The sequence below is a fragment of the Crotalus tigris genome, unplaced genomic scaffold (assembly GCF_016545835.1).
Source record: "Crotalus tigris isolate CLP2741 ecotype Arizona unplaced genomic scaffold, ASM1654583v1 scf7180000017947.1575755, whole genome shotgun sequence".
NCBI lineage: Eukaryota > Metazoa > Chordata > Lepidosauria > Squamata > Viperidae > Crotalus > Crotalus tigris.
The window spans coordinates 111759-183847 of NW_024096739.1; the positions used below are offsets into that span (position 1 = coordinate 111759).

General features: G+C 38.2%; 1 protein-coding gene across 1 annotated transcript; it reads right to left on the reverse strand.

The window, feature by feature from the left end:
• Nucleotides 1-16312: 16312 nt before the first annotated feature.
• Nucleotides 16313-42486, reverse strand: LOC120308770 (opsin-5-like). The gene is made up of 5 exons (XM_039345245.1): nucleotides 42399-42486; nucleotides 34468-34630; nucleotides 33065-33192; nucleotides 20391-20719; nucleotides 16313-17083 (listed from the first exon to the last, which is right to left on the reverse strand). Exons 1-5 carry the CDS (start codon nucleotides 42484-42486, stop codon nucleotides 16496-16498), a joined length of 1296 nt encoding a protein of 431 aa, XP_039201179.1. The 3' UTR covers nucleotides 16313-16495.
• Between the last annotated feature and the right edge of the window lie 29603 nt (nucleotides 42487-72089).

A 72089-nucleotide genomic window follows, 5' to 3' on the forward strand; every position in this document is an offset into this window, starting at 1 on the left:
TCTACAGGCTGAGATTAGTCTTTGTGATAGGAGCAAAAGAGATGATGGAGAAGAAAATGAAGCTGTGCTTCTGATGGCTGTTATGGAAGGCAACCACCATGGAAGGCATTAAGCTTTATAAAATCATCTTGGCATGCAGGCAATACTAAATAGCCATTGCCAGGCCAAATGGTGTCAACTGCATTTGGTAGTTTTTTTAACTGTGCTCCAATGGGGATGCACCATGATTCTAGTGTGGGACAGACCACTTCCAAAATGTGGCAATGGGGGACTTCTGGTCTTGCATCGTAGCAACACGGCTGAGGGATTGTGGGACTCCATACCACACAGCTGGTTTTGCCCTGCCAGGAGATCCAAAATGGGTCTAAAGTCACCCTGGAGAGGCGACAAAGAAGAAGCCCCCCCCCCCCCCCGATGATCTAACAAAATGGATTATAGAGCTGCCAGGAGAATCATTATTGTTTGGGAGACAAAAAATGCACATCCTACCTAATTTGTCTTTCCTATTCCCAACAACATTCACAAAAATACAGGAAGAATCCCCTGGCAAGCTGAACATACTGACTTGGTAAAGCTACTTGGCAAAAGAAGAAGGCTAGAGTTAGATTCAAGAAATTTGACTCGATTTACCAGATGGAGTACTATATGATTAAACACTTGTTTAAATATGGTTAAAAGAATAGATACATTTTGGATATAAAGGGGCCCTACAGTAAGAAGTATAAGATATACAAGTAGTATAGTAACTTTTATAATATATGAAATGTAAAAATATTAGGATGGTGTATGTGAATGAAAAGTTTGGATATTTAAAGGTAATTAACTTTAAGAAAATTATGACTGATAAGAATGGTTTGAATACTGAGGGGAAACTAAGCTTAAATAAGAATCTTGAAAACAGGACACAATAAGATGACTTTTATAAATACAACTGAAACATTAGCCGATTAGAAAAGATGTTATATGTTTATGTTATTGTTATTTGTACAAACATAAGAAAAATGTTTATATTTAACTTTGTATATATTGAAAGTATTAAGAATTATATTTGTTTAATGTTGACAAAAGGAGAATACTACTAGAGGAAGATAAGATCAAGGAAATATATCATTAACTAATATATCGACTATGGAATTATAGAAATTAATTATTATTGATTGTTTTTAAATATATGAACCCAGACAACACGCTGTTTGTTAAGCACTAAAGATTGTTATTGTTAAAAATCAATAAAATATATTAGAACAACCAAAAAACAAAATGGGGCAATCGGTGCTTAATGTGGCCATTTTGATCCCAAAGGAAGGAATAGATGCCAGGGGACAGTGGCATTGTGGTGGGGGATGCAGGTGGAGGAACAAGCTCAGCCAGTTCCTTTGTCTTTTGCAAAGATTTGCTTTGTAGAAAGATACCGAGCCATCACTCAGGCAATATGACATCTATCCTTACTATTGTTGTATCAGTACTATGATGGCTAGAGAGCTCTAAAAGACATTATAAATCACTAGTAGGGATCCATTGTGTGTATGTTGAGATGAAAGCCACTGTTAGCAATAGCACTTAGACTTATATACCACCAATTGTGGTATTCAGCTGGTTCACACCGGTTCGGCAGAACCGATACCTAATTTTTGTTGAGTTCGGCAAATTGGTTATGATAAATCTATGAGGCGCATCATGCTGGTGACACCACCACCATGGGGCGTGTTGTGCCAGTGATGATGTCAATGTGTTGCATGTCACACTGGTGATGACGAATATGTGAGATGCATCGCTCCAGTGATAACAACAATGCAGTGATGATAAATATGAGAGTCGCGTTGTGCCAGTGATGATGATGAATAGAACCAATTGTTAAATTGTTTGAATCCCACCACTATATGTCACTTCATAGTGCTTTACAGTTCTCCTAAGTGGTTTACAGAGCCAGCACGTTGCCCCCAACAACCTGAGTCCTCATTTTACTGACCCCAGAAGGATGGAAGACTGAGTCAACCTTGAACTCCTGGCAGTGAACAGAGTCAGCCTGCAATAATTGCTTTTTTCCCCATTACACTACCACAGCGAAAACACAGTTAGAATTATGAAAGCAGTAGCACTACAGAAAACTCTAGAGAGTTTTTGTAAACACAAAGATGGTGATGCAGGAAGTACTCAGCAACAAACTGGTCAATCTCATTTATATCTGGCATGTGATGTGAACTTAGCTTATGACAGGTGGTCAATTTGGGATATGCCGTATCATATTCTACCCAATGTTTTTTTTATTATAAACTACACTGAGCCCATTGCACAGGATGAGTTCACACAACTTACTTGTAATATATTTTTCAAATTGTAAGCTACCCAGAATGATTGACTGAGATGGGTGGCTATAAAAACTGAATAAATAAATAAATTACACATCAGGCTAAAAAGGATTTTATGGATATCACATGTCCTTAAAATAGTCATATCATCAAACATACCTGTGATAAACAGAAAAGCTCCCCAGACTGCCCCTCCTCTAACTAAGATGATTAAAGGCCTGGAGACAAAAACATATTAAAAATGGTTGCAAGAATTGGGTATGGCCAGTCTAGAGAAAAGAAGGACTAGGGGTGACATGATAGCAGTGTTCCAGTATTTGAAAGGCTGCCACAAGGAAGAGGGGGTCACATTATTCTCTAAAGCACCAGAGGGCAGGACAAGAGACAATGGATGGAAACTAATCAAAGAGAGGAGAAACTTCCTAACAGTGAGGACAATTAACTAGTGGAACAGCTTGCCTTCAGAAGTTGTGGGTGCTTCATCACTAGAGGTTTTTAAGAAAAGACTGGACAGTCACCTATCTGAAAAGGGTATAGGATCTCCTGCTTGAACAGGGGGTTGGACTAGAAGACCTCCAAGGTCCCTTCCATCTCTATTCTGATTGATTGATTAAAAAAAACATCCAGATGGCCTTTCAGAGCCATCAATCAACTCAGTTCCTGACATGCCAGGAATGGGCTCATCCTCCCCTGTGCTGACCTTTGGGGAGGTATCTGGGGAGTTGTCAAAGGGAGGCATTACAGCTGGATTTGCTTAATGATCATGTAATTCACTTAACAACTGTGGTTATTTGCTTAATAATCATACAAAAAGATAATAAAATTGGATACAACTCACTTAACAGATGCCTTGCTTAGCAATGAAAATTTTGGTCCCCGTTATGGTCCTAAGTCAAGGACTACCTGTATATGCCTCCCAGCTGAAGATTATAAATTATTGCAAACTAATATAAAGTAAGGGGGGGAAAGAACAAAGGAAGATGTCAATGAGATGTAAAGTATATTTATATTACTTTATCATGCAAATTATATTTTTCTTCCTTACTTTATAACATAATTATATGTATAATTATATGTTAATTATTACAAATATTATAATTACTATACAGTTTATATATCTACCTCCTCCTAGTTCCCCACAACAATAACCCTGTGAGGTAAGTTGGACTGAGAGAGAGAGTGACTGGCCCAAAGTCACATAAAATAAAATAAAATAAAGAAGAAAAAGGAAAACAAAAGAAAGAAAAAGCAAAAGGAAAAAGTGCAAGAAAAGAAGAAAGTTAAAGGAAAATAGAAACGAAAGAAAGAAAAGATACAAAGAAGTGATTTCCAATATTCTTTACACAGTTATAAATACAATTAATTTTAACCGCTCCCTCTAATGCTACTCTTCTTTCTATAATTATCCTAATCATCAAATTTCTATATTTTTATGTAAAAAGTTCACAAGAGGTTTCAAGTCATCAGGAAATGTCATAGTATCTTTTCTCTACCAAAGAAGTTAGTTGATCCATTTCAGCAGAATCTGTGAATTTTGTTCATAGTGGATCCATCTCTATCCCTGTAATAACCTCATTGAAATGATCATATATTGAAATAATTTTCCATGGCCTTTTTAAAAACAGTTTATCCCTTAGTCCTTAAAGGAAAAGTTCTGTCTTCAGTTGAATATTAATTTTTAAAGCATGTCACATGTTCAATGTCCATAAAAGGGGGTTCAGTTCTTCAGTTCCATGGTTGGGGAGACCATCTTAACTTTTTTAACCTCTCTTGCAAAAAAATGGGCCCGTTTAAAACCCATCAATTACCTGGATGGAATTGGAAGTGTCTTACTTTTTAGTGCCTTCACTTCCACTTTATCTGCCCTGTTTTCTTTTTTTCCCCACCAATCTTGTTTGGCAAGCTCCAGTTATTTATTTATTTATTTATTTATTTTTTTGCCTCTGTCTACTCTTTATTTACATTTGACTTAGCTGTTCCACTTATCTCTGCTGTTCCACCTTGATCTATTTGCCTCCCTCAGGATGTATTTAAGCTGCACTAATCTAGGAGGCACTGAATTTAGCATAACTTGGCTTTGAAGGATCCCTGCCTTGGTTTGCACTGTGAACAGCTTTTCTCTTTGCTGCATCCTTTCGCAGGCAATTCCCTTGCTCTTGGCAAGTCTTTTTTCTTACACACTACCGTACATCTTTTATGAAATTTTAAATTTACATGGACCTAAAATGGCTTGCTGAATCACCCTAGTGTCAGTACAGTATCTTCTCATTAGAACACCCAACCAAAGCTTTGGAAGATCCCAGACAAGATATTCTGGTACTGATGCCTTGTATTTCTCTTCTAGAGCGATATTCAGAGCTTCAGGTATGTAGGGATGATCACATCATCCTTCATTCATTTGTCCGGTTTGAAGTCTTCTTAAATTGGTGGCTATCCCAGTGCAAAAGCACCATAGAATTCTCTCAAGGTGAAAAGCCAACTTTTTGAGTCCAGGTTCTCTCCAGAAAACAGGTTCTCTATGTTGGCCTCATCCTTACAATAGGAATGGGCAACCTGAAATACGTGGACTTCATGGAGCCTCCAATACCTCGTGCCCAAGATCGAGAGACATAAATTCAAAGCCTGTGAAGTTTTAAACAAGCAAAACTAATACTGTAAGCTTTGTGGAACCAATTATTTGGACTTCTTCAGGACACCCAACCCCATCAGATGCAAAATGGTGATTTGAAATGTTCAACTCACCTCCAGACTCACAAGTCATGTCTCCTGCAAAATGCCTGGATGCAGCCTCCAGGCCAAAAATTGTTTCCCATTACAGATGTAAAGTACTATCTGTACAAAAGGCAAGAGTACCCTTTTTTCTTTTCTTTTTGGTACTAAGCAGTCTCTATGGGCCCAGACCTTGCATCTCTGATAAATCAATAGACAGTGGAAGGCAGTGGAAGAGAACAGAAGTTTAATTTTTCTCCCATAGTGATCTTGGTTGCACTGAGGTTCTTGATGTGGAAAAGAAGCTTGGTTAGTATGGGGTGAAGCCATCTACAAAGATTAGTTAAGTAAAGAACTTCTTCCTTTTCCTGTCACATTTAACTAGGACTTTTTAGTATGACAAAGAGGAGGACTATGGGTGACATGATAGCAGTCTGACAATATTTGAGAGGCTTTCATGGAGAGGAGGCAGTCAACCTATTCTCCAAAGCACTTGAGGGCAAGGTAAGAAGTAATAGATGGAAGTTTAACAAAGAGTAATCCAATCTAGAACTAAGGAGATATTTCCTGACAGTGAGGAAAATTAATCAGTGGAACAACTTGCCTCCAGAAGTTGTGGGTGCTCCAACACTCGAGGTTTTTAAGAAGAGATTGTATAACCATTTTTCTGAAATGGTATAGGGTTTCCTGCCTTAGCAGGGGGTTGGATTACAACAGGGGTGTCAAACTGGCGGCCTGCAGGCCGGACATATCACACAGAAGCCATGCCCACCCCATTGCCGGCAATGGCAAAACAGTCCCGATACGTTGCATGAGGTCCCGTGACATCGCAAGTTTGACATGTCTGGACTAGAAGACCTCCAAGATCCCTTCCAACTCTGTTATTCTGAATGATCCTGAATTTTAGAGTTTATAGAAATAACAGGAAAACCCCCTTTTCTGTATTGACTTCATTTATTTATTTTATTTATATCCTCCCTTTCTCCTGTTTTCCCCACAACAACCTGTGAGGTATGTTGGGTTGAAGCAGTGATTGACCAGGGTCATCCAGCCATTTTTTCACTTTCGCCCACCTGCATAATTTTATATGTCCCTTATGTATTAAGCAGTTCCAAACATTGTACTATGTGCTTGCAGAAGTGTTGCTGTTTAGCCTGTGACTGTTCTTTGATTGTCCTCATTGATTCCTGTTCTCCTTTACATAGTGAATAACAATTTCAGTTTCTGTAATCTTATCTGCTTAAGGTTACTATATACATTTAAACAGGTTTTTTTTTTTTGTCATAGAACGCCCAGAACCGAGTTCTGGCACCTTTTTTGGATGGAACCTTGTAGGGTAGGCAAGGGGGGTTGTATGATGTGTGTGAGTTCCGGCACCTTTTTTTTTTTTTTTTTTTTTACAAAAAAAGCACTGCATTTAAAATATAAGATGATGAATGCCAACTCTGGAAGCTGGAAGGAATACTTCAGTTGGGGTGGGGTGGGGTGGGGGAAGTAGGCAATATCCACCATGGATGAGGTGGTGCTAGTAACAAGATAGTACTAGGTTACACATAGGAGTAGCAGTTGAATTGTCTGGTGCAGTTCTCAAGTTGGGGGAGCTTTAACAGTTAAGACTATTTTAAAGCATATACTGCAATGTTGAGATGTTTCTTGCTTCAAAATAATGGGAAACCGTTCAGGTGATTGTTATTTAGAAGAAGGCGAGGGACAAGTTGCTTACCCTTGCTTTAGGCTTTGAACTTGCTCAGGAACAGCTGATATTTTTTGCCAATTTGAAATTCTTACTGTTTTCTTATTGCCACCTAATAATACAGCTGCTGGCTCTACCATTTTTAAAATTCCCTATTAAAGTAAGGGATATTTCCTCTCCTCCATGACTGGAAAGTTGAAAGCTTAATACTTTCTGATCTGATCAAAGTAGGCTTTCAAGTTGACCTGGGGGTGGGGGAGGGAGAGAGGTGTGCCTGCTTCTTTGCCTTAAATAGCACTTTAGTGTTTAGCAATCAGACACACACGTTTTTCCCATTGACTGATCAGCCTTCTCCCCATTGGCTATGTCTCTGGTTACTGTGAAAGGCACAGCCACAGGGACAAGTTGAAAAATGGGCTCTCCTAGAATATGAGCTTCATTAGTTGATATACAGCCAGAGATGCTGAAACTATTCCCAGTTCAGGTACAATGAAGATTTGGCCCATTCTGGGGATGAAAAGAGTAATTTGTGGAGAATATGAATTAGTCTCCCAAGCTTCAAGCATGTTCCTGGTTGCAGCATTGCTGACAAGTACTCTGTCCTCCCTTCTGGAAATGAATGGTGTTATTAAGTGTAGAGATTGAAACCTTTTCATATTCTTATGCCCCAAAGGCACTTTTGTCAGTACTTCTATTCATTCACACAGCAGAAGGTGGAGTTCAACAAACAGACTTACACATAACCAGACCAGTGGTAAATAGTTTTGCACAAGCAGATTTATTTTGGGGGAAAAAGTACCATTTCTGCACAACAATTGAGTTCATAAGCAGAGATATACAGAGTTTGGTTGGATTATTTGTTCATGTGGCAGGGGTAGGTAGTGCTATAGATTTGGCAGCTGTAGCCCTTGATATTTTAACAGTGGCCACGGTGTAGTCTGGAGTGAGGAATTCAGGTTTTGGATTGGGATCTCCAGCTTATAAAGGGTGTAAAAAAGCACTTGCAAACAGTTGGAATTTGCTCTTGTTTGTTTGCTTGCTAGTGATTTCACAGTATTTTTTTCTTTCCATAGCACCAATAAAATTTGAAGCCCAGAACAACTTGTTTAACCCAGCTTTCTATCTATGGGAAACAGGTTAGATGGCTGGTTAGAGATGTCTAAGGTCCCAATAGTGCAAAAACCTGCATGTGCGCTTACACTTGTCATAAGGACCCAGCATTGGGATAAGGAATATTGGGGTCCTGAGCTAAATAATACTCTGGGATCTCACATCTATCCTATTTTTCTGTCTGGAATGGATTCCCTGTTGTGCGATTATGAAGCAGCTCCTGGGGATGGAAGTAACACTCCCCTACAGTATTGGTAAAGTTCAAGGAACCACATGCAGAGAGAAAGATGCCCCACACACAGGGTAGCTGGATTGCACAAGTTAAAAATTGTCTATATACTTTACATCTATCACTGAATCAGACACACCATGTTAGCAGTTGGGTGTGTCTTTTTAGCTGGTAAGCTGCTATACCTGAACATCTGGAGTTCTGCAGAGAGGTGAAAAGCAGAGAATACCCACTCTTATGATTCAGGAATAGATGTAAGTACACAGAGTCAATATGTGGATTGCAACCATTTGACTTTATCCACACAAAACAGAGTTGCCACCTTATTTGCTCTGACTGCCACAGACTGACTACAGTCATTTAGCAGTTAATTATGGGTTCCACTCATTTTCAGGCCAGGCCCAGCATCTCTTACCAAATGTTTACTGTATATACAGGCCATTTAGATGACAGCACTAAACCTTAGGCACTGCAGCAGTAAACAAGATTCTTTTGTATCAGGAGTCCTCTAGGATCTATTCTTCGGTAAACTAAGGCTGGTTGGCTAATATAGCCTTACAAAGTTGTTTCTGTGGATCCCAAGAAGACACATTATGGTAGTAAAGTTGGCAGTGTGTGTGCAACTCTGCAAAATCTGGGCTTATTTGCACATGCTCATGCACCCTATATGTATAACATCACTCGAATCTGGTGCACCCATTTACATTATAATTCTGGAAATTTGGGACAAATTGAAAGTCCCAGCCCATTTTGTTCATATGTCCCACTCACATAAAAGCCATGTGCTAGTTATAATTGTAGACTAGCTGAGACTAACAGTCAGACCAAAGCCTCTGCCACATTTTGCATGGCTCATGCTTTGCCATGCTTGCTAGAGCTATGACCAGTATTGTCATGTTAAAAAGTTATGCTTATACATCTAAGAAAGCTCCTTCCATCTGGATGGATCCCAAAGTGCTTTACAAGCCTCTGAGCGATTCACTGACCTTTGTGCGTTTCGTTGTTAAAATAACACAGTGATCGCTTTTGCAACACTGCAGAAGTACGGTCACTTCTGGACTAAAGTGCAGCAACTGTCCAACAACTCAGAGCAATGCTACATGCTAGGTTTAAGGACAGCAAGCAAGGAAGAATATTCTACCCAATGGAAACTGCACAAGAAAGTTTCAGGCACAAAGCATCTAAATGGCAGCTAGGGATTCAATGAAGACGCCAGCACAAATACATGAAGTGCTTGCATTATCGGTCTTCCTCTTTCAGCCTAGATGAGACTAAAGCACGCAAGAGATATCATGAGGAGAAGAACAGCTCAGAAAGGGAATATATCAAGCAATCATAGCTAGGCAAAAGTTTTACTTTTGATCTGTTACCTTCAAGCAGGGACGTCAAACTGCCATCACGTGAGGTTGCGAGTTTGACACCCCTGCAAGTTTCAGGAGTGGCTCTGGGAAAGGTTGTTCGATGGCCATGTGTGGATCTAAGGACTAATTTGAACTGGGTCATTACTAGGGTTGCCAACTAATCTAGCACCAACACCCAGAAAATTTGTATCAGTTTATCTAACAGTAAATCTGATCTATACAGAACAACAATCAAACCTGCCCACAGCACAGGTCTTTACTGCACAGGAGGTAAATATTTTATATGGCTTTCTGAGATCTACTGTTGAAATTGCAGTTAAAGACAAGATTATGCTCTGATTACTTGAAAAGTTGGGAACCCTAGCTATTAGCCTTATTTTTAACGCACACATCCAGGCCACAGTTAATCATACCATATGATAAACTTTAACAATTAAGTTTCAAACAGCAATGATCTTTAGTTTGCATTCATATGGCAAAACTCAGTTGCAACCCAGTAGACCAGGGGTCTTTAAACTTGGCCCTTTTATGACCTGTGGACTTCAACTCCCAGAATTCCTCAGCCAGGCACGCTGGCTGAGGAATTCTGGGAGTTGAAGTCCACAAGTCATAAAAGGACCATGTTTGGAGACCCCTGCAGTAGACCAATCTAACCTGATTTCTAGAATGCAACTGCTCATATCTGCCAACTGATGGAAATTTACAATTCTACCTAATGCAAGGATATATGCATTGGAGACAACAATTCTGACTTTTGTTGAGATCAGTTGCAATCATTCTTCTCAGTACTGATGTCAAAATGATATGACATGAACAACTCCCTACTTCAGTTGCAAACCTCATCAGCTAACCCTGTGTTATTTTAAAGAGCCTTACAACTTGTTTCTGAAACTTTTCTCACTAATCAGGCATATCCAGTTGATGCCTCACCAATATTATCATTCTGTGTTTTGTCTCCCTCTCCCCCCACTTTGGATTATATGTTTGCATAAATGCTGCTTTTGCAGAGGGGGTGCAGTAGCACATTCACCTAGCTAAGAACTGAAATGGCTAGCAAATACCCAATAATATATTGTACTCGTGGTTGACCCTTCCTGGAGGTGTTGAGGTAAGGACTCCACGGGTGGTGTAAATTATGCCTCTCTGCTGTAAACAGCAAAGGAGGAGATGATGGTCTCCATCATCTTAGGTTTTCACACATGTTGCTTTATCTGGTAGATTTCTTCCCAGAAGTAAAAGCCATTGTAGCTCATGTGTGTTATTTTTCTGTATCCCTTCATCTTGTCTTCCTTAGATGTTGCTGTTCCTCTGACATTATCTCCCCAGGAAGAGTAATGCTTCACCGAAGCAGAGGAGATTACTTGCCAACAGTAACGTGCTTACAGATTTTGTGCTTGGTGCCCCAGTTATACAAGAGGAAAGCACTTCAGATATTGTCTGGTTTTTCTTTTTTTCCTGGAGTGGCTCCCACTGAGAAGTTTGGTTTTTATTATTATTTTTTGAACAAACTTCATTTCCTCTCCTTAATTTTATTCAACACTGAATAAATACCGTGAATGTAATCGAGTGGAAGTGAAGGCAGATCATTTTGCGGAGGTCTTAATTCAGTGGGAGAGTTACATGCTTTGCATGCAGAAAATCCCAGGCTTGATCCCTGGTGTCTCTGATTAAAATGGTCTTAGGTGGCAGAAAAAAAATCTTTCCCTGAGACCAGGAGAGCAGCTGCCAGTCAAAGTGGACAGTACTGGGTTGGATGGTCCAATGGTCTGATGTAGCATAAAAGAGCTTCAGAATTTTCCCGAGGCATTGTAGGTTGGTGCACCATTGGATGACTTTTTATGACTCTGCAGTTCTTCTTGACACAAGCTTTTGTGCAAATCATAGTTTTGATGACAGTTTTTTCTAGTTATAAGAGGGTGACTTAAGCTCTCTCTTCCAGTGAATCTACAATGGAGGGCCTACTTTAAGACAAGCTGTTTGTTCACTGTCTAAATATTCCCTTCCCTCCAACTTTGGTGCTCTACAAAAAGGTACAGAACCAATTTTCTTCTCCAGAAACTCACACACACAATAACAGCATCTGTGTCTGGACAGAATAAGGGGAAAAATCAGATTATAGAATACAGAAAGACAAGGAATTTATCCTATGTGGAAAGAATATACTGTGCAGAAGTACAACTAGGATGATATGAGAAAGTTTTTTCTTCTCATGATTCAGTGCAGATAAAACTGTTCTTTTGTGCACGTTTCCTCTAAGGGTCCTGGGTGAGCTGCCAATATGAAATGGCACATCTGTCAGCTAGATGTTATAACTAATTGAATATACAGTATCAATGAACTTCTCATTCTCCACTGTGGAGTGAACACCAAAAAGTGCTAGACTCTTTTTCTCATTTCTTTTTTGGGTTACTTTTCAGTGACAAACAACAACCAGCATCTCCAAACCTGGCAATTTTAAAAGTTGTGGACTTCAGTTCCCAGAATTCCCCAGCTTACCAAAGTTTCTTATGACACACTCAAGGGGGCTGAGGGCATATTCCTTCTTTTTATTCATTCTAACCGGTCTTCCTTGGGCTGAGCCCATGTGTCTAAGTCACTCACACCACTTGCATGGCCTGTTGGGCCAAGAGAGATCCACTGACCTTCCTTGCAATGTGAACATCCCCGGTCAATGGCACAACAGCCTAGCGGGGGGCCACAGGTGGCTAAGATCAGTATCATGCCTAGGCCTGGTCAACAGCAGGAAATATGTACCACAGAGCAACCACAAAGTTCAACACTCACAGCCTGTTGGAGCACAAGAGTACAAGGATGGCCCTCCTTGCTTTCTAAACACCCCCAAACATTGGGGGGGGGATCTAGGTGTGGCTAAGGCCAACCCTTCTGCCCAGCTCTGATGGGAAATGATCCAAGGAAACAAGCACACTGGTACACTGTAGATAAGAGGGGAGAAAGCAGAAGTAGCTAAGAATGTTCCCTTTGGGGTGTTTCCCTAAAGACATCATACATTCCCAGGTGGGTTAGAGCACTGGGTGTTTTCCTTGCTGTCCTTTCATGACCCTGCATCCATGACTCTGCAAGTGCCCAAAGACAGCAGGCCCATCTGTACATATTCTCAACTGATACTTCCTATGCTGACTCCTAATTCCGGGTCAACAAGCCATGCTATTAGACTTGTGGACTTGCTGGCTGAGGAATTCTGGGAGTTGAAGTCCACAAATCCTAAAGCTGCCAAGTTTGGAGACACTTGATCTAGATCTATTTTTCCAAAACAGATAATATAATAAGCCCACTCATTTTGCAACAAAGATGGCAGTGTGTAATAGATTACTCACTGTAAGTCAATTTTGATATGATTTTTAGAACAAAAGAGATGTACAGAAATGCAGAGGAGAATTGTTATGACTATAACTGTTCTTAGGCTCAATTCTAATTAATAGGTTAAAGATTAATTGGCAGTAGGCTAGATGGGTAGACCAATATTCTACCCTGCTATAAAGCAATTCTGCATGCTTCTCTGAATCCAGCAGTTTTGGAGATACTTCAGTGACAATAAATAAGTGTTCCTCTGGGTCCCTCAAAAGCTTCCTTGCTAGTCTTCCTTGATAAACTCAGAATGGGAGACAGTTACCAGTAGGAAAGATAGGTACAGCTGCTAAATGTGGTGTGTATTCTTTCAGTAACAAATAACTCTAAGGGGAAAAATAAATTATAATGGATTAGAGATGAGAAACACTTTCACTACAGAAGGGAGGGGGAAAAATCCCATCTGGTTATTATGACTTCAGTCCGGCACTGAAAAGCGAGGCTGACCAAGGTTGGATGGAGAGTGGATGGCATTTCTTTTACGATGAATGTAACACATACAGTGCTTAGTAGAAATAGGCCAGTGTTTCTCAACCTTGACAATTTTAAGGCATGTGGACTTCAACTCCCAGAATTCCACAGCCAGCAATGCTGGCTGTGGAATTCTGGGAGTTGAAGTCCACATGCCTTAAAATTGTCAAGGTTGAGAAACACTGAAATAGGCTGAAGTGAAATTGGGCGGAGAATTAATTTGTTGGCATTGTTACACTGGGTGGGGGCTCTAGACAAGTGCTGGACACTGTAGCTATTTCATGATATTTTCACACCAAACCATACAATAAAACTTAGAGGTAGATAATCCTAACGTTTGCTCTTCTGAGCCCTGGCAGGTGCTGAACCAAACTGGATGCAGATGGTACCATGATCAGAAGTGTTGGTCTCTGCTGTGCTATCAAAATAGTAATTATATTTGCTTTTTAAAAGCAGAAACTACATGTTGGATGTAAGAGCTGACCAAAATCAGCAGTCCCATGTCTCTATCTCAACTCCTCTCTGTCTCAGAATTGCTTAGTAATTGAAAAATATGTGATGAAATCAAATTGCCTGGCCATTCACCTCTCTGGACAGAGCCCAATAAATGAATGGGTTCATTAGGCTACATCTCAACTTTCAGATTATTGAAAGTTGGGGGGAAAACAGATGAAGAGAATTTTCTGATCCACAGAAAACAGGTTGCATATACACTATTCTACTTTTGGGGCATAATTGTAATCTCTTTCTCTCTCCCACCATGCCCTTTTATTCTGGCCAATTTTAAAGACTGTTCTCATCTCCTTTTCTATGACAATACTCAACCTTTGCTGCTAGGAGGGAAAATCAGCTGTGAACCTAGTGATCCTCAAGGATATTAGGCTTTGTGGGCACCCCATTTTCTCCTCTTCACTGAAGATCTGTTTCTGAGGCTGGGAATACAAAGACCATTGAGAAAGCAATAGCACTTAGACTTATATAACACTTCATAGTGCTTTATAGCACTCTTTAAGGGGTGTACAGAGTCAGCATATTGCCCCCAACAATTGTTAATCTTGGAATGATGGAAGGCTGAGTCAATCTGGAGCCAATCAAGATGGAACGCTGTACTGTGGGCAGAATCAACCTACAGTACTGCATTCTAACTACTGTGCCACCATGTCTTTTCACCATGATGATGATGATGATGATGCAAGAACTATCCAGATGGCAAAATGAGTGACCTTTCTAGTCTAATATTTCAAACTAAAGGCAAGGAATTCTAAAATGTGAAAAGCCTCTTCATAAATCTTTACTTTGAGATGAGTAACAATTAACTTAATTTTCTTATATGGGGCATTAGATCATTCAGATCACAATAAATGTGTTTCTTTTCCACCTTCCAAAGGGACATTTATTTCTTAAGCCTCTCCTTAATTCCTAAAAATGAATGAATGGCTCAGAATTTCATTTATCCACGTTGCTCTTTCTTGTTGAAAATAACACCTGTTCATGTCCCAATGCTGTTATGCATGCCCTATGTATGCCCACCATGTTTCTGTATTCTATATCTTCTCATGAGGAGAATCATTAAATATGTTAAAAGATTGCTTTAACACCCCCACCCCCCCTGCAATCTCTTTATTTCAGAGGAAGGAAGATTTTTTTTCTGCATTTTTAAAATAAGCATTAAAAATGTTGGTTCTGCTGTACCTTTTAGAAAGTGGAGGTTGAGAAATAGGAGGGAATTAACCAGACACAACAACACTGTTTGTTGATGTCCTATTTGCTCTTACTTTTGTCTCTTTGGAGCAACGTTGCATAAAAGGCTCTAGTGAGTTTAAGCTATTTATTACAGAGTCCTGGTATTTCACTGGCACTTAGCTTTCTTAATATGTGCCAACCTGAAAGGGATGGGATTGTCCTCTCAGATGGAGAGAAATACTTTTTATTTAAATCTTTACATCTAGTCTCTCCATTCTAAGGACATTCCTCCCTTTTCTTGTTGTTGCAGTGATGACCAAATGCCTTGGGAGCTCATTGTAAAACCCAGACTTTATCGTTAAAGAATGCTGTGTCGTTGGACGCCATTATTTTCAATGCCACGCTTGGGCATGAAATGACCATTGGCCAAAATTCTTCATTATGTTTTGAGTAGTTGTTCTTTTCTCAGACAGTGATGGATTTAAATCAGAAGCAGTAATATTGAATGCTTACTTGCTTAAAGAACTGCATTTTTCTAGGATGTTCCCTCAACTTAAGCCTCTTGCATGAGGTAGAAAGATGTCAGTATCTCTCAGATATAACTATGGAAACAGTAACTTTTCACTGTTGAGTTCCACAACTGATGTTAAGCTTTAGAGGACAGGATGGAACATCTATTGTAATAGCACCTTAAATTTCTTAGCTTTCTACCATGTAATACTTTATGAGAAATCAATGTTCTTTATCATTAATAAACTGTCATAATCATTCTTAAAGGCCAGGATAAATAGGAAAAATAAAACATGTAGAAATTAAATGAATAATATCTGAGTCAACGCTCTGGGATGGTTCTGTGCTAGCATGAATTAAAACTATTAAGGGCCAAAGGGAAATCTAGCTAAGGTATTACAGCAAACATCAGCACTGTGACTGCAAGACCCATAGAACCCACCCGACTGAACAACAGATATAAAACTTATCCAAGTTACTATGTACGTTTGTCAGCAGATGTGATAAGCCCTATGTCTCTGAGCTCTTATCAATTTATTTTGATTGGATTAATTTTTATGCACTCCAGTTATGTGTGCAAATTAATTATTTCTACCTTCAACATCAACTGCATGGACTGACTTAAACTGAGCTATACAGCTAACTCACAGTACAGTACAGATTGAACAGATTAGAAACCTGTTTTTGAGCCATTTCGCAGTTTGTGGTACTCCGATGTCATAATTGCCAGAAGGAGTTTTAGATTATGTTTTGTTTTCTTTGGGGGCTTGGCATTGTTGACTTTTTTTTTCTTACAGATGCAAAATTGCTGATACAAAATCACATCTATAAAAAAAATGTATAATTAGCAAAGAATACTTTGGGGAAAATGGCATGTAAGGATAAAAGATGAATTTTTAGATAGATTAAAAAAAAAACCTTTTCCCAGCTTTACAATGTTAACTGGACATGGTGAAAATTATAAATCAAATATCTGGATAGCTTTAGATAGTGGAAGGTGGCCATAGATAGAAAGGATCTACCCCTGCCTTTGAACCCTTTGCTCTTACCATGCTTACATAAGATCTCTCACAATGTTGGAAGGCAGAACGTCTCCTGTCACATTCATAGTCCCTATTCCAGTCTTTTTCTTGGTCATGAGCACCATGACTTGCACAGTTCGCTTAAAACTTGGCCGGCAAGCTCTTCCATCTCTCAGAAGTGTGAGAGGGTTAGTCTTGGAGGCTGTGTCAGATTTCTGGGTGAGCCTATAGCACCTAGGATAATTGCTGAAGCATTCAAAAGTGTCAGAACAATTCCTACAGGATCCACGGTGGTCAGTGAAAGCAGCAGAGAATCTCATGGAAGCCCGGCCATCTGGCGTGTGGAAGGATCGGAGGGTGATGACCCTGGACCGGCTGCAACAGCAGACTGCACACACTGCCTGGAAGAATGAGAGGTCTTTAGAAAGGAACTTCTGGAAGTTGGGCTTGAAGAGCAGATACACCAGAGGATTGTAGGTGGCCGAGGACTTGGCAAAGACAGCAGACAGGGCAAAGGCCAGGATTGGCACTTTGCTGGCATCGCCAAATGCTGCCCACATAGCAACAATGGCATAGGGGGTCCAAGCAGCCAAAAATCCAATGCACACAGAAATACTGAGCTGGAAAAGAGAGGGAACAACCAAGATCAAAATGGTAATATGTTCCACGTTTTGCTTCATCTTAAGGTTCTGTAAGGGGATTCATACATTGCAATAAGATAAGAGAGTGGCTTGATTGGTTTGGGTTAATATGATACGTAAACCCAGCCAATTATAATTTATTCAGGAAATCATGGTTAAGCAAGCAATGACTTAATGTGATTTGTGACTCTATAACTCAACCATCCATAACTCAGCCATTCTTAAGTTTGATTAAGCTTATACAGTAGAATCTGGTTGAATGTTGAGCTTTGTGGCATGCCAGTGCAGAAATTTTACAATCTCTATGGAATATCTCAGGGTCAGAGTTACTACAAATATGCATTGATTTTAAACAAATATAATTCTCTGGACTTCCTCAAACAATATGCAGTACAGTTGTGTAATGACAGTACTGGGATGTTCCTTAAAAATAGACAATCTTCCTATATGTTTCTGTTTCCCAGGCTTCTCCGAAAAAAAAAAGTGATTTGACCATTAAGTATGTTGTATAGATACATCTAACCACATTAGTCTGCTTCAGTCCATTCCAGACAATGGGGAATAATTTTAGTATCCACACAGCCTTTTCTGTGACAAAAATGGAAGGTTATCAACTTCAGACCCTGCCTTCCTCCCTCCCTCCCTCCCTCCCTTCCTCCCTCCCTCCCTCCCTCCCTCCCTCCCTCCCTCTCTCCCTCCCTCCCTCCCTCCCTCTTTTAGCTTGGCATGGTCTAATTATATGGACATTACCTTTGCAGGTAATATATTGAATGTGAAAAAATTAGCTTCTTGCATTTCCTGTGCATGAGATTTTGCTTTGTTTTTTTTTAAAAGATAAGGTAAAATCTCCCTGGAGTCAAAACTGACTTCTGGTGATTACATGGAGATATCCATATTTTTCTGGCAACAGTATAGAAATGGTTGCTATTGCCTCCTTTGAATGTTTCCAGTTGCCTCTCCTATAAAAGCAGGACGGCATCAGAGCTAAGCAATGTGTTGCAACTGAATAGCATCATCATCGCATCATTCTGTACTCAAGAGATCTAGCTGCGAGAAGATAAATAAGTATCTAGTGCACTTCTGGAGAGAAACTATCTACTGCAGCTCAGAATAATATGCTGCCTGCGTGTATATTTAATTAGCCTGTAATTAATGAGTTAATTAATTCAACTGGTGAATTGGTTAGTGCATTCAACCAGATGATAAACAAGCCCTGGAGTTTCTCTTCTCTTTAGATAAGCAGGCTATGATATGCTGCTGACATACTGCTTGCCGATCAAGAGGGTAAGGTGTGTACACAGTTAAATTAAGTTGTCAAATCATGACAGGCAACCGTGCAACATGAATGAGCAAATCATCCTGATGTAATAGAACTCTCTCTCATTTTATCTTTGCCTGCTGCTGTGCTTGATTCATCATGCCACCTCCATCTTCCAATGGCATTTTTGTGGGGGAACCATTTTTTTTTTAAAAAATCCCCAAATTGAAGATTCTTCATATGAGGATTCCCATGGATTCTGGAAGAATATATCATTGGCAAGAAAGGGGTGGTGGTGGATGCATTTAAACCAGCAGCAGGGATGTCACTGAGGGTAGATACCCCAGCTGTATGACTTAGAATTGATTGCTAAGCAGATTGTCACATTCCTGCTTTCCTCCATTCACATCCCTCTTAGGACATTTATGTGCAGTCTTGCACTGTAGAATCTCTTTAGACACCTAGCAGTAGCAACATGGACATAACGTTTGCTGCTGTTGTGGTTTTCTTGATGAAGAATAAGCTCTATTTAAAACAGATGTGCAGTTTGGAGATCCATTGTATCATGCCATCAACATTTCCTTATGCTTTATATTTCTCAAAATGCTTTGGCAAGCAATCAAGGCAACTGAATGGAGCTGAGCATTTACTGGCTGGATGCCCTTCCTGATGTCTATGCAGAGCTCACAGCAGATATTGTCTCTTTGTGCCCAGAGAGTGAAATATCTGCTGCTATGTAAGATTGAACCTACAGTCTCCTGACTGTGAGACAAAAACTCCACCTCTAGGCCATCATGCCACTTGAAGAGTGATAAATGTATCTAGGGCTTTTAAATGCTTTGCTTCTCTTTTGCTTGCTGACTTTCAACGCCATATTTCCTTCTTGCTATTTGGCCAACATCTCTTCTTAAATCACCAAGATATTCCTTGGATATTTTGAAAGACCCTATACAATTTTTTTATCAATTTTTTTAAACCAAATGATGTCATTGGGGCCAGATTTCGAGTTAAAGATACAGTGTTGAAGGAGTTATATAAGAAAATTCTACAGTTACACATTATTTAATTTCTTTACTATACATTTATACATTGAACTGTACTCTTTGACTTATTGTACAACCAAAATTGGGAGTAGAATTTCCCTTGCTAAGCAACGTGATTGATAAGCAAGTTGTGCCTGATTTCATGACCTTTTTTCATGGATGTTAAGTGAATCTCTGCAGTTGTTAAGCAAATCCGGCTTCCCCTATTGATTTTGCTTGTCAGAGTTAGTTGAGAATATTGCAAATGGTGATCACCTGTCCTCAGAACAGTGGAACCATCTTAAATACATTATGTGACTGTGGGGATGCTGAGATGGTTTTTCAGTGCTGTTGAAACTCTGAATGGTCGCTAAATGAATGGTTGTAAGTAGAGGACTGCCTGTAAAATAGTTAGTTTCCTTTTGGGTCAGAATGTTTTGTGACTCTAAGTTCTGTGGTTTGTAAAATATGGTTTATGATTTAAATATGATACAGGAACTCAGCCAATTATTGCTTAGATTATGTTTAAGGAAAACATGACTTTTAGCAATGTATAAAGTGAATATATATATCTTGAACCTTGCATAACAAATCCATAATAACCCAAAAGTGAAAAAAGACACTGGATGTCTGTTGCAGAGGGAAAGGATGTTGTATGTATCATGACACCCTTTTGCAAATAATGTGAATTATGCATTTTGCATCTGTTATAGATGCCTATTATTTTAAGATACAGTATTTTTAGATTAGCTATAGAATCCCAGAGCCCAAATTGGAACTGAGAAACTGATCATCTACCTGAACACAATTCATTCCACTGTTTGATGCTTATATAACATCCTTCAATTGGTGAAACAGTTTTTGTCAGTAAATTAAGGTATCATTTGGGCTTATTTTCCTTCTTGCAGGAAAGCATCTCAGAGAATACAAGACTAAAATTAAGAGATTTTTTTTCTAAAAATACTGCCTCCATATTCCTCCATCCACATTGTGCTTCAATCCTTACCTTGACAATTAGGCTGTGGACACTGTTGTGTTTGCTCTGGGGTGACATATGCTGTTTCACTGCTCTTCTGGACACTTTCACAGTCCAAAGGATGAGCGAGTAGGAGATGATTATCAGGGTGCATGGAATGATGTAACAGAAGACAAAGAGGGCCATGATGTAGAGTTTGGCTTCTCTGGTTGAAGCTTTCCATTTGATGCAGCAAGCAGTCCCATAAGGCTCTGGACCATAACTGCCCCAGTCAGCCAGAGGAGCTGCTGCGAAGATGAATGCATAAATCCAGACACAGGCTAGCAAGACCCCAGCATATGGTGGAGAAAATTTATTGCCTAAAGGAAGAGGGAAGGAGATGGGTTAGAGCTTTTCCCAATTAAGGCCACTCTGTTTATTCGTTTAAAGGATTCTTTGTCTGAAATGGCAGCAAGAAAATGGGCAGGGCAGCCTAATCAAAGCTAACAGTCTAAAATGTAAATGGAAGTACCTGATTTTTATTTTTTACCTCAGTGAGAATTTGAGGAAGTCACAATTTCCACAGTGCTGACTGAAATTTCTTGGGATGGAAGCATGGTAGTCCACTACAGTTATGACAGTTGTAAAACAGTTTTACAATGTTTTTCTTGGCAGTTGTTAAATGAACATGGTGGTCACGAAGCAATGGTGGTTGTTGTAAAGTGAATGCAATGGTGGTTAAGGGATGATTTTGCTGAAAATTGGAAGTGCCGGTTTTCAGCATAGCCATCATAAAACACAATAATGTGACTATGGACTTTGCAAATAGAGGTTAATATAGGTGTTGCCAAACATCTGAAGTTTAGTCCCATGACTAGGGAGGGGATCGGAACTTTGAATCTGGGTCATAAGTTCCTTTTTTCAGGTCAGGCATTACTGGTTGTAATTCAAGGATCTTCTAATAGAAACAATATAAATCACTAGAGATGTGCTGTGTTCCTTCAAATGCTGTACTATCATCCCAGTGCCAAAGAAACCCTCCATCAAAGAACTGAATGACTACAGACTGGTTGCTCTGACATACGTAGTTATGAAACCTTTGAAAGGTGAGTGCTGGCCCACCTGAAAACCATCATGGATCTATTGTTAGACCCCTTGCAATTTGCCTATCGAGCAAATAGATCAGCAGATGATGCTGTTAATATGGCTCTGCACTACATCCTACAACATCTTAAATCTCCAAAGACCTATGCAAGGATCCTTTTTGTAGATTTCAGTTCAACATTCAATACCATCATTGCAGATATTCTTCTCACTAAACTAAATCAGCTAGCCATGCCTGACCACACCTAACTGACAGGAAGCAGCAAGTGAAGCTACACAAAATCACATCAGATACCTGTACAATTAGCACAGCCCCCCCCCCAGGGCTGTGTGCTCACTCCACTTCTCTTCTCTCTATATACCAATGACTGCATCTCAAAAGATCCCTCTGTTAAAGTATTGAAGTTTGTAGATGATATAACAATGATTGGTCTCATTTGAGACAACGATGAAGTTGCATACAGATGGGAGGTTGAGCAATTAGCCTTGTGGTGTGGCCGGTACCATCTTGAACTGAATACACTCAAAACTGTAGAAATGACAGTAGATTTTAGGAGAAACCCTACTATTTTACAACCTCTTACAATACTAAACAATACAATATCAATAGTAGAGACCTTCAATTTTTTAGGTTCCATAATACCTCAAGATTTAAAATGGATACCTAACATTAAAAATATTATCAAAACAGCACAACAAAGAATGTTCTTCCTGTGCCAACTCAGAAATCTCAGACTGCCCAAGTATCTGCTGATAGAGTTCTACAAAGCAATTATTGAGTCTTTTCATTTGCACCTCTATAACTGTCTGGTTTGGAACTGCAACCACACAAGACAGACATAGGCTTCAACGAATAGTTAGAACTACAAAAAAAACCCAATTGCTACTAGCCTGACTTCCATTGAAGACCTGTATACTGCATGAGCAAGAAAGAGGGCTGTGAAAATATCTACAGACCCCTCTCATCCTGGACATAAACTGTTTCAACTTTCTCCCTCAAGACGACGCTATAGGGCAGTGATGGTGAACCTTTTAGAGACTGAGTGCCCAAACTGCAACCTAAAACCCACTTATACATCGTCAAGTGCCGGGTGGGTGTGGCCCATTGGTTGGGTGTGGCCAATTGGGTGGGCGTGACCAATTGGGTGGGCATGGCTGCAGTGGTAATGGCAGACTGGGTAGGACTAAAAAGTTCAATCAATCAATTCCAACTTTACAAGAACTTTTTTTTCCTCACGAGAAGTTGAAATTGACTGATTGAACCTTTTCTTTTTTTTGCACATGGTGGCGGAGGCCTAAAGTGAAAAGGTTTTATAAAACCCAGCTGAAGGCCTAGGACTGGGCGATGATGCATGTGCCCACAGAGAGGGCTTTGAGTGCCACCTCTGGCACCCATGCCATACGTTCGCCACCACTGCTATAGAGCATTACACACCAAAATGACTGGACATAAGTTTTTTACCCATGCTGTCATTCTGCTTATCAACTAATTCCTTCAACATTGTCAAACTACTTACCCTATTTTCCGGCGTATAAGATGACTTTCTAAAGCGTGGAAATCGGCGCCAAAGTCGGGGGTCTTCTTATACGCCGAGTCGTCTTATACGCCAGAAATTACGATAGTTTCTGGTGTATAAGATGACTTTCTAGACATGGAAATCAGCGCCGAAGTCGGGGGTCGTCTTATACACCAAGTCGTCCTATACGCGGGAAAATACAGTAGTAAATCTGTATTACTATTATTCTCCTCATCTTTCCTATTACCTATCCTTATCTTCTTATGACTATAACTTTGTTGCTTGTATCTTACAATTTATATTGTTTTTTAATATTCTAGTATGATTTATGTTGTTTGTTTAGCTAGTATTCTATGATTATCACTAAGTGTTGCATCTTTTGATTTATGATGAAGTGTTGTATTTGATGATTTATGATGAATGTATTTTTATGTTGTTTATGATCATGAATTATCACTATTACTTGTATGTACACTGAGAGCTTATATATCGGAGACAAGTGCCTTGTGTGTCCAACTACACTTGGCCAATAAAGAATTCTATTCTATTCTATTCTATTCTATTCTATTCTATTCTATTCTATTCTATTCTGCAATCTATCTTCTATCAAGTCAAACCATAAGCCATGGATGTCTGCAGGATGTAGTCATAAACGTTGAGATGGCAGCAGTGATGATGCAATCAAAACTTTGCTCATTTTCTGTGTGCGCCACTTGGAATCAGATCATCAGAGCTACTTTCTTGACTTTGAGGACCGTTCCTGGCAACACTTCTGCCATAGGCTGTTTTTTTCTATACTAATTCTGTCTAGAAATATCAGCTCATGTTTTACCTCTAAGCTATATCCTTATAGTGGAAACAAAGTCATTTTTAGATATGCACACTATGGAGGTTGTTTTTATGGAGTGAATTTTACAAGAGAAGGCCATTGCTGTTTTTTATAGATACAAAAGGAAAAAGAGACCTAGAAGTTGTACAAAGAACAATGCATCGAGATGTATTGTTAAAACTAAAAATGGAGAAACTATTAAAAGCAGATTCAGGTCTCACATATAAAATATGCAGGTGAATTACTGAGTTCCCTAAATAAAGCACATCCATATTATTTAAGGTGTAATATGAATCTCTTTTGCACGTTGTAAGAATTGTGATGAAAGTTTCCATATGAGTCATTCAAAATTGATTTTCTCTAGTCTTTTCATTGCTGATTCATAAAATAACATCTATTGTTATATCATGGGTATGTATTATCCAGGGACATGTGGATAAAAACAGGTTTTACATTAAAAAAGGCCCTTTTTCAATATGGTTGGGAAAATCTTCTGTCCAAGCCACTGGTGGTATGTCCTAACTATGCTCAGTTAAATGATTCAGTAGGTCATATGAGGCAGCTTCCTATAGTAAGTCCCTATTATATATTTTAAACCAGGCACCATAAAATTAGTTTTGTTTCTTTTTGTTTTGGATCCAGAAGCATCAAAACAAAATCAACAGCAAATTAAAACTTAAAATCAGATTCTTTCTCTGATTCTTTTTTTAATTTTTTGAGTTAATTTTTAAAGTTGGATTGCTTTATTCCTACAAAAACAATTTGCTAAATTCTATGCATGTTTACTGAGAAGTGAACTATTGAGTTCAGTGAAACACTAGCATGTTTTGTTCCAATCGAATCCAACCCACCCAATCCAATCTAATCCAATATGTGAACTGGAGGTAAAGGTTAGTATCATTCTTATGGATCCTGTCTTTTTAATTTGTCTTTTTTTTCCGTGGCTAGAGTCCATAAGTAAGATAATTTGCAACTCAGGATTGACCTGTGGGGTTCTTAGTGCTCTGAGATTGGTTGTTTGCTGCCTATAAAACTGGAACAAAAAACTGCTATTGGTTAAAGTGCAACAAACCCCACACACCCTCAAACTGAAAATGTTTCCTAGATCTGCAAGTAAACAATCAAATAAGCTCAGAGTAAGCTAAAATCTCCACCTCTCAATATTTCTGCTACCTAAGAAGGCTACGTGAAATGACTATAAAAGGAAAACAGTGTTTGTGAAATATTTGCATATGATAATGTGTACATCACCATCAAACCTGACACCAACCAGAGCATAGAAAAATTCAAAGAAGTAATGCAAGATTGGAAGATGTGAAGAGACCTTACCCATAGAATCACCATGAGTTGGACATGACCAAATGGATAACATTAAATTGTACATTTGGTTCTGAACTTGGAAAGCATTTTTATAATTTGGAATACATGACTGACTGGGGAAAAGTGTCTAGTGAGAAGGAATCAACCCTGTGATCAGAACCACAGCCATGTGATTGGAATATCACAATGCATGAAAAAAAGGGGGCAAGGCTTTGATTGCAAGCTTGTGAGCACCATTTTTTTTTTTTACTTTTTTGATCACCATCCCTGAAGGGGAGGATTGTTGTTGGCCTTATTTTATTAGAAGCTATTTCAGCCTTTACATTCACAACCAGTGTCATTATTTAGAATAACTATGATTATTCTCAGTTTTTGTTTCACAGGTAATTTAATCTCAGGGAACAGTAGTATACCAACCACCAAGGGAAAAGATTCAGCTTTTTAGGTTTTGAGATTTACAGAATGCCCGAATTACCTTTTTTTCAAAAAACTGCTGGAGATTATTTTTAAAAACACTATTTGCATGCACGGTTGTCCCTCTGCTTTCTTGCAAAAAAGCTGTAGCAACTACTCTGACCAATGGCTCTTAAACAAGAAATTGCATATTTGCATGTCAAACTGCACTGGCCAGTATTTTCAGAGCCTTTTTGATGCATTATCTGTAATGTTAGGTTTGATAAAAAAAATTGGATTTGAGGACAGTATTCTCTCTATATATAAAAGTAACTTCCATTTACTTCAAGGTGAGTGATTTTATGGACACATCAGTGCCTGCTTTACAAAGCCAAGTGTATATCATATTGATGCTGATTTATTTAATATAGTGGAATGTTAGAATTATTCACTCTGTCCTATTTTAGACTTGTTAGCCAGAAATAAAGAAGTTCTTTGGAATCAATTTGGGATAAGCATATGGAACCATAGCTTGTTTATCAGAAACATGAAAGATTCTTGGAGCATCCTAACAATATTACGTTACAATATCCACAGATATTTGCTATAATGCATCTGGTAATCTTTGAATAATGCAAGATTTGTAATAGTTTTGTGCTATGGACTAACTCCAGTTAAGCAACAACTATTTTGTCTATGGAGATTCTCAATCATCCAGTTGTCCCAAAGATGCTTTTCAAAAGGTAGTTGGACTTTCTTGGTTTTTTCCTTGAAAATGTTTCACTTCTCATCCAAGAAGCTTCTTCGGTTCATATCCCTATGACTTGTGTAATTTGATAAAAAAATGAACCCTTTTAACACAAAATACTGAATCATAGCCACCAAATAAGGGGTTACAAAATTTAACAAACTGGTTGAAATTAACCTGCAGTATCTTAATAGATTGTACAAATGAAGTCCTGAGAAAATTTAATTGATTAATTAAATACTTTTGTATTCTCAGAATAAATACTTGTTAAATTTCTGGCATTCTCCTTCTTGACTTAATGGAGACCTGGGTATCTTGAGGTTGAGGTTGTAACTATAAATTAGGGCTACCATTCACACTTTTAAAGCTTTAATTCAACCATCTTATTGGGAAAAGGATATATCATTTTCAGCAGCCTTCCTCAATTTGGTGCTTTCCAAATAATTGGTCTACAACTTTACCCATTGATTAAGTGCCATTAAGTCAGTGTCAGCTCTTAGTGATCATATGAATAGATTCTCACCAGAATAATTTGTCCTTAGGTGGGCCTTTTAGATCTCTTAATGATGCATTGATTGCTGTTGTAACTGAATCCATCCACATTGCAACTTGTTTCTTCTTCTTTTCTTTAGCTTTTCTAAGAATTATGGATTTTTTAGGGGATCTTTAGGTGATATATCCAAAATATTATGGTTAGAGCCTCATCAATAGTGCTTTCCAGGAGAATTCTGGCTTGATTTGTTCAATGATTCATTAGTTTGTTTTCCTGGCTATTCAGGGTAAATGGCTTCTCTAGCACCAAAGTTCATCCGTGTCCTGTTTCTTCAAAGTCTAGGTCTTGCATTCATAGAATATCATAGGAAAAACTATTGCTGAATTCTATTTGTTACAGAGCCATCATTTTAAGGCTCTCATTGTAATCCTACCAGGTGCTAGTCTGAGAGATATTTCTTGACTTTGCTGTTGATGATCAACCCTAAAATGCAAGGCTATTCACCATTTCAATGTCTGTTGTCAGTTCTGACGATGGTTGATGTATACTATTGTCATTTCTTTAGCCTTCTTTACATTTAATCGTAGTTCTTTTTCCCCCACTATATTCTTTGATTTTCATTACTAGCCTTGAAGATTATCTACATACTCAGCAATCAGACTGGTGTTATCAGCATAGCACAGATTATTGATGTTTCTTCCTCCAGTTTTAAATCCATGCTCATCTTCTTCCGATCCAGCTTTTCTAATATGTATTTTGCACATTTATGTTTCATAAATAGGCAGAAAGTATACAGACTTATACCTTTGCCAGTTTGGAACAAGTCTATTTCATCTTGTTTCACAACTCCCTTAGCTATCTTCTTCTTCTTCTTCTTCTTCTTCTTCTTCTTCTTCTTCTTCTTCTTCTTCTTCTTCTTCTTCTTCTTCTTCTTCTTCTTCTTCTTCTTCTTCTTCTTCTTCTTCGTCTTCTTCTTCTTCTTCTTCTTCTTCTTCTTCTTCTTCTTCTTCTTCTTCTTCTTCTTCTTCTTCTTCTTCTTCTTCTTCTTCTTCTTCTTCTTCTTCTTCTTCTTCTTCTTCTTCTTCTTCTTCTTCTTCTTCTTCTTCTTCTGCCATATCCGTTATTGGACGTTGACGATCATGTTGGCAATCATGTTTTTATCAGCAGCCGCATGAAAAAGTGCTGCTGAGTTTTGTCCAAAGCAGTCCCTTAGATTTTGAAGCAATGATGTTAATAATAATAATAATAGTAAAGTTAGAAGAGACCTTGGAGGTCATCTAGTCCAATCCCCTGCCAGGCAGGTAACCCTATACCATTTTAGACAAATGGCTGTCCAGTTTCTTCTTAAAAACTTCCAGTGTTGGAGCATTCACCGCTTCTGGAAGCAGGTTGTTCCACTGATTAATTGTTCTAACTGTCAGGAAGTTTCTCCTTAGTTCTAGGTTGCTTCTCTCTTTGGTTAGCTTCCATCCATTACTTCTTGTCCTGCCTTCAGGTGCTCTGGAAAATAGTTTGACTCCCTCTTCTTTGTGGCAGCCCCTGAGATATTGGAACACTGCTATCATGTCCCCCCTCGTCCTTCTCTTCATTAAACTAGACATACCCAATTCCAGCAACCGTTCCTTATATGTTTTAGCCTTCAATCTCCTAATCATTTTTGTTGCTCTTCTCTGTACTCTTTCTAGAGTCTCAACATCTTTTTTACATCATGGTGACCAAAACTGGATGCAGTATTCCAAGTGTGGCCTTATCAAGGCATTGTAAAGTGGTATTAATACTTCACGTGATCTTGATTCTATCCCTCTGTTAATGCAGCCTAGCACTGTGTTGGCTTTTTTGGCATCTGCAGCGCACTGCTGGCTCATATTTAAATGATTGTCCACTAGGACTCCGAGATCCCTCTCACAGTTACTACTATTGAGCAAGGTACCCCCTATACTATACCTGTACATTTGGTTTTTCTTGCCTAAATGTAGAACCTTACTTTTTCACCATTGAATTTCATATTGTTAGATAGCGCCCAGTGTTCAAGTCTGTCCAGATCCTCCTGTATCCTAAGCCTGTCTTCTGGAGTGTTGGCTATTCCTGCCAGCTTAGTGTCATCTGCAAATTTGATGAGTTCCCTATCTATCCCCTTGTCCAAATCGTTGATGAAGATGTTGAAGAGCACCGGGCCCAGAACAGAGCCCTGGGGCACCTCACTACACACTTCTCTCCATGTAGATGTGGTTCCGTTGAGGACCACGTGCTGAGTACGGCTGGTCAGCCAGCTACGGATCCATCTGGTGGTGATGTTGTCTAACCTGCATTTTTCTATCTTATCAAGTAGTAGATTGTGATCTACTTTGTCAAATGCCTTACTGAAGTCCAAGTAAATTATATCCACAGCATTCCTCTGGTCCACTAATTTTGTCACTTGGTTAAAGAATGCAATAAGATTTGTCTGGCATGATCTGTTTTTGACAAATCCGTGTTGGCTTTTAGTAATGACTTTGTTTGTCTCTAGGTGTTCGCTGATTCGTTGTTTGATTATCTTTTCCAGAATCTTCCCAGGTATTGAGGTCAGGCTGATAGGTCTGTAATTTCCTGGATCCATTTTTTTTTTCTTTTTTGAAGATGGGAACTACGTCAGTTCTTTTCCAGTCCTCTGGTAGTTCCCCAGTGCTCCAGGATCTTTGAAAAATATAGTTCAGTGGTTCTGAGATCACATCTGCCAGTTCCTTGAGAACCTTGGGGTGTAATCCATCTGGTCCTGGTGATTTGAACTCGTCTAGGTTGGACAGGTGCTCACTTACCATTTTCTTGCCTATCTTAACTTGTATTTCTATTCTGTTTTTTATGGCACTATTTTTAGTGTTCTCCTTCTGCCTTAGCTATCTTCAGTGGTAGTCAGATATATCAGAAAAGTGCAAGATTAGATGGATGATCTATAGGCATGCTAGTAATTGTTGACCCTAACCCTAACCCCATGTAGGATGTACACAAATAGGATTTTTGGCTGATTACATAACACACTTTCTGAAGGGGTTGAGGAGCATTGAAGTTCCTTTGTATCCTTTCCTACAGAATTACTCATTGTTCTACACTGTTTCTTTAAACAGGCAATAGGTGTAGGGTGTGTGGTTGTTGATATCTCAAATAAATCCACTGCAGCTTGCAGCCATTCACTGAAGGTAATTGACTATAATCTACCATGCTGATCAATTGCACATTAGTAGACAGATGTTTTGACTCATTGACTCTCACAGATGTGTGTGTCTGTGTTTGGGAAAATCTAGGGAGAAAGGTAGATTAACTCCACCATGACATTTGTACATTCAGTGGATATCAGAACTAGTCCCTATAGGGTTATATGCATGAGCATATATTTACATTTTAAAATGTGAAATGTGACAAAAAAGTGGGGTTTTTATATTATATCAAAAATCAAACTTCTATAAATTGGAATCTGTTTTGTAAGAATTTTTGTATGTCATATTCCTTTCTTCCCCTTTTCATCTCCTACTTAAATTTTAAACATTTTGATTCTTTAGACTTAAAACTCCAATTCCTCCCCTCCCTATCCACAGTCTGAGTCTTCAGACATATGTAAGAATAACATTTCTTTGAAACTAAGCAATTTGAGATATGCTGACTTTACTCATTGCCTCATGGGGAAAACCTAATGTGCGTTAGAAGAATGATAAGCTATTGAGGCCACAAAATTATTTCACGGTACTTAGAAGACAAACCAAAACTGTACAAGGAAGAGAGGCTGCTTGGTGGCTGCTGGTTAATAGCCAAAATTAGTTTTCAGCTTTCCTCCATTTTTTCTAGTCAACTTTGTAATTTGGAAGAATGGGCCTTTAAGTGCCGCTTTGACTGCGTAAATGAAGTTCCTCATGATAGATTTTTAAAAAGAAAGTAAGATGTATACTATTATAAATAGTGACAATATAATATGTTTGTTATGCAAGCATTTCTCTATTTTCACTTAATAGGTTTTTGGATTTAGCTGTAGGAATTGTGCTTCTGTGGCTATATTTAGTTTCACCTTTCCCCCCTTCCCAATATTTCCTAACTTTTTGATAGTGACTGGGCTACATCATTTTTAATGAGGTCTGCAGCACCTTCCCAGTTGGCTCAGAAAGGCTGGTCTACAATAATAAAAGGATGAGTGGTTGGAGAGAAGGAAAGAAAGATGCTCATTCTTGTTCAGCATATTTACTTTATAACCCGTGAGCTAATAAGGTTTAGTTTTTTCCTTATGATCTTATTAAATCAATCACTAGGAACTCCAAAATACAGTTGACATAAATCAACACCCCCAAATCAGATTGGAATCCCATGCAATTTTCTTGGTAAAGATTTGGAAGTGGTTCAGCACTGATTTCTGCCAGGAAGCTCTTGAACAGTAGCTTAAAGTCTGATGTTTCTTGCTGATCTCCCACTAAGTAATAATCAGATCTAACCATGTTAAGAACTGGACTATTAAAAAGAAACAGAATAACAGAGTTGGAAGGGACTTTGGAATCCCTAATCCAACCCCCTACTCAGGCAGGAGACCTTATACAGTTCTGGACAAGTGGTTGTCCAACCTCTTCTTGAAACCTCCAGTGATGGAGCATTCAAAACTGTTCCACTTGTTCATTATTCTCATTGTTCCACTTGTTCATTATTCTCATTGTTAGGAAGTTTCTTCTTAGTTCTAGGTTGCTTCTCTCCTTGGTTAGTTTCCATCCATTGCTTCTTGTCCTGCCTTCAGGCGCTTTGGAGAATAGCTTGACATCCTCTTCTAGGAGAGAAATGGTTTATAATGTATGTAGCCATGATTTATTTAACTACTGGTATGATGATCTATTCAATTAACACCTGCTAGTTTTTTTTTCTTTCACACCTGCCTGCCTGTTTGGTCCTTCAATAACTTTTATCCAGCAAAGTTTTAAATACTTTATTTAACACAAGCAAGGACTACAGAAATACAAGATTCATTACATTTAGATTATTTAACTTATGTATATAGAAAACACTGGATCAGTTACCCTGTTTTTGACTGGGAGAGGGCAATTGACCAAAGCAGCACTGTGCTGCAAACTCCATTACTTTGGTAAATGGGCTGCCATGCCACATACACAAAAGGGGCATAACTTAGATTGCAGTGGGAAAATGCTGCTTTTGGCATTTTATCCCCCTCTCTGCAGTTTTTGTATGTAGAACTTTTTCTATTTTGTGATGATTTGTATAAAAGCATGTCATCTCTTCAATTTAAACTCAGTCAATAGAACATGTCCTGATCCAGTCAGGTTTTTCATTCCTATTACAAATATATCCAAAATACATTGATGCACATTAATGAGAATAAACAAATCTTGTATACATGTAGCATAGGATGGATGCCAGCTGACACAGGGACTTATTGACTAAAGACTGATGTTGTTCATTGCAGCTTGATTTGGAAGAAATATATTGGACATAATTCCCAGAATCTGACTGCAAATTAAGCCAGTTTTCTCTGTTTGGGTTATATTTTTCTTTCAACCCATTTCTTCCAAAGATTATATATTCTGCTTAGTTTGTCTAACCTACAGAATATGTGCATTAAGTCTTGCCAAAGGATACAAGGAGTCCAGGTACATTTTGAATTTTTTTCTTCCCTTTCAGCGATTGGTACAACTCTTTCTGGTTGGAGAATAATGTGAAAAGAGCTATATTAATAAAAATTATTAGCATGGGCCAATTCTTCTACTGAATGGCTGTTTGGAGAAATTAGCACTGAATGACCCTTACCAAGAGAATTCTTTAAGTTTTTAGATTCTGCAATTCTCCCGTCAAAATATTTTTTCATATGAGCAATTTTGGATTTTCACTTCATCATCATAAATATGAAACACTTTCTTCTAGTGATGTAACAAGTTATTGCTTTTAGTCTGGATGCTGGAAAGAGATCAAGGATGATGGAAGAGAAGAAAAAGATATAAGATATCCCAGAGATTGGACGGGGTGAAAAATAAGTTGCCTCTTCCACCAAATCCTTAGAACTTTAATGCAAATCCTTAAGTTTGGAACCTTAAATACAAAAGAACCAGAGGTCTAATCTACATATACAAATGAAAAGGGAAAATTGGAAGCTGCTGGTTTTCTTCTTTTTTATGCTAATTATTGCTAATTCAAAGGCTTGACAAATAGACTGTCTAATCATGGAAAGATCTCCAAAGGGAGATATTGCCATGACTCTAGGATCCTGGGAAAGAGCTGGGGTGATGGAACAAGGGTCAAGATGAACAGGACACAGAGTAAGACAGTTAGCAAGAGAAGGGCATTTAAGATGCATGTCCCACCTACCATAAGCTGGATAACAGACCTTCATGCAGCAAACTGTGCTCAGTGCAGTCAGGCTGGTGAGGCTGCACAGACCAAAGAGAACTCCACAGAAAGCGTAAAAGGTACACATGGCATGGTTGAACAGCCACCTAGAAAAAAGAGATAATAGGAAAATAATCCTATTAAACCAGGAGAAATTAGGTCTCCCGTATTCTAATTGGAAAGAGGTATGTTTTAGCATCTAAGAAAAGTAAAGTTTTCCCCTCTAAGGGATGGTACTTTTAAAATATTTCTTTTTGGGGGGAAATGGAAAAATTAATATGCTACCTGCTAAGATCAGTGGTGGGATTCAGCCAGTTCGCACCACTTCGGCGGAACCGGTAGCTAATTTTGTGTTGCCCAGGCCCAGAATGGACTTCCAGAAGCAGCATCCACACAGAGAACTGGTTGTTCACATATTTGAATCCCACCACTGGCTATGATGCTTGCTAACCTCTGTCACTACTCAACTTGCCATAGAAACAGGGACAAGGGGAAGCTTCTGGAATATCTTTGAGTCCCAACTGGTGGGAATTATCACTGTCAGGTAAGTTGATGTGAAAGTGTTAATACAGTATTTAATTCCAACTTTATCCTCATGCATATTTATTATTGCATTGGCTTTATTATTGCTATTGTTTTTTTCTGTACCATTTAAAAATTTCAAGATTTGGAAAGTTTAAACATTTCATAAGTATATAAATTTGTCCATGATACCAGCTTGGCTTGATAACATCTGCTTGAAAATCATTTGACCAAGTCAGTTTCTCCTAAGTTGGAACTCTCCAGATATTCAGGGAGATTCTCAGTCTTCCAGGTCATGGTTGTCTCAAAGGTGGTTATTCAAGAGGCAACTGGACTTTCTTGGGTTTTCTTGAAGATGTTTCTCTTCTCATCCAAGAAGCTTCTTCAACTCTGACTGGATGGTCAGAGCTGAAGAAGCTTCTTGGATGAGAAGCAAAACGTCTTCAAAGAAAAACAAGAAAGTCCAGTTGCCTCTTGAAAAAGCACCTTTGAGACAACTCTCCATATACATAGTGATTACATTTCCCATTATTCTGAAGGAGCCAAAGTCCTTTATTTTATCCCATATTATTAACAGTTTGAAAATGAGAAGCAGAGGTTACGGAGGAAATAGCGGAACTCCATCGTTCTCTGCTCTGGATTTAATCTGTTTTTTCCTTCTGATTTTTTTTTTAAAGCATGAAAACATTGTTAGGAGCTTCAAAATAGCACACCTATGTTAACTCTTGATTACCACACTACTGAAGCTAAACAAAAGCTGTAACAAGAAGAAAACTGAGTCAATGGAAGTCAACCTGATCTTCTGAAGGGAAGAAAGAAATCCAGTTGTATTAATTAAATGACTGAATGGATGGAGCTACCTGTGTGCAAAGAAGGATGGTGTGGCCAGTGGAAAGAGGATCAAAGTCATGCCTATGTCACTGATGGCAAGATTCACAATAAAGAATTCTGCAGGTTTCAGAAGGGCTCTTTTCTGGTAGGCAACCCATAGGAGAAGTGAATTTCCAAAGAGAGACACTACACCTGAAAGCAAATCAAAATGATGATTTAGAATCTGGAAAAAGAAGATGACACATTCAGCTACTCTATTTATAAACTATTATGAGTTGCATAAGAACTGCATCTGCAATGACATCTAATATAGTCATGATAAATTATAGTGAAGTTTATACATATTTAGGGCACTCATTCCTGACCTGATATTCTCCAGGCTATGTTGGCTTGGAATTTGGAGAGACATAATCTCAACATATCTGAAAGGCATTAGATGGAGACAATTGCTTTATATCTGAATCTTCTTTTGTTTCTTTCTTTGCAAGAACATGGCTCTGTTCGCACAATATGTTTCCTCCAATTACTAACCCAGTCAAATATCCTTACTACCGGTTTTAGCAATACACAATCATTGCTGAATTATAATCTACATTTTTGGGATTCTAGAGCCCCCATTTATTTTCTCTGATAACCCTTAAAGCCATGAATCAGGACAGTTAGATGAGGCTTCAGGAAATAGCCTACAGTAGCCAAGCTTAGGCAGACAGCAACAGGGCTGACTTGGACAATGGAGCCAGTCAGTATTAAAAACATATGTTCAGTATTGCAAGGACTTGATACTGAGTTATAAAGTGGAAGGTCTTACTTTTTCAGCCACTCTTTCCAGTATTTTTTCTTGGATGACTAAATATGCAGACAAATTACATATTTCCACCACACAACTGTTTAGGTAGAATTAATTTAATCCTGTAAATCAGTGTTTCTCAAATTTGGCAACTTTAAGCTGTTTGGAATTCAACTCCCAGGCCAGCATGGCTGGCTGGGGAATTCTGGGAATTGAAGTCTACACATCTTAAAGCTGCCAAGATTGAGAAACACAGCTGTAGATGATTCAATTTCTCTTGGATTAAATTTAATCTCCCGGAGATTAGTTGATGAAGTTAATTAACTAATTTATGGAGATCCCACAATATATTACCTCCTCCTCACTTAAAATAGTTAAGTTTGTTATAGGATCTGGGTCAATGTTTCACAAAGGCCATCTGTACAATCAACCAGCAATGTTCTTCTCCTATTTGATCCTACAGAATTTCCCAAGCTTTTTGATATATGGCCATTGCAATTTAGCTTAACTGTCCATTTCCATATTTTATCCTTTCTCAGCCTAGTGCCTTCATTTCTGTTGTACTTAAAGTCCCATAAAATGTGGATAAGGCAGCTGTTAATTATAAAAGTTTGTCTTACTTGGTCCTTCGGCCAAAACTATATTAATCACAAAATTTCTCAAGTAGAATCCAGGTAACTTTTGTTAAGAATCAGTGCCTCACTGAAATATGCTGAAAAGAATAGTGTTTATTTTGAGTGGTTTTGATTGCAAGTTTCATTCTAATTAAACAACCATTTGCAACCATTTCTGGCAGAGATTTATTCTACTAGTTTGAGATAAATTATAAGATTTCTCTCTCTCTCTCTCTCTCCTATAGAAATATTTATACAATAATATATTGTGTGCCAAAACAAGTGAAAGAGAGGGAAAAATATTATGCAACTAAAGCTACAGAGACAAGTTGTCTTTTGTTTGAACACAGTTGAGACAACACTGATAATTAAAATTTAATACCTAGGATTTTCCTTTTCCATTAAGTCAGGCTAATTTCATTTAAAAAGCGTTTTCCTACATAACTCACAAAGGAGGCCCTGATTACTCCAGGGACAGGTTTGGGGCATTTGGAATGACTGCCTGATAGATTGGGTTGCAAATTAAATATTATGATAACAGTAACATGCTGAAGATGGAAAATAGCTGCTCTAGTGATTTTATCTTAGCCCAAATCCTTTGGGGCTCATTCTTACTCAACATGCATTGGAGTTCTGAGTATAAATCACTTCTGTGGGGAAAAAAATGGGATTTACATATTCATGTTTCCTCTTCTTCATTTTTAGACACACTAATTCACTTACTTAGAACTTTATTAAAGTCTAATACAAAGAGTGCTGAGTTTTGATAAGTAGATATCCTACAGATCTACCATATCTGGGTTTGCATAAAGCAAGATACCCACTCAATATATCTCTTTTCTCCCATCTCCTTCAGATGTCCCAAAAGTGCTTTTCCAAAAGGTAACTGGACTTTCCTGTTTTTTTCCATTAAAAATGTTTTGCTTCTAATCGAAGAAGCTTCTCCAGTTCTTAAAAAAAAAAAGAACTGAAGAAGCTTCTTGGATGAGAATTGAAATGTGTTCAAGGAAAAAAAAACCCAGAAAGTCCAATTGCCTTTTGGAAAAACATATTTAGGACAATCATGACCAGGATCATTGAGAATCTCCATACACATCTCCTCCAGAGTTCTACAGCCCAGATATAACAGTCACATTATTCTGGATGAGCTGCAAGTAGGTTAATAATGTTGATGGGAAAACTGGACAACAGACATTGACAGTGGATTCCAAAGGTTGCCCAAATTAACTCTCAGCTATTTGAAATTCTGGCTGGGGATGCTGGCAGCTATAGTTCTGCGACATCAAAAAGCCACACATTTCCCATTCATTGAGAACAGTAGCTAGAGATGGAGAAGTAAAACTGGGGAGGAGACAAAGTCCTGTGGACGTGCAGAAGGTACAATAGCTTGGACTGTCAGGCCCTTCTTTCTCAGACTTTTTCAGAAAGCCCAATATGTCTATTGGATGTCTGGAGCAGACTCCCTTCAACATTTCTTCAGTCTTATAGAGCTGAATATAGGCTTACAAAAAACACTCAACACAGGTAGTCCTCGACTTACAACTACAATTGAGCCCAAAATTTCTGTTGCTAAGTGAGACATTTGTTAAATGAGTTTTGCCCCCATTTTATGACTTTTCTTGCCACGGTTAAGTGAATCACTGCACTTGATCAGTTAGTAACCTGGTTGTTAAGTGAATCTGGTTTCCACATTGACTTTGTTTGTCAGGAAGGGGATCACATGAATCGGGGACACTGCAATCGTCATAAATATGAACCAGTTGATCACATGATCATGGGGTTGCTACAAAGATCATAACTATGAAAAACTGTCATAAGTCACATTTTCCAGTGCCATTGTAACTTTGAACTGTCACTAAATGAACTGTTGTAAAACGAGGATCACCTGTATGTTAAGATCATCTGTCCATAGAACTACCATTCCATTTAGTCATTGGAATTCAATATTTACAAACTTATGCAGCTGAGATATCCACTATGTCTATCTGCAAATTTGAAGTGATGCCACCTGCCTTCTCTGATCTCACATCCTCCAACTCATTTGGGCACCAGGGACCGGTTCCATGGAGAGAGATTTTTCCGTGGACCAGAGGGGATGTGGTTTTGCATGCTGCCTGCATCCCTCAGATGGGGCTTTGCTTGTTTACGTGGAGCAGTTGCAGGCATGCTACGGACTGGTGCCGGTCCACAGATTGGGGGTTGGGGACCTCTGCTCCAACTCATGGCCAGGAATTTGGGAACCTAATACAGCTGGAAGGTTATGTTACAGTAATCAACATACTTGTCACACAGTTAATGGACTTTGGTTTCAGAGCGCACTCCACATTATATGAGCATGTTGACATCCTTCATCTTTAAGTCCTATGAAATCAAGTGTTTATGCCCTGAGAGTCTTTCAAGAACAAGGTTGTCTGTTCCTCTTTTCTTACAGTGTAAAGCAGGCAAAGTATAATACCTGCCTGCTATTCAAACTGTTCCCTCGAGGAAACCAGTCTGTTGTTGAGGCTGATTTCTGAATAAACTGAAAACATGGACTGGTGCTGCAAGGATGTTGTCAGTCAGGCTCATAATGTCAAGATGATTGCTAAAGGCTGATTTGGTGGTCAATGACAAATTAATGCAGGTCATCAGAAAGAAAGTCATTTGAGGGAATGGAGAATAAACAAACTGCAAGGACTGTTGGAGAAACGTTCTTTTTCGGAACCATTTTTTTCCAACCAGTTAGCACAATATATTCAAAGTCACATTCTAATTCTAACTTGGTAGCAGAAAGGCAGAGAGTTCTATTTTTGGCCAAAAAGTGATAGCTATTTAGGGCACATTTGTGGAATAATTTTGAAAAACATTTTGAAACCTTATTGAATATACACTTGAGATTCTCCATCATAAATGCTTGGAGGTACTGAGGGTTTCCAGGATTGAACTTACCATTAGGCTGAGTGAGCTGGAGGTGTTAAGAGGTACAGGGATGGAATTAAAAGCAACAAGCATTATACACAGTGCAAATTTCTCAAGCTAGCTTGCTATCTGTTTCTTTCAGGAGCACTGAGAAACATATGCTTCTTTGGTAATATTGAATCGAGTCCTGTGCATCAAATCCCACTACACCAGGGTTCCCCAACCTTAGCAAGTTTAAGACATGTGGAATTCAGTTCCCAGAATTCCTCAGTCAGACATGCTGGCTGGGAATTCTGAGAGTTGAAATCCACATGTCTTGATGTTGCCAAGGTTGGGAAACCATGCATTACCCTGACTAGGAGCATAGATGCAGGAGTTTGCAAATGAAAGAAATTGAGAATTTAAATTTGAGATTAAAGACTGCTCAGCAATGATGAAAAAAAGGAGGGAAAATCATCTCTTTGGAATGGATGGAAAGGTTATATCTAGAATATCATGCATACAATTGCATCAGCTAGAAAGTATGGAATATATTACATACAAAATTAGGCCAAAAAAGAAAGCTGTGCAAATATCATCCATTTTATTAATGTATGCAGACCGCAGAATTCAGCTGCCGGATATGAATATAGAATTCCTTAAAAGCAAGACAGAAATTGAACAGATAATCTGATCCTGATCAGAGTGGTCTGGTTATGAGTACAAAGAGATTTGTTCCCAAGATGTTCTACATGAAGTTGAGATAAAAATAGTCATTATCGTCATCGTCATCATCATCATCATCCAGAGCAATATCTTTTTGAAGATGGGTGTCCTTAATAACCTTTATGGCATACTTCATTAAATATTTCCACATATTTCCATGCTAGATATTGATTCTAGAAATCTAAGGCCTGGCTGACTTGTGCCCTGAGATCTGGATTGCTTGCTTGAACAGACTCCCAGTTGATCCCTTCATTTCAGAAGTCATTTTTGCCAAGGGACCATCAATCCTTTTTCACTCTGACAGCAGTGATCCCTTTTTCAGTGCATCATTAAGCATCTCCAAGAAGCAGACAGGACTGACGCTGATTAATTTCTACTGCTGCTTCTGGAAGGCTAAAACAGAGAAGTCCCTGGGAAGGCAGAAGGCTGGGTTTGTGTGCATTGGAATGCTATTTTATTTGTCCGGTTCTAATTGGATACAATGGATTTGGCCCACTTTTTATTGTAACTATGGTTGCTGAGAACTCTTTTTTTTTCCTAGAAGGAGGAGTGCCTACTAATCAACATCTGCAGTTTGCAGAACTGAATGGTGATTATTTTTCTATATTAGGTGGGGAATTTGCAGAGTATATAGAAAACAAGCATAACAGGGAGAAGGAGAAGGCTAGCTCAAATGTTCTCAGTAATCCACAGGTTTTTTTAAAGTGCAGGGAAATGTGTCAAATCTATCAGACTGCACTGGGACAGGCTACCTGCCTGTTGCTGATCAAGGCACTGGACAAACATTGCCCAAGGAAAAACCTGGAACAATGTATTTATGATGAAGCCTGCTAGTTGCCTGAGGATGCTTTGTGCTCATGTTAGATCTGCTGGTATGTGGATGAGTAGGATTAAAAAACAATCCATAAATATGTTAAACACATAAGAATTAAGTTTGTCAATGCTGAAAAAAAGAGTTGGAAGAAAATGCTTATGGAGTCTGGAGAAAAAAGATATGGCTGCTTTAATAAGTAGATTTAAAAAGTGGATGCTTTTTTTCTAGACTGGCTCAGAAAAATGCGGTTGCTTTAAGAATGTGCTACACTCACATTCCCAAAAAGAAAAAAGAAGAAAAAGAAAAAAACATTATTGCATCATTTAGATCAGGGGTCGGCAACCATAAACACTCAAAGAGCCACTTGGACCCGTTTCCCAGAAAAAAGAAAACACTGGGAGCTGCAAAACCTGTGCGCGGGTCACATGAGGGGGGGAAGCTTGATGGAAGAGTTTAATTAAAAAGAAATAGAGGCTGCTGTGCATGAATTCTCTCTCTCTCTCTCTCTCTCTCTCTCTCTCTCTCTCTCTCTCTCTCTCTCTCTCCCCCTCCCTCCCTCCCTCCCTCCCTCCCTCCCTCTCTCTCTCTCTCTCTCTCTCCAAATGGTGGAGGAGGCTGGGAGCTGCAGGAGAAGGCTCAAAGAGCCACATGTGGCTCCAGAGCCACAGGTTGCTGACCTGTGGTTTAGTTGATTATAAATGATTATACTAGAGTAACTGAGTCTATCTAATGAAAGACTGGAGGTCTCAATCTTTTTTTCTAAATATTCTCTGACTATATTGCCCTTAATCCCACCTTTCTGGAACTGCCTGGTAATTATTGCTATTACCATCTATCTTTCAGGACAAAGTTTTTATTTTCTGTTTCCTTTGAAACATGACATGTGGGACAGGCAAGGACCAACAGCCAAAATAACTCATTAGCAACTAGTGGGAAATTAAACTCAATAAAAATGAAATAAATTTTACATCATATCCTTGGCCTGTAAAGTGAGATGAGTAGCAAAGGAAACCAGATCCCCCACTCCATTTGGAAGATAGATCACTGTCACAAGTAATAAATAAAATTATTCTTTAAAAAAGGAGAAGAGAATGCCCTTTTTCTTTTAAGTAATCACCTGTAAAACATTTCATAGCAAAGGAGAGAAATATATTCTCTATTTTAAACACAGAAAGTATCTAAAATTAATTTTCCATAGAAATACTATAAAGGACAATATACAATTCTCGGCAGACACATTCTACTCATAATGAAGTAACTCTGATGGTCCAGGGAACATAAGTATCTTAAGCATTAACAGACATCATGACATTATAAAGTAGGCATAGAATACAAATTAAACTTGCTACCATCCTTAGTTAATTTTTCACTTGCACTCAAAAAAATGGAAAAAACTTCTGAACAGATGTTGCCTCTGTCCCAATAATGGTACCTGAAAATTGTGTTTCTTGCACATTCTAATTGAAATTTGAGGAAGGGAAGTTGTTCAGCAACTTCTGCTTTATCTTTAAAAATACTAATCATGTTTCATTCTAGCTAAAAGGGAGGGTTTCAGGTCATCTGCTTGTTGAATACATGCCCAAACAATGTGTTTCTGCTTGTGATGGAGATGTATACTGAGCCGTATAGCCTGAAGGGAACTTGCTATCTATTTATTACAATTTTAATAATAAAAAAATACTGAATACCTGATGCCTGAATTTTAATTCTTAAAAAATTTAAAATTTTGGATGCTCTTTCAGGCAGCATTGCCTTGACCCACTAGATTTTAAAATCTTGTGATTGATTTTCCAGCCATGCCAACTAGCCAAGTGCTTGCAAGAAAATAAGATGCTTCTTGAAGCAAGTTCCAAAATCCCCAATATTTTTTTATAAAAAAGAATGCTTGCAATGAAGTTGATGGGAAGAAGATTTAGAACAATCACAATAATATACTAATTTGCCCAGCATGTACCATAATGAACCTATAGAGTTTATTATCACAGTGATCACTAACTTGAATTGCTTTAAAAGTGTGTGTGGGGTGCTGGTGGTGAAATGTAGCGTAATACAGGCCTTGGCCTCATCCAGCAGGGTGAAAGAATCTCCAAATAGGGGTTGTTGTTTTTTTTTCAGAAATGCTTCCTTTCCTCCCAAGCTTACCAAAGAATGAATAGAGAGTTCCAAAGATCAGATCTTCTCCTTCAGATAAGGTTGACAAGAACGCTGGGGCACTGGAGGCATTTTCCATCTGCAGATAAATCAGAAAACAGAAAAGGAAGCAAATGCCAGTCAGCACTGGTTTGATCAGTCTGCATCATTCAACCCTCCCCCCCCCCCGCCCAAACAGAACACTGTCCAAAGGCAGCCTGTTCCTTCTTGGCTGTCAGCTTCAACCAAATCAACCATGGGATTACAAGCACACTGCAGTGAAGAAAAATATGAACGGCTCATATGGATTCTGGCACTTAGATATGGGCTGTAGAACCAGCAGATAATAAAAACTGGCTGGGCCATCCAGTTGCGGTAATCTTACGTAATTATGGCTTTGTGCATTTGTGCATTTAATAATAAAATGTTAATTAGCATATATAGCTATAGATAGATAGCTATAGAGATAGAAATAGAAATAGAGATAGACATATAGATATATAGATACATATCTATCTATCTATCTATCTATCTATCTATCTATCTATCTATCTAGATAGATAGATATATATATATATAGATATATAGAGATAGATAGAGATAGATAAATATAGAGATAGAGATAGACAGACAGACAGACAGGGATTCAGTTGCTGTGCTTTCATGAACACTGTTTGTTCCAAATTCTGCCAAGCTCCTGCCCTCCTCTGCTCACACATACTTTGGGGTTGTCTGTTGCAGACTTTATGCTAATTGCAGTAAGCTTTACCTGCTTAATCTAAAGAGAAGCAAGTCAAGATAATATTTTTCAGTCAAATGCTTTGAAACCTCTGTACCCCAACTAGATTAAACTGCATCTTTAAGCACAACTGGACAGCCCATCATCCACAAGCTGCCTGATTCTGGTACTTAGCTTCCACTTCCACTCTTCCTACAATCAATATTTGGAATGTATCAACTTTCAAAATGCTTTTTTGGGGGAGGGGGGAATGGAGATTTTCAAACAAAATAGTACTAAACTTCTATACACCTGTTTTGCTCTCCCCCCTCCACTTATTTCTCTATCTTTTTCTGTATCTTTTCAAGCTTTTGATAATTGACACAAATTAACTCTGGAGTGGGATAAATTTAGAAGGATAGTGCTGTGGCTTCTGGTATCTTTGGATGTTACCAGTACAGAAAAAGTAAAGAAACCCAAACTGTATTTATAATATGATTGTATGATGGGTTTGTATAAAGACATTCATATTAGCAACTTGAGTTTATATATTTTTTCTAATAGTCTGTAGTTTTTTTCTCACAGAAACCAAACTGGAAACATTCATTAAAAAAACCCATAAAAGAGGTCTAGAAAAAAATATGTACAGGAAGAAATAGTTCCAGGGAACAACTATTTGTTTGCACAGTGCAAACAATATAAAGAATGCATGAGTGTACAGATGTTGCACTATAGAAGGATGGAAAAAAACTAGTTAAAATTGGTTGAGGTGATATATGATTTTTTTTAGACTGCCATCCAAACCATTGATGGGCAACATCAAGGCCTGGGCTCTTTTTTTTTTATCTTTAACTGGACTTGAATTGAGCAATCTTTCAAAGAGATATTTGTCCTTGCAGGGCTCAAAGTTGCTGAATATTTCAATCTTCAAAACAAAGATTAGATATTATTATTTGAAGTTCCACCCACACATTATTATAAAACCATTGATTTAGAACATGCTCTTTTCCTGGAGATAAATATTTATAGTGCATCGTGCAGGTCAGTAAAAGAGACTGAATCTGAATCACTTTTGGACATTTTGTAAATCTCCCCTCATGACCAGCTAAAGTTGTAATAGTAATAGTAGTAAAGTTGGAAGGGACCTTGGAGGTCATCTAATCTAACCCCCTGCTCAGGCAGGAAACCCTACACTATTTCGGACAAATGGCTGTCCAGTCTCTTCTTAAAGACTTCCAGTGTTGGAGCATTTACTGCTTCTGGAGGCAGGCTGTTCCACTGATTAATTGTTCTCACTGTCAGGAAGTTTCTCCTTAGTTCTAGGTTGCTTCTCTCCTTGATTAGTTTCCACCCGTTGCTTCTTGTCCTGCCTTCAGGTGCTTTGTAAAATAGCTTAATTCCCTCTTCTTTATGGCAGCCCCTGAGATATTGGAATACTGCTATCATGTCCCCCCTTGTCCTTCTCTTCGTTAAACTAGACATAACCAATTCTAGCAACCGTTCCTTATATGTTTTAGCTTCCAGTCCCCTAATCATCTTTGTTGCTCTTCTCTGTACTCTTTCTAGAATCTCAACATCTTTTTTACATCGTGGTTTAACAAGTTAAACACTTGTTAAGTATCACTGATTTCAGTGATCTTTTCAATGATATGCATGCTTTATTTATCACTTATTGAAACCAATGGGATTTAAAGGCAATGCTTGCTTGCATTCATAAAATTAAGTAAAAGCTGTCCCAAGTATTTGAATAGAGACATTAGTTGTATATTCCTGGCTGTTTCTGTTGGAGGAGACGGGCAAGAGGGAACAAATGACAAATTGCAGAATGACTTCATAATACCAACGATCTGATTTCTGTACGTGAATCAGGTGTTGAGATGAAAGGGCATAATGACAATATTTTCATTGCTACGTAGGTGTCATAATTTTGGCATCACTGCAGATGGCACTGAGTTCATTGCAAGAACTAAACACCTCAGAAAGAAATATCCAATATCCTGGGTCTTCCCCATAGCTATTGTATAAAAGTAAGGATTTAGACAAAGTATACACCGAATGGCTTGTAGATTTTATTTTCTGAACTGTTGCTCAATATTGCTGCATAATGTTGGAAATATATTTTATATTATATTAACATATTAAAATCTTAAATTATTATTAAATATATAAAATTATTTTATAGTTCACTATTGCTGCATAATGTTGGAAAATATATTTTCTCATCCTTAATTGCAGGGGTCTTCAAACTTGGCCCAGTGTGCCTGCCTGAGTAATTCTGGGAGTTGAAGTCCACAAGTCATAAAAGGGCCAAGTTTGAAGACCCCTGCTCAATTGTATGCTAGTTTGTTTCTATCTCAATCTCAAGAGTTCTTTAGAATTTCTTTAGAATTTCTTTTGATAGTGCTCTTGGTTATATTAATTTTACCATTTATTTTCTGTAAATGGGATATTCACATTCATGTTTTTCTGAATTCTGCAGCTGTCCATGAGAATTTGATCAAAATCCTTTTCCTTTTAGCACTTAAAAAAAAAACAGTTCATTTTCTAGTTAATTGTCTGAGAATGGTTGCAAAGGTGTACACCATCAGGAATTTTTCAGAATACCACTAATTTTTTTCAATAGCTCCTAATTTTAATACTTTGTAGTTGATAAAATCCAACCATTTTTTCATTAGCTTAATTATAGTAGGAACCCCAGTTGTTCAGCTTTACAAATAATAGTTCTATATGTATATGCTGGATATAACAGTGTTATATTTAGAGGTGCCTTCTGTTTGAAGGGTTGTCCATTGTCCAGTTAAGGTGCAGTTTAAATCTAAAAATTGATAGTCTACCTATATCCAATGAAGAGCAGATAGAACAAGTTCATAAGCAATTCAACTTGGTCTAGTGATGAAGGTTCCAGGCTAGAAACTGGGTGACTGTGAATTCTAGACCTGCCTTAGGCATGAAAGCCAGCTGGGTGATTTTGGGCCAGTATTCTGTCTCAGTCCAATCTACGTCACAGGGTTATCATTGTGAAGAAAATAGAAGGAGGAAGAAGTATTAAATATGTTCGCTGCCTTGAGTTGTTTACATAAAAAAAAATAAAGGTGGGATATGGTAAATAAATAAATAATCCTCTCCACTATAGAAGTAATTATTTCTAAGAGTGCATCTATAAATCACTGTTCAAGGAATTCAGATCAATTCCTCTTTTGTTTTTATGGGGTATGTGTATGCACATGATGCACAGCAAGCTATTCTGATCCTATTTAGGATTTCAACATGAATGTGAATTTTCAGGCAGATATGTTTGTGTATTTGCTATATTTGATGCAAACTAATGTGAAAAGTAATAAAATACATCAAAATCCGAATGTCCATCCCAAGGTATAGAATGGCATGAGATTTCATAGAATATTAGGGTTTTGAAGAAACATCGAATGACTATTTCTTCCTGGTGTCAAATTGTATTTGTAGTGTTAGCTATGGGCTATGAAAGAATACATTTCTGCAATGAAAACAGATATTCTGTTATGCACAATCTTCCCTACAAAGAAACGGAATTGATCTGGAAAGCATATATGTCTCTGAATTAATCATTCTTATATAGAGTAAAAGAGGGGGGAGGGAATATTTTGAACCTATTTACTTTAACTTCTACACTCATTTCACTCCTGAAAAGATGTCGACCTTTCCATATGCTAGATTTTATGAATCCTCTTAACAGAGGAAAGCTTTAGATCATCAGAATTATAACATATCCTTTTGCTTTATATTGCTTTTATGGTGTTCATAAATTGCCTCAAATATATTGTTTTTATTCCACTAAAGTAAGTACAATCTTGTGAGCCCCCAGCCACAATCTGAAGTGGTTGAAATTTGCCAAGTGAGAAATAGGCTTCAGTCTCATTACAACTGAACAACTTAATTGCAAAAGCAACAAAGCTTATAGAACCTGCCCTGATCAAAAGACAGGTTTGCCCGAAGCATATTTCTTGATTTCATCATGAACATAATTCAATTATCTTCAACCTACTATTCTCCTTGGTCCAAGCACATAATAATTTGGGGGCAGGTATTAGGCTAACTTTCCCCAAATATATTGATTACAACCTTTATTATCTGACAGTCAGTATGAGCCATGTTTTGGGGAGAATGGAAATTGTAGTCAATCATATTTCAAAAGCAGTAAATTAGGGAAGGCTGCATTAGATCATTTCAATGGTACTTCTTCTGCCTCCAGTTGGGGCAAAGCCACAATCTCTACATCTATACCCTAAATTCTGAATCATATCCTTCATAAATCACATGCCTTATAAATCAGGTAGTCCCTACTAGAGATCTTTGTGTGGTTCATTTGCTTGAACAAAACACTGCAGTTACTTTCCAGAGACTTTCCAAGAGTCAACACTGACTTGAAGGCATGTGCATGGGCACACTCATAGACAGACAGACAGACAGACACAGGCAGGCAGGCAGGCAGACAGACAGACACAGACACAGATACACACACAATGCACTTTGTTTTTACTATGTTATAGAATGCAAAGAAGAAGAGACCTAATGTATTTGTGGGGGATGGATGTTTGAAAGCACAGGGGCCAAAACTGAGAAGGCCTATTGCTTTTGCAAACTCCATGTACTTGTCACAGGAACAGCAGCTGAAGCTGCCAGGGCCACCCTGGCCACAGCTTCCACCAATATTGTACTTGCAATATTGCTGGGCACCAGGCCCTGAATAATGCCCTCTATACAGTCAGCTATGCAAGTTGCAAATAGGACCAGTTGTATGCTGCCTCCTGATTGTCAAGATAAATAAAAAATGCCATTCAGGATATACACTGTATAAAAATAGAGAAATTCCTACCCGCTGAGAGAGGAGCAAGAAGCCTTGGTAAACTGAATAGGGCACATGATATAACATTTACATGTCTCTATCTGAGAGCCTAGGAAAAGGAAGGGGAAATCTATGTATCATTTTAAACTGTATATACCATTCTTCTGCAAAACACTTCTTTCTGGATTCAAGCTTTTCCTTTTTGTTAACTGCAAAGTAATTTCTAATTGCAAAGATTTGCAACTTGTCTGTGTGTGTGTGTGTGTGTGTGTGTGTGTGTGCGCGCGCGCGCATGCACACACACACACACACAGTAAAGAGAAAATCAGAAAGGGTTGCTCACTTTGTCTGGCTGCCTGACAAAAATCATCATGCTTTATTGCCCTAATTAGTTTTCTTGGTATTTTATGTAAAGGTTCCAGGGTGCTTAGAAAGTTAATAGGGGGTAATGGAGTGGAACGTGTGGAAGTGTCTTCTCACCCCACAAAGCATTCCTTTTCCTTGCTGATAACAAGTGTGTTTGTGGAGGGGGGGGGGAAATCCTGCTATTTATTTATTTTTGAGAAACAAAAGTTCAGTGAGCTGGGCAAGGCTGGTTTCATAATTAGCTTGAAACTGCTAAAGCCTGCATTAATACTTTCCCAGACCTGCATACCACTGTGTGACATGAGATCCTGGTTCAAAAGCTCATCCCCATAGCTTAATTAATGTGCATTTCTGCCATCCTTGAATCAAGACAAAAATGGGGCCAGCATAATTTTCCTTGCACCTGAGCTTTATTCTCCCTTAGGAACAAACCCATCACTGGTACTGACCTTATAGGATTAAGGATAATACAGGATAAGTATAGAATAGTGATGTCTGGATTCTCCTTCCTTCCTTCCTTCCTTCCTTCCTTCCTTCCTTCCTTCCTTCCTTCCTTCCTTCCTTCCTTCCTTCCTTCCTTCCTTCCTTCCTCCCTCCCTCCCTCCCTCCCCTTGGACAGCATAAAGATTAAAAACAGATGCAATATCTAAACTGAACAAGAAAGATAGGCCAAGAACATAATGGGGGAACAAATGCACCTTATCCAAAAAAGCAGACTTTGCACATCAAATATACAGTACAGGATCTAAGGAACAAACTTGAAGGACAGGAGGAAGAACCACTACCAAGGCAATGATCAGATAAGTGGGGCTTGAGTCCCAGCCAAGAAACTATTTTGAGAAAATGTCTCAGACAAGCATCTCCCCTGCTCATATGGAGATAAAATGAGGAAGGGGGTAAGCACATTCAACTTGCAAGATTCTGTTACCGTAGCTTTACCATAAAAGTAGTCCTGATCTATAACACATTTGTTTCTTAGTTTTGTAGGCTTAGTCTTGTAGGCTTGGTATCAATTAAGTGCATCCAATTTTTCCCAAAGTTTCAGAGGGAAAAACAGGTTTTCAGATATCATGTCAGGTGTTGCAGGATCAGGTGGTCCAAATCTTCAGGGGGATTTTATTTTAAAAAGCAACGTTGTAACAGAGAAAGTGTGAGCCTTAGGTCCTTTCAGACAATATTACCTAGTGAAAGAGGCACAAAATCTGTCAGTTCTATTGGATCTAATGCAGGGCTCTTCAAACCTGGCCCTTTTATGACTTGTGGACTTCAACTCCCAGAATATACTCAATAGTTACTGTTATTTAAAGCATTTTACTCTACAGTTGTTTTTAACTAAGAAGCAAACTTCTCAGTTTAGCCCCTAAGTAGTAAATTGAGCAGGCATGCAGATCACCTAACTACAGTTTTCATTATGGTGAGATCAATTATTTATTTTATTTACTCTGGGTGGCTCTCAGTCATTATATTATGGTTCTATTTACCTTAAAATCAGTCAACAATTCAGATTTTCTATCTCTGTTAGTTTCCATAAAAAAAAGTCTGTATAAATGTGGCTTCTTACTCTTCCGTTCTCTTTCCATTTTCTATAATTGGGTATCCCTGTCAAGTAAAAACAGTAGAAAGACAGCAGGAAAAAAATTGCCCTAAAGAAGTCTAGCTTACAAAACAATATCTGCACATCTTTTTTCTCAACAAAACATGCTCTTTTATGGGATTAATTCTTGGAAAAGGGAGCACAGAGAAAAAGTTGATTATTTCTGATACTGTAAATTGACAGTTTTTAAGAGAAAAGTGATATTTATTTGATTATCAAATTTAGTAACAGCCCTTCTGGCAGTTCATGATATGAGTAAAGACATACCTAGGCTTCCCAACTAGTAGTCCTCAAAAAGTATTGTACTATGTCTCCCATTGATTGAGGTTGACCTGCATTGTAATCCAAGACAGTTGTGAAAGAAGGTTAGCTAAAACAATCATAACTGTCATGCACCATTGTTCCAACTCAAGTGGCAATCCACTCTGGTTGTATAGTATCTCAGTTGGGGGCAGGTGGGGGGGGGGAGAGGTTAAAAGCAGAACAGAAGATCAAAGCAAAGCATTCCCTTCATAGTTTCATTTCTACATTGAACCCCTAGTAATGTCTCATCATCCATTCTAACAACGTCTCTGGAGAGAAGATTTAGATTCGCTAGAACACTATAAGAATATTTATTAGTTATTTCTTTTTGTAGTTCTGAATGGCTTTAAAATGTTTTTTTCTAATTTTACATTAGAAAATGAATAGAATAAATCATATTAAAGCATGGAGAAAGCTTCCTTCAAGAGATCCAAATGTCAGGTTGGTATTACATCTGATATGTACCTGATTCCCACTACCTCTGTAGGCCATGCTCCCAATTATAGACTTTGATGAATCTTCTAAAAGATGCTAGACTTCCTAGAACATTTCCTAAAGTATTTCTTTTCACAACGTGGCTGATGATTATCCTTCTCAAATGGAAAAACCACAAATTGTTATCCTGACTCTCTGTCTTTTTAAAATCAAGTTCAGATTCAGCCCTCTACTAGACAGATGGAGCTAATTACTTCAAGTGGCAAGCAAATTGGCTTAGAGAGCAAGAGTATTTTAACGCACTAATTGGTGTTAAACTGCCAGTGCCTTCTGCCAATGGATTTTAACTGGACCCCATACAATACTTGGCTGCAAATTACTACATTGGCAGGACTTTGGCCTTCAAACCAAGGGGTAATTATCATTTGGGTCTTTTTGACTTCCTGCAGATGATTAGGAACAAATCAGGGGGATAAGGGAAGCTTTTGAGTTAAGAAAGGAAACTATTGCTGAATATTGCTAAGATAACTTGTAGATTTTATGTAACTTGCACTTGTGATGCTTATTTTGAACTTAAATATACATACTCAAGGCAGATACCAACATTTAACATTTACTTTGTGCCTTGTGATGTCATTGGGCAAGCCCTACTTATTCACACTAGTGTCTTTATATCAGATGTAAGAATGTAAGGTATAGAGTTTGTGTCATGACATCACACTGCATGCCTGGTCACTTGCCCTTCCTTACCTTATCCCACAGCTCTCTGCACTTTCTGCCACTTACTCAGAGGACTTTCTTCCACAAAGATGGAAGTAAACCAGTGATGACTGTTCTAAATCTCTGGCTCCAGGACCTGTTAACAGCCCTACTGATTTTCTTCTTCCTAAGCGGCATATTCAATCTCCCGCTGCCTATGTCACATGTGGCATCTTGTCCAGAGACTGGGCCCTTCCAGAAACTTACTTTACTCTGCAGGCAATATAATCAGGCAGTGTTAAGAGTGCAGTACCAATCTTCTACGATGCTGAGAAAAGGCAGAAATTTACATTCCCGCCTCCACCCAATCTTTCTGTTGCTTAATGTGGATAGCAATTCTAGTGTGAATTAGATGTTAAATGAAGTCATGGCCCTTTGCTGTTGATCACACAGAATCTGAAGAGCATCCTTTAAAACCTACCAGGCTCACTTTTCATACTTCCCTCTTGCTTGCTTTTTATGCATACCGCTTGGAAATAGCTGTACTTTTTTTTGGGGGGGGGAGAGGCTGCACATTATACAGGTAGTCCTTGACTTACAACAGTTCATTTAGTGACTGTTCAAAGTTACAACAGCACTGAAAAAAATGAGTTATGACTGTTTTTCACGACCATTGCAGCATCCCAATGGTCACATGTTCAAAATTCAGGTGCTTGGTAACTTACTCATATTTATGATGTTGAGTGTCCCCAGGTCATGTGATCACTTTTTGTACACTTCTGACAAGCAAAGTCAATGGGGAAATCAGATTCACTTAACAACTGCAGTGATTCACTTAATAGCTATGGCAAGAAAAGTCATAAAACAGTATAAAACTTACTTAACAAATGTCTCACTTAGAAAGAGAAATTTTGGGCTCAATTTGGCCTCATAAGTTGAGGACTACTTGTAAAAAGTTGGATATGTGACTACAAAGGAGGGAACCTGTAGCAGTTAGGCAATTAGGCTGTGTCTATTTCTAAGGCAGACATGTCAAACTTGCGACATCACGTGACGCCACGCAATGTATTTTCCCCATTGCTGGCAATGGGGTGGGCATGGTTTCCTCGTGATGCGTCTGGCCGGTGGGCCGGCAATTCGACACCCCTATTCTAAGGGATGTGGAGTATACAATTTATATTCTGATCAACTTGGCTGGATAGATGGATGGTAAACAATATCTCTCATATGAGGAAAGATTTGCAAAGTAATATTTTTTCAGTGAAATATTCAGTGGGGGTGATGGTTTAGCATGCATTAAAGAACCATTCCCCAAAGCTACATTGCTGTTATTAACCTAATATTGGAGATGGAGACTGAAAAGTTATAATGGATATCAAATTTAAAACAGAAGAAATTTACCCTTTTTAGCAACTCTGCTAAATTTGTATTCTTTCTCACAGTCAATTTATGTTAATTGAAAGCAGGCATGGAGAATCATGAACGAAATTGGACAAAATTTCCCATCATAACCATGACAGCTAATGCAGTGGAGCCACTTTTGGCAATGACACATCACCTGTATGAGAATTGCAGCCTGATGCCGAAAGTTAAGGCTTTCTCAGCCCATATACTTGTAGGTTTATCCAAAACAAGCTAATCCAAAGAATGAACCCTTCACTCTTATTCTGGAATAGAGAAAAAAAAAGACTAAGCATAGCTGCTAACTGCTTCTAAATTTAATGTTTCAATTTTCTTCCAGCCAGATGGAATTCCTAAATTAATCGGTAGGTTCCTGAAAATATCTTGAGATTGCAGCAAGGCATGTAAAGTATATCTGACCAGAATCCTGGATAGCTTTTCCAGACTGAGAGGTTACTGTGACTAGATACAAAAAAATATCTTCCAGGTAAAGAAAGAGTGAAGAATCCATGGCCTCTGATTTCTTGGAACTGTAATCAGTAGACTAAGCAGAGAGAGGTAGTGTGCTGTTTGCAAAAGTTAATGGGCTCTTAGACGTCTTCCTTGACATCCATCAGGCTCAATGTCAGCTGCTACTTTAAGCTTGCTTGTGCTTTTGCCAGGCAGTGACAGTCTGCCATGAATTCTGGGGAGGGGGGGGATCCTTTGTGGAAAATGAAAGTAACTGCTGTATCTCCCTGAGACACTGCTTCAAGGTCACCCAGCTAGAAGAAGGCAGTTGCATACCAACCTAGCCTTGAACTGACCATTCTGAAAATATCTTGCTTGAACCTGACTGATCATTGGGGGGGAGGGCATTAGCAATGGGGGACAGTTAAGGGAGGGAAAAGTTGTATTTAGGGATTTGGACATGTGATTCTCAGTTCTGGCTATGTATTACTGCATTATTTTAGTACATTTGACCTCTAATGAAGCTATGCCTTTCTCAACAAATGGAGCCAAGGATTATTTCTATTTAAGTTGTGGCAGGTCTGACAGTGTCATGGCTGACATTTTTTTAAATATTCTTTTAAATGAATATATAGATAGGAAGAAATCCCTCCACAAAAGAACCACCAACTAGCATTATGCTTATTATAGAACCAGTGATGTAGAAAAAAGCTTTTGGAAATAATGCTTCCTGATAAATGAACAGGTAAGCTTTACACAGAGCAATAGATTCCAAAAATGTCCACAAGATTTGCCAATCTTTAATTAAGAAAATAGACGCAAAAAGTGATAGCAGAAGATTTCCAGTGGAAATCTAAAAACATAAAGGCTCTGAAGCACCAGATAGGGATGATGATTGCCTGACCCATAATGATACTTTTTTTTCCCTGAATCAATAACCTTACTCCCCAACTGTGAGGAGGCCTTGACATTTACCTTGCATTGCACATGCGTAAAATAGGGATATTTTGGTACACACACAGTGAAGGTCGAAAGCAGATATTGATAAACTTAGAGCAATGATAAGTAGGATTCCATGACAGGAGGAGAAGCTCAGAATGAATGGAAATGCTTTTAAAAAAAGACAGATATTAAAAGAAAACAGGTCATCAAGGAGAATCATATATAGTTTCAGGAAAGTTAAAGCTCAGAATGAGTTGAGGTGCGCGAAGAGTGACAACTACAAAAAGGTCTTCTTGTGGGTTCAAAAGAAAAGGAAAAGAAGCAGAATACCAGCTGCTCGGTGCAATATAACAAATAATAAAGGTTAGTTACTCATTTCTTATTTGACTCTGGCATTTTTGAGAAGAAGATATACCCTACACCAGCCAATTATGAACCACTAGTTGAAGGAGCAGGATTTTAGCTGGAGCTTGATAAAAAATACAGTGAAGGATTTCTTGTGACTTAAATGAGTTCTGATATCCAGGGCTAGATTAATTTCCTTCTATCATACTGAAGGAAATTGCTTATGGTCTAGCCATACTTTTATGAAAACTCAGGAGAAATCACTAATCAGAATTAATCATGAATCAGAAATTATGAATCAGAATTAACTCAGAAAAAACTGCTCAGTCAATGGTCAACAATATCCACTTGACAAATAAGAGAACAATATGAAGAGGACTATCCCAAGGGTTCATTTTTTTGGAAGTAGTACTCCTCAACATATTCACTGAAGATTTTATGAAGGGAATATTTACCAAATTTTCAAGTAATATAAAGCCAGTGGGATAGCTGAAGCTTTAGAAGAGGGAGACAAAATTAAAAATGAGCTTGCTAGGTTGAAGCAGGATGAAATTAACAGAATGAAATTGAATAGGGGGAATATGAAGGTATTCAGTTGAACAATAATTTGAAGGAGCAAATATAGGGTAGGAGATACCTGGCTTAAAAAATAATAATTGTGATTTTGGAACTGTAGTTGATCACAAGTTAAATATAGATGAACAGTGTTGGCATGGCTGGCAAAATAAAAAATGCAATTCAGGCTGCATCGATGTCCATATCTAGCCAACTTAGCCTGATCTTAAAAAAAAACCCTAGGCAGACTTAGTAATGGAACTAGACTAGAAAATGAGAAAATAACCAAGAATAGAGTAAGAGTAACTATATTGTTGCTAGGAAAATAACATGGATGTATCCATAAACTCCTAGGGATCAAATCTGAAGGAAATTTTATTTATGGAAGTATGCTTTCCAAATCATAGTAGTTCCAGTATATTATATATTGAATGGAGTGTACAACAAATATTGTGTCCAGTTCTGGACATTTTATTTCAAGAAAGACTTCAAGAAATTGAAACCAATTTGAGAATGGTAATTAGGTGAACCAGGGACTGAAATGAGGTCTTATGAGGAAAGACTACAGGAGATGGAATTGCTTAGCCCTGAGAAAAGAAGTTTGTATTGGATGGGTTGGGGCAGGGAATACAGGAGGGATCTTTCCAACTATCTGCAGGAATCTCACAGAGAAAGCCAAGGTCTGTCCTAGAGTGCAGGTACAGAATAATGGTGGTACTAATATATTAGCCATAACTCATACCAACTTTACCAAATTTGGTGAGAATATGGAGGTGATTCATTAATTCGTAATACTTTTTGAAACCTCTCTCTCTCTCTATGCCTTCTTGATTTTACAGGTAGTCCTTGACTTACAAGTACAGTTAGGACCAGAATTTCCAGTTCTAAGTATGGTGGTTGTTAAGTAAGGCATGCCCGATTTTATGGCCTTTTTTGCCATGGTTGTTAAGTGAATCATTACAGTTCTTAAGTGAACCGTGTGGTCATTAAATGATTCCAGCTTTCTCCATTGACTTTGTTTGTTGAAAGTCAGTTGAAGAGACTGCAAATGGCAGTCAGATGACCCTGGACATTGCAAGCCATTGTAAATACATGCCAGTTGCCAAACACCTGAATTTTGGTCACGTGACTGTGGGGATGCTGTGATAGATGGAAGTATGAGGACCAGTCATAAGTTATTTTTTTTCCCATGCTATTGAGCAACTGCTAAATGAATTGTTGTAAGTCAAGGACTACCGTAATTGCCTATATAACATAATAGAAAATAATAACCAAATCATAGAGCATTTCCATTTTCTCAAAACTGTTTCCAACGTATATCAGATTTTTATAATACTACTTTACTATACAAAAAGTCATTTGTACCCACTCAGTGACATTTGATAGTAGAGGGAAAATTTCTAGCTTTTTCTCCTTAATTCTAAATATAACAATGTCTGAAAAATAGCAGAAGATGCAAACTGTCTTCACACATTATCTCCCGTGTGACAGAAATTGTTTCCAATTAAAGACAAATAGATTAAACCCCATGTCAAAGCCACATATTTAGACACTGGTTTTAACATTTGTTAGATAATGAAGCAGAATCATGTAGTTTATATCAATGCCATTACAGAATCTTCTGTTAGAGAAAGAATGTCATCTGGTGGGACCTAGAAAATGTGTCTTCTCTGTCCTGGTGTTATGCTATTCACAGCCTCTCCCAAGATCTGGGGGCCCTCAATTCTCTTGGTTTCCCAGAAAATGTTGGGTTGGGATATTTGCTGAGCCCAGCAGAAGCACAGTGGTATGTTATTTTTTTAATTAGAATTAGGTTAGTGTAGGATTAAGAAAGCATCACTTGTGGCACCTCTTTTATATCAATCATAAGGATTCTAGTAATTCCTGACATATAGGAGATGAGCAGGCTGAGCCTGAGGGTGGGTTAAATGCATCATTAGTTTGGAATTGCTGCACAGTCACAAGGGACCCAAGTCCATCCCTGTCAACTTTATTGATACTTATCTAGTTCAATTTGGTTTGACTGTTAGTAGACCCAGTTCTTGTGTATGGGTAGCATTTAATAAACTTTTAGTGCTTTGAACTCAACTGCTGTTTCTGGTTATTTGTGACTGATATCAAGTCCCTATCAACCACTATTTTAACTACAATGCCAATCCATGCAATTTCTCATTTTTCCCCTCTGCTTTTCTATCTTGTTCTCAAAATGCTTGAAAACTCCTTCTGGATTTCAGTTATATAACTTGTTTCTATTGTTTCAAGGATTGTACAATAAAAGGAAGTATTCTGAGCATGTACTATATACTGGTGGGAGACAAAATGATAGAGCACAGCAAAATGTGATTGGGTTTCTTGGCGGTCCAAGAGTAAGTGAGAATATTGATGTGTGAATTTAATAAACACATTAAAGGGTTTCTGCATGTGGGACAAATGATTTTTGAGTGTTGTCAAGAGTGGATTTGGAGGAAAAATGAACATAAAAGAAACAGAGAAAAAGAGTGGGATAAAATAAAATACGAGTACTGTATCAGAAAGTATTGTAAGATAAAACAGAATAGAATAGAAAAATGACATAAGGAATTATTATACAGAAACTGCTTTGAATAGAGTGAAAACAATTATTAGAGTGACATAGGAATCATGGAGAACTATGAAAAAGGATGATTACTATAAGTAATTACTATGATAAGAAAAATCCATATAACCTTATTCCTGCAAAAGAAAGATGGGAGAATTATGTAAAGTTCATATGAGAAAAAAGAGAGCTACAAAGAATATAGTCAAGAAAAACAAGAAAGATTAAGATTAAAAGAAGCAGAAAAAATGCAGAACAGCTATGATGGAAATAAATATGATTTTGGATGCAGCTGTTACAGGGAGCTTCCAGAAGAGGGAATGCTGTTTAATTAAAAGGGATGAAATTATTTGGGATGAAATTAAAATGAAGGAATGCTGGAAGGAGTATTGTATGAGAGTTGTACGTTAAAGAGCAGAATCAAAGCAAATTCTATAAATATTATTATCCAATTAATAGGAATGAAAAGGAAATTGTTAATGTTGTAAAATAGGAAGACTGCAGGTGTAGATGGAGTAAGGGTTAAATTTTATAAGGATGTGATTTTCTTATGGAATAGTTATATGACTTGTTTGATGTATGGATGAAGATTTAATCTATTCCTGATGACTGAAAGAATGTCATTGTCTTTTCACAGTTCAAAAAGAAAGAGAGCAAGAATGAATGCAAAAAGTACAGGAGAATTAGATGCACCTGAGAAGGTGGTTGGCAGAAACTTGACTGTAAGGTTATAAGAGGTGGCAATGAGCAAAGTTTGGCCATGTGGTTTTTATGCTGATGATACCAGATCTTTATTTTTTGCAAATCGGGTTTTTACAAATAATTGGGAAATATAAGAATGCAAGTTTATTGTACATTCGTCATTTGAGCATATGATAACATAATCAATCAATAGAGTTGAAATATGGAATGTTTTGTACAAACATGCAGTTGAAGATTGGTTGCTGTTGGTGATAAAAAATATGTATGTTGAAAGTAAAACATCCATGAGAATAAATGTAATACTTAGGAAATGGTTCGGTTTTGAGCAGGGAATAAGGATGTGTGATATCCCCATGTTTATTTAATGTATTTATGGATGGCTGGAATTACATTAGAAGTATGTAGGTTGGAAATTGAAAGATATATGTGTTTTGTATGCCGATGATACCTTGTTGTTTACCAAAAACCTCAATGATTTGCAATGAATATTAAATAGACTACATGATCAAATGCAGAATATGGATCTGCAAATTAATATATCGAGGATAAAAGTAGTTGTGTTTGGCAGAGAAAATGAAGCGAATGATTGCAAGTTATGCATAAATAACAAAAACTTAGAGCAACTTAAACAAATTTGTATGCCTTGGTAGACTTTTCTATTAAAGTTGGGAACATGAATGGAAAAATATGAAGATATGCTGGTAAAAAGGCAGTGGGTAACATTTGGTTTGTTGTAAAGAATGGGTTTTTTTTTTTTTTTAAAAAAAAAAGTGAAAATAGCCATGTGTATCAGCATGCATCTACTTACTTTAAAATTTGGAAGTGCAGATGGGTATCACAGGACAAATATAAAAATAAGTTGACTGCAGTGGATATGAGTAATTTAAGAAGTGTAAGGAGGATTGCAAAAGTAAAACAAGAAGAATTATGTTTAAGAATGAATGAGTAACAAACAAATCTGCAATAAAAAATATATTGGGGTGATTTTTGGTACAGATACAGTAGATAGATAGAATTGTAGATAGAATTGCAAAACAAATACATGAAGGAAGAGGAAAGACCAAGACATCTGCAGATGGATTGGATAGATAAGCTCATTGAAAAGAGAGAAGTGGATAAGTCTTAAGAACAATTGGCAATGTGTGATGTGTTATATAGATGTGGTGGAAGTACAAAGTCTTTCTAAAGACAGAAAGCATGAAGAGATTCAAGTTTATCTACATTTTTTTCTTTTTTTATCTCACGCCTTCTGGTTCTTTGATTTCTGATTCCTTTTCTGCACAACACTGTACTGGAGAAAGGATTGGTATGAAGGGTATACATTTGTGTAAAGATGGAACACACACATACACACCTCTTAACCAACCTGCTAAATAAATAAGTTCCAGAATTATATCTTCTGCTTATAAGAACCTCATCAAAATACTTATCTCTTTAGAAAGAAATCGCAAGAGCCAATTCTCTTCCTTTAAATTCAATGAGAACTTATAGAGAGAAAAGCTGAAAATAACTATTTAACATTTTCTGCAGAATTCTGTTAAATTCTCCTGGCAGAAAATTTCTGCAAATGGCACAGTTCCGTGATGAATTATATTTATTTGCAGTCTTGTGATCATCTTATTTTTGAAAAATAATTGAAGTATTCTTTTTCATAAAACAAACATGACCAAAATGAGATAACCAAGTCTTTCAAGGTCTCTGTATTAGTTCTCATGCGATTTTAATCATTTTTGTAATGTTTTTACCTTTGGGCAGATATCCATGACATTGTATAAAGCAGTGCTTTTCAAACTTAGCAACTTTAATATACTTCCTGGGGAATTCTGACAGTTGAAGTCCACAAATCTTAAAGTTGCCACATTTGAAAACACCTCTATAACAGGTATGAATAAAAGAAGGCAGGTTGTGCTACCTTATAGAGCAGGGGTTCTCAACCTTCACAACTTTAAGACTTGTGGACTTCAACTCCCAGAATTCCTCAGCCAGCTTTGCTGGCTGAGGAATTCTGGGAGTTGAAGTCCACAAGTCTTAAAGTTGCCAAGGTTGAGAACCCCTGCTCTATAAGGTAGCACAACCTGCCTTCTTTTATTCAAAGCAGTTGCATTCCCACAACATGGTAAGCCATAATGTGTTCTTGCTTTGGTTTGTTTCGGCTTATCAAGTGTGAGAACTAGACTATAGGGCTAACCCTTCTTCCTCTATGAAAGGCAGTAGGCAGCCAATAATCCCTAAAGCCTCGTAAAGCCCTCTTCTGCCTGCAGAACATGAAACAAAAGGTCTACAAGGGTGAGGATGTTGGTGTGGTGGCGCAGCGGTTAGAATGCAGTATTGCAGGCTAACTCTGTCCACTACCAATAGTTCGATCCTGATTGGTTCAAGGTTGACTCAGCCTTCCATCCTTTTGAGATTGTTAAAATGAGGACTCAGATTGTTGGGGGCCAATATGCTGACTCTGTAAATTTCTTAGAGAGGGCTGTAAAGTACTAGGAAATGGTATATAAGTCTAAGTACTGTTGCTATCGCTATTGCTTCATTCTTACTCTAGGAAGATCTGTTAGCTCTTTCCCCTGTGACCTTCCTTGAGGTAATGCATTTGTACTGGAGACCTTTTCTGTCAGGCTTCCCGCAGGTACAGCTTGATTCATGATTCTTTAGACATTCAACTCCCATCACTGCATGCTGTAGCTAACAAACAGCAGAACATCATGAGCTCAGCACATAAAAGCTTTATTGCAAATTGGAAATCATCATCCCTGTGCTGGAGATCAGCTACTACCAAGGAATCCAGCCCTACATACTGTAAGTGTCAGCCCTGGTATTTAAATGTTGGACTCTTTCTCTTTTCCTTTCATGATAATGGGCAGTTTTTAAAATAGATTCCTGTACGGAGAGTACCTGCATCATGTTTACAGTACATAATTGTCTCTGTGCCCCCCCCCCATCTCTGTTTTAGCATTCTCTTCCTCCCTTTTACCTAGACGTTCCAGGAGCACATCTTCTTCCACTCCTTGTTATGAGACCCTAGAACTGTGGTGGCAAACCTATGGCATGAGTAATTATTACCACCGCAGCCATGCCCACCCAATGGGCCACACCCACCCAGCACCCAACAATACATAAGTGGGTTTTGGGTTGCAATTTGGGCATTCAGTTTCTAAAAGGTTCGCCATCACTGCCCTAGAAGGTATTAGCCCTCCCCATTCTGTTTTCATCTGTTCATTGATAAATTTGACTTTTGGGATTTTTAGTCAAATAATAAGAATCACTGATATCTAAAGCAAAGTTTTGCATCATGGCTCTTTCAGTGCTTTCCTTACGTTGTAAGGCCACACAAAACATTTTAAGAGATGCTTTGCCAAAACATACAGTGTTGTTATGAACCAAGTAGTATATTGCTCCTCAAATATATGATGCAGCTACTTGTCCGAAGGACAAGCATGACACAAATGCTTTTGAGGCCTTTCTCTACATATATGTACATGAACATCCACTTTGCTGGCAGTTCCAGTATATATGTTGTCTGTACACATATATGCACACAAAGATAACCTTCAAACAGCCATGCTGATCCTTCTGAAGGGTATGACTGCTTCCACATTTCAAAGTTTGTACCAATGCCCTTCACAAAGCACCCTCTTCAAAGGCTCTCATTTGAAAAAGTTTGAAATGATATCAAAAAATCCTCCAATCAAAATAAAAGTAACAAATCTAATTAAAAACAAACATGCAGTATAATGGAGGACGGAAACCTCATGAATCACCAGACCTCAAGACAGATTCATGCAGAACTTGCTTACAAAGTCTCCCAAGAGAACTTAAAAGATTTTACACAAGAATTTTTCCACTCCTTTGCAACAATTATGTAAAATCTCAAGAATGAGAGTGCTGAACTCACATGAGATATAGCAATGTAATCAAATTTACAGGCAAGTTTTGCAGACTTTATTTGGCAGAGTGCCCCTGTAACTTATTCTGCAATATTATATGGTTTCATGATGCACTGAAAAGTTCACTGATTTCTGTGTGTAATTAAATAATACAGTTTAATTATGCTTCAAGTGTGAATCCAGATATTCTGTTTTATAAATCATGATTTCTGCATTACAGTTCCATATGAATCAGACCTTGCTAGCTTGTTTCAATGGTTAGAATAAAACTGTGACTTTGCATGATACGTGCAGAACATCCAGCTTCTAATTTAGAGTGTCCATACCTTCTTATGTTAAATGTGGATTAATCCCATGTTTGTTACCAAAAAGAAATCAATCTTCATGCTAATTAATATAGTTAGATGCCTATTTAGAAAATAATTACTGTATAATTTAATTGCAAATGCAATAGAGATCTCTATGATGCAGTGTTCACCAGTGTTTTTGCTACTTGGGAGTTGCAGGAGTGCAGGATGGTTCTGAGCCAAATTTTTCTTAAAAATAAAGATAAAGATCCAATGGGGAGATAAAACAACCAGTAGGATTTGGAACCATTCAAACCCAGAGTACTACTGAATAAAGGACAGTCCTTTGACAACTTTTCAAGTCAGGACCTGTATGACTTGTGACCATCTTATCAAGGGAAATTTTTTTTAGATGTTATGTTCCCTTTGTAGACTTTTGGCATGGTGGTTTTGGAACACTCTTATTGTTGTTCTCCCCGTGGGATTGCAACCATTTACTTAACCATATACTTATAGGTAGACAATAAACATTTATCTATAGCTGTTTTTATTTCCAAGAAATAGAATCTGAGAAAGTATAGGCTGGGTTTGCCCAATAAATTAAAATGAAATGAATACTTTTAATGCATGGTGCAAACCCACTCCATATGTTTAATTTACAATTGTGGGATTAGGCAAGCAGTAGCTTAATGGGAATTGTGGAATCTCAGCTTTAGGGACAGGGTGCAGGATTATCATTAAGCTTGCCTAAAGAAAATACCAGCAAATACATCCTAAATTTTGACAGTCCTCTGCCTCTTCATCATTCAGTAGCTCAGCAATTTTTATGGTGGTTGATAATGGGTCCTTAATTCCTTTCCATCCATGGTGACTTAATGGACTACAACATATGACAGCAGGAAAAGAAATCAAGCAGAAGTTTTCTCAACATCTTCATTTTAAAAAAACAAATACCTTCCATATGAGAGTAGGGATGAGAGGTAAAACACACCAGCCCTCCTGCTTTCTAATCAGTTTTCTCCATACTGGAAGAGTAGAAATGGTTTAACCAAGAATTGGAATCAGAATCAGAATAACAGCATTGGAAGGAACCTTGTAGACCATCTAGTCCATGGGTGTCAAATTCGCCATGTGACGTGACGTGTCGCGACATATCATGACTTTTTTCACATTGCTGGAGCTGGGGTGGACACGGCATCTATATGATGCAACCGGCCCATGGGCCAGCAGTTTGACACCCCAATCTAGTCCAATCCCCCACCCAAGCAGGAGACCCTACATCATTTCTTACCAATGGCAATCCAGTCTCTTTTTGAAAGCCACCAATAATGAAACTCCCACAATATCTGGAGGAAAACTGTTCCATTGGTTGACTGTTCTCACTGTCAGAAAATTTCTTATTTCCAGGTTGAATCTCTCCTTGGTCAGTTTCCACATGTTATTCCTTGTCTGGTTTCAGATACTTCGGAAAATAGGTTGATCCCCTCCTCTCTGTGACAGCCCCATAGATATTGGAACACTGCTATCATGTCTCCCCTGGTCCTTCTCTTCACTAGACTAGCCGTGCCCACTTCCTGCAACCGTTCTTCATATGTTTTAGCCCCCAGTCCCCTAATCATCTTTGTTGCTGTTCTCTGCACTTTTTCCTAGAGTCTTAATATCTTTTTTATAATGTGGAGACCAAAACTGGTTGCAGTATTCTAGATGTGATCTTACTAAGGCTTTATTGAGTGGTATTAGTACCTCACATGATTTTGATTGAATCCCTCTCCCAGCTTTTTTGGCTGCCGCAGCACACTGTTGGCTCATATTTAATTGATTGTCAACTAAGACTCCAAGATCTCTCTCACGGTTACTGCTATTAAGCCTGGTTTCACCCAATCTATATTTATACTTTTGGTTTTTCTTGCCTAAGTGTAAGACTTTACTTTTCTCTACATTGTATTAGCCACCAATCTGGCTTGGGTGACATGCTACTCTGCATTCAGGTTAAACCAACCTTAAGGTCTGGATCTTAGTATCACTACAAGTGGTTCTCAACTTACAACAGTTCATTTAGTGACTGTTCAAAATTACAACAGCACTGAAAAAAGTGACATGACCATTTTTCACACTTACGACCATTGCAGCATCCCTGTGGTCACATGACCAAAATTCAGATGCTTGGCAATTGATTCATATTTATGATGTTTGCAGTGTCCCTGGATCACGTGATCCCTTTTTTGTGACTTACTGACAAGCAATAATAATAATGATGATGATGATGATGATGATGATGTTGGAAGGGACCTTGGAGGTCATCGAGTCCAACCCCCTGCTCAGGCAGGAAACCCTACACCATTTTGGACAAATGGCTGTCCAGTCTCTTCTTAAAAACTTCCAGTGTTGGAGCATTTACAGCTTCTGGAGGCAGGTTGTTCCATTGGTTAATTGTTCTGACTGGAAGTTTCTCCTTAGTTCTAGGTTGCTTCTCTCCTTGATTAGTTTCCATCCGTTGCTTCTTGTTCTGCCTTCAGGTGTTTTGGAGAATAGCTTGACTCCCTCTTCTTTGTGGCAGCTCCTGAGATATTGGAACACTGCTATCATGTCCCCCCTCGTCCTTCTCTTCGTTAAACTAGACATACCCAATTCCAGCAACCGTTCCTTATAGGTTTTAGCCTCCAGTCCCCTAATCATCTTTGTTGCTCTTCTCTGTACTCTTTCTAGAGTCTCAACATCTTTTTTACATCGTGGTGACCAAAACTGGATGCAGTATTCCAAGTGTGGCCTTACCAAGGCATTGTAGAGTGGTAGTAATACTTCGCATGATCTTGATTCTATCCCTCTGTTAATGCAGCCTAGCACTTTGTTGGCTTTTTTGGCAGCTGCAGCACACTGCTGGCTCATATTTAAATGATTATCCACTAGGACTCCGAGGTCCCTCTCACAGTTACTACTGTTGAGCAAGGTATCCCCTATACTATACCTGTACATTTGGTTTTTCTTGCCTAAATGTAGAACCTTGCTTTTTTCACCATTAAATTTCATTTTGTTAGATAGCACCCAGTGTTCAAGTCTGTCCAGATGGGGAAGCCAGATTCACTTAACAACCGTGTTAGTAACTTAACAGATGCAGTGATTCACTTAGCTGCTGTGGCAAGAAATGTTGTAAAATGGAGCAAAATTCACTTAGCAACAGAAATTTGGGGCTCAATTGTGGTCCTAAATTGAGGATTACCTGTATATGCCTAATCTCAAAATACTTAATGTGTTCTATAAATATGCTTTTTATTTGAAGACACTATCTCTGACAAAAGAAATGGTAGAATTCTCGTGCAGTGTTTTGCTTCCTTTAAAAAATAAAAATAGAGAGGAAGGAAATTAACCCTGGCCCTGAAACTGCCAACATTTTATTGGCCTAACTGCAAGCTGGCGTATAAAGATTAAACAAGTGCAGTATTACCCACATTTCATTTCCCTGCTAGGAAAATATTTTGGTACTGTCAGGTATTTTTAATAGTGCCAGAGCCAATGAAAATATACCACCCTTCAGCTTCCAGCATCCTAAATTTAAAGTCTAAATAAAGTGTCTTTAATTAAGGCTAGCAAAACTGGCGGCAAAGATCTGGATGACTCTATAGCAGTACAAGGTTACAGGTTTCTATATCTCTTCCCTGCCAGTAAGGCTTATCTGATTGAAAGCAAAAGGAGAAGGGGACTGCAGAGGATGAGATGGTTAGATAGTGTCATCAACGCAATGAACATGAATTTGGGCAAACTCTGGGAGACAATGGAGGACAGGGGCGGACTGGCATGCTCTGGTCTATGGGGTTGCGAAGAGTCGGACATGACTTAGTGACTGAACAACAACATCAACAGAGCTAATCTGAATGTTTGCTGCCCAAATCCAGCAACTTGATTTTAACCACTCTGTAAGGATATATAGCAAACTTTTAATTGGAATATTTAGGAATAATGGCCCAAAGGCAGAATAAAATGATCAGAGATAGACAGTAAGGCTAAGCAGACACAAGCATCCTTTTAGTAAAGAATCCCCCCTTTTTAAGAATTTCAATCTTTCCACAATCCTGAACTGCAGAAACAGAGAATCAGTTAGATAGGTAGACTACAGACCATCTTCTCCTTCTTCTTGTGCCATATCCATTATCGGACGTTGGCGATCATGTTGGTGATCCTGTTTTTATCAGCAGCCGCACAAAAAAGTGTCCAAACCAGTCCCTTAGATTTTGAAGCCATGATGTTCTTCTTCTGCCTGGACCTTGTTTGCCTTCAATCTTTCCCTGGAGGATTAAATGAATTATGCCGTATTTTTCTGGGTGTCGCATCACATGTCCAAAATATTCTAATTTTTGTTTTTTAATTGTTTTGATGATTTCCCTTGGCTTTCCCAGGCAGCTTATCACCTCCTCATTTCTGATCTTGTCAATCCAGCTTATACGTAACAGCCGCCTGTAAATCCACATTTCAAATGCTTCTAGTCTCTTCAGGTGGTCTTCTGTCAGAGACCAACTCTCTACTCCATAGAGCAGGATAGAAAAAATATAGCATCTGACAAGCCTGATTTTAAGTCTTAGGCTTATGTCGTGATTGCAGAAGACCTTTTTCATTTTGAAGAATGCTGTTCGAGCTTTCTCTATCCTTGCCTTTACTTCAGTAGTCATGTCCCAGCTTTCATGTAAATTAGAACCGAGGTGCGTGATCCTTTCAACTTTTTCTAGTGGTATTTCTTCTGAATTTATTGGTGGTATATTAACAGGTTGTTTGCTGACGACCATGATCTTGGTTTTTGAAGTGTTAAGCTTCAAGCCATATTTTTCAGATATTTCTGTGACTGTTGCTGAGGAGCTGAAGGTCTTCATGCTTACTGGAAAGCAGAACTGTATCGTCAGCATATCTTAAGTTGTTGATCCAAACACCATTTACTTTGATGCCAACGTCATACAGACCATCACTTGAGGCAATTGGCCAGGGCCATCAACCTGAGATGTTATTTTACTGGACAATCAGTTGGTGAATAGAGGACAGATAAGAGGAATGGGTTCAGCTTGCAACACTCACAATTTTGACAGGCAGCACAGCATTTGTAGACTGCTCCTCCCCTAGGGTACACCCTTCTGTTTGTATGCATTGGTAACAAAGATGTATTGTTTCACTTGGTCAGTATTGGGGCAGCAGAATAAAGTTACACGGAAATGTCTTGATCCAGTTAATTTTTCCCCTGGGCCTGATTTGCTGGCATGACATAAGCACCGATGATACTAAATGCACAGTTGCAATGGATAAGTGTCCCTCACCCTCAACCCTCTTCTTACTGCAGCAAAGCAAACAGTTTAATCCCCACAGCTTGTTGAGCAGCAAACGGCCAATTTGTCTTCTTCAGTGCCCCCATTTGTCTCTCAGAGAACTGAATGAAAATGTTCCTGGGCAACAGGTGGGCATGTTTTCACTGCACTTAACCCAGACTTCTGCCTCTGTTGTTTTTAAAAATGAAATTTCATTTTGGCACAGACAAGCTATTGACTTTGAGACGTGAGCCAACTGCAAAGAGGCTGGCTGCTTCTGCAACAAGTTTTCTTCACAAGACAATTTGACTCTAGTCCAGCACCCTGCTTTGATGGAAATTGGGTCTCTAATTTTCCCTTTTGCACTGTCCTCTTCATCCTCAGATTACTTAGAAAAGTTCAGAGGATAAAAAGGGAAAAAGAGATCAAACCTGATTTTTGTCTTCCTTGTGCAAACCCATGCTAGAAATTTGTCCTGTGAGATACATTCAAAGTTGACTTCAAATAACCCTGGCCTTCCTTGAGCTTTGATAGCATCCCCAACTTAAATATATGAATTTATGTATTCTTGGATTTGTATTTCACAATCTTCTCAGAAACTTAGGCTTGAGAACTTTTAAGGTTTCCTGAACAAATTACAAGGTGTTTTTTTTAACAACAGCAAAACCCTCCCCTCAAATGCATCTGAGCCCTGAGCATGATGAAAAACTATGCTGAACTGCAAAAGCAGGATAAACATATAAATCTGTAAATCTGTGGTGCTTCCATAAATTCTGAGAGTTCTAGTCCCAAAACATCTGGATGTGACCAGAGCTCAAGAATTTCTTCCTCCCATGTGGAACCTGCCATGTTATATCTATTCCTATATAGGTATGCATATCTAAACTTTCTCATGAGATATTTGTTTGAATCCCATGTAACAGACAACTGAACTTGCAGCCCAACAGTTTATTGTTTTATAAGGACAAATTAAAAGGTTGATTGGTGTACAGTTAAGTGTGTCTTGGGGATGACAAAAGAACATGACAACCATGTGACTAAAGCCTCACCTCTTTTTAACCAAACACAGATTTAAAAAAAAGGATGAGGCTCTGATCACGTAGATATAGCCATCACCAGAGCTATTTTTGAGCTTTCCCCTGGACTTCCTGCATTAATACAATTACAAATGACGATTCTTTCAGTTCAGTTCCTCACGTAGACATGAGGAATAATGAAAGAGCACAGGTAGTCCTCGATTTATGGCCACAATTGGCATCATAACCTCTGTTGCTAAGTGAGATCATTGTTAAATGAGTCGTGCCCGATTTTACTTTTTTTGCCACAGCTTTATTTATTTATTTATTCATATCCCACCTTTATCGTTTTTACAAATAACCCAAGGTGGCGAACATAATCAACACACCTTCCTATTCTTATTTTCCCCACAACAGCCCTGTGAGGCGGGTTGGGCTGAGAGAGAGGGACTGGCCTAAAATCACCGAGCCGGCTTTCATAGCTAAGGCAGGAGTAGAACTCATGATCTTCCACTTTCTAGCCTTAACCACGAGACCAAATTGGCTCCCCTTAACAGTAGTTAAGTAGATTGCCATGGTCATTAAATAAATTATGCAATTGTTAAGCCAATCTAGCTTTCCCCATTGACTTTGCTTGTTGGAAGTCAACTGGGAAATTTGCAAATGGCAATCACATGAATCCTGGGATGCTGCAACCATCATAAATACATACCAGTTGCCAAGCATCTGAATTTTGATGACGTGGCCATGGGGACATTTTGGCAGTCATAAAGGTGAGGACTGTTTGTAAGTCACTTTTTTTTCATACAATCATAACTTTGAATGGCTTTAAATGAATAGTAGGAAGTTGGGGACTATATGTAAAGAATGGCAAAGCATGACATGAAGAATGGCTGCAGGAACTGGGTATGGCCAGTCTAGAGAAAAGAAGGATTAGGGTGGACATATTACTGGTAGTATTCCAGTATTTGAGGGGCTGCCACAAAGAAGAGGGGGTCAACCTATTATCCAAAGTACCAGAAGGCAAGACAAGAAACAATGGATGGAAACCAATCAAGGAGAGAAGCAACCTAGAACTAAGAAGAAACTTCATAAGTTCTGCTGGGATGCTGCAAGCTGAATGGCAACGCCAAACGGAGGTTAAAGAGCAGAGAATGACTCGTGCAGCTTATAGACGTAAAGAGAAGGAGCAACGTAAGAAAGAGGCTAAAGAAACCTCTTCTGAAAGTGCATCATCGCCGGTGGGAGGAGCAAGATCCAAGAGTTATGCAACACATGCAGCAATGGCAGATCTCGAAGGTGTCTTCTCCAGGCTGCGGACCAAGAGTGATGGCAAAGTTTCTGACCTGGAATGTTAATGGATTGAATTCTCCTCAGAAAAGGAAAAAAATCTTTTACTATTTGAAGCAACATAACAATGATGTTATTTGCTTACAGGAAACTCATATTTTACTTAAGGATCAGAAATATTTAGTTAATGCTCGTTTGGGATCTCACTTTGTATCTTCTGCCCCTGGGAAAAAGGGGGGAGTTGTTATTTATGTTAAACAAAATCTACCAGCTTGTCTGGTGGAATCAGATCCCCAGGGAAGATATGTGATGATTGAACTTGGTTTATATGGTAAGAAAGTACTTATAGTGGGTCTCTATGCACCAAATCAGCAACAGGAACAATTTTATAAGTTGTTACATCAAAAAATAACATTGCTGGACTATAGATCCGTGGTATTAATGGGTGATTGGAATGGTGTCTTAGATATACAAAGGGATAAGAAAGGTTCTTCTCCTTTTTTTAAACAAGCAAAATTACCTAAAGCCTTTTTTGATATGAAGGAGGACTGGGAATTAAGGGACTATTGGCGGGAATGTAACCAAGAGGAGAGAGATTTCACTTTTTTTTCTGATAGACACCAATCCTTTTCAAGAATTGATTTTTTTTTATTACAACGGACTTGTACAATAGAGTAAAGAATGTAAAGATTTTTCCTAGATCGTTGACGGATCATAGTCCAGTTTGGCTGGAGTTGACTCAAGAAAAAGAGGAGAGAAGATCCTGGAGAGTGAATGAAAATTTGTTTAGACAAGAGAAGAATGTTCAAAAGTTAAAGGAGTGTTTAAAGGATTATTTTGTTTTGAATATGTATAAGGGGACTTCAATCTCAATGGTATGGGATGCAGGTAAAGCATTTATGCGCGGTGTTTTGATAAAAATGAATAATTGTTATAAGCGAAAGCAGACTCAGAAACGTAAAGAATTGGAAGATGAAATTAAATTAAAAGAAAAGTCCTTGATTTTAAATCCTTCTGATGAAAGTATTAAAGAATCTATAAAGTTACTAAGGTCACAATTTAATATGTTGTTAGCAGATCAAGCTGCAACTAATTTGTTGTTTATGAAACAAAATACATTTTGTAATGCTAATAAGCCAGGGAGATAGTTGGCTTATCAATTAAGAAAGAAACAGAGACAGAGAATAATAGAGAAAATAAACTATAAGGGTAAATTAGTTTCTCAGAAGGAATGGATCAAGAAATCCTTTTTGGACTATTATCAAAAGTTATATAAATCTACTAATGTGCAAATTTTAGATATAAATAAATATTTAAGTGAGGTTAATTTCCCTAGATTGACAGAGGATCAGAAACATGAAATTAATGGGATAATTGCTAAGGAGGAAATTGCGTCAGCAATCCAACAATTGAAATCAGGGAAAGCACCGGGTATGGATGGGTTAACAGCTGTTTATTATAAAGCCTTAATGGAGGAGATGATTCAACCATTAGGTGATCTTTTTAATGGTATTTTACAGGGTTCAGAGATCCCTCCTTCATGGCGTAGTGCCTTTATATCATTGATTCCAAAGGAGGATCAAGATCTTACTTTACCAAAGAATTACAGGCCCATATCTCTTTTAAATGTGGATTATAAGATATTTGTTAAAATTTTGGTAAACAGGTTTATGAGGGTTGTGCCTTACCTTGTGCATAAAGATCAATCTGGGTTTATAACTGGAAGGTATATGAAAAATAATGTTAGACAAATCATTAATGTATTAGAATATTTAGATAAGAACAACCAAGTCTCTGCAGGGCTGATATTTTTGGATGCCGAAAAAGCATTTGATCAATTGAATTGGCATTTCATGTTAAGAGTAATGGAAGAGATGAATTTTGGTGAAAAGATATTACAAGCTCTTACGGTAATATATCAAAAACAAACGGCGCAACTTATTGTTAATGGAGGTCTGTCAGAGGTTTTTACAATAGAGAAAGGTACTAGGCAGGGGTGTCCATTATCACCACTGTTGTTTGTTTTAACATTGG

Coding starts and splice junctions, on each gene's coding strand:
- LOC120308770 (XM_039345245.1), bottom strand. CDS start 42,486: ATGGAAAATGCCTCCAGTGCCCCAGCGTTCTTGTCAACCTTATCTGAA. Junction 20,720..33,064: donor GGTCTGTTATCCAGCTTATG/GTAGGTGGGACA, acceptor CTCTTCCTTTAG/GCAATAAATTTTCTCCACCA. Junction 17,084..20,390: donor TCCACAGCCTAATTGTCAAG/GTAAGGATTGAA, acceptor TCTCTTTTCCAG/CTCAGTATTTCTGTGTGCAT.